At 34.6% G+C, this 60948-nt stretch overlaps 3 protein-coding genes, 1 long non-coding RNA gene and 1 pseudogene across 4 annotated transcripts; 4 read left to right on the top strand and 1 right to left on the bottom strand.

Annotated features, from left to right (window-relative positions):
• Nucleotides 1-15916: 15916 nt before the first annotated feature.
• Nucleotides 15917-17065, top strand: LOC130592144 (uncharacterized). Its single transcript, XR_008970355.1, has 2 exons — nt 15917-16280; nt 16719-17065. It is a non-coding gene; the product is annotated as an uncharacterized LOC130592144 (long non-coding RNA).
• Nucleotides 17066-20336: 3271 nt separating this feature from the next.
• LOC104898551 (auxin-binding protein ABP19a-like) lies at nt 20337-21160 on the top strand. Its single transcript, XM_048648193.1, has one exon. It carries the CDS (start codon nt 20445-20447, stop codon nt 21069-21071), a length of 627 nt encoding a protein of 208 aa, XP_048504150.1. The 5' UTR covers nt 20337-20444; the 3' UTR covers nt 21072-21160.
• Nucleotides 21161-25121: 3961 nt separating this feature from the next.
• Nucleotides 25122-26806, bottom strand: LOC104898549 (pentatricopeptide repeat-containing protein At5g03800-like; annotated as a pseudogene).
• An 11937-nt stretch (nt 26807-38743) lies between these two features.
• Nucleotides 38744-39634, top strand: LOC104898620 (auxin-binding protein ABP19a-like). The gene has a single exon (XM_010685715.4). It carries the CDS (start codon nt 38829-38831, stop codon nt 39339-39341), a length of 513 nt encoding a protein of 170 aa, XP_010684017.2. The 5' UTR covers nt 38744-38828; the 3' UTR covers nt 39342-39634.
• A 14332-nt stretch (nt 39635-53966) lies between these two features.
• LOC104898547 (auxin-binding protein ABP19a) lies at nt 53967-54781 on the top strand. The gene has a single exon (XM_010685642.4). It carries the CDS (start codon nt 54060-54062, stop codon nt 54684-54686), a length of 627 nt encoding a protein of 208 aa, XP_010683944.1. The 5' UTR covers nt 53967-54059; the 3' UTR covers nt 54687-54781.
• Nucleotides 54782-60948: the final 6167 nt, after the last annotated feature.

The following is a 60948-nucleotide window of genomic DNA, read 5'->3' as shown; positions in this document are numbered from 1 at the left end:
CTTGGGTGTGTATGCCAAAGAAAAATGGTGGGCTAGGCATCAGAGATTGTATTACTTGGAATATGGCTGCTGTGGGTAAGCTAGTTTGGCAAATAGCCCAAAAGGAGGATGTGTTGTGGATTAAATGGGTTCAGAGTGTATATATTAAGGAACAGGTGTGGTGGGAGTACAAAGCTCCTCCAGGTGCGAGTTGGATCTGGAAAGGTGTATGTAAAGCAAAAGAGATACTGAAGGATGGTTACCACAATAACAATTGGGGTACTGGTATCAAGAAGTATACTGCTAAGGAGGGGTATAACTGGCTGAAAGGCCAGTATGAGAATGTAGGGTGGCACCATTGGGTGTGGAGTGGTATCAATGTCCCTAAACATGCATTTATAAGCTGGCTTGTAGCACTAAGGAAAATCAAGACAAAGGAGAGATTGAAGGCAGCTGGAGTATGTCAAGATGAAGCATGTTTACTATGTACAAATGGCACTAACAGTTGTATGCATATATTTTTTAGATGTTACTTTAGAAGAACAGTATGTATTAATATAAGGAACTGGCTGCAGATACATGTGGGGCAGCATGAGTGTATTTATTCTGCTTGGAAGAAGTGGGGAAGAAGATACAGAAGCAAAAAACAACAGCAAATTTGTTACCGTGCATTGGCAGCTATAGTATATCATATATGGAGAGCAAGGAACCATTCATTGTGGGAGAATTGTGCTTAACCCTGACAGAGTAATTCAAAGCATAAAGCAGGAGGTTATTGGTAGAGTCAAATGGGTATTGCAAGACACTTGGCCTGAAGCTGTTAAAAATTGGTTCATCAATCTTTGTATTTAAAGGGGGTTTGGTGCTGTTGCTTTGGATGTAATGTTTATAGAGTTTGCTGATTAGTTCATGTTCTAATTGGCTTAGGATGTATGTTGCAAGGTGATTTTCACTGATTTTGGTAATATATTTTCTTACATTTTACCAAAAAAAAAAAAAAAGATTTGTTTTTAGTATGATTATGTTCAAAAGCTTTAGTTTGGTAATTTAATCATGAACCTAAGTTTATATAATTTATGTATCGAAGAAATAGAAATTGAGATTTATTTCTCATATTGGAATTGAATTTTAATTACCACAACATGAATTTCTAAGGGTTTTATAGGCTGGAAATCATAATAGTATAGTATAATTTATGAAATTGATTGTTCTTATAATTTTAAATATGTTTTTGGCCCTCGTTAATTATCTTGGAATAACACATATATAGAGGGTATTTAAGGAATTTTAGATGGATACCGAAATTCTCAAGAGTTCTCATATATTTCCAAATGTTACAATTGGATCATGTATGAACATTAGTTTTATTTTTCATTAAGCAAAAACAAAAATGTGCCTTGATCATGAACCTTTTTTTTTATGGTTAAGGATCTTCTTAGCATACAAGATGTTTTTAAATTGTTTTCGATGTAGATTTTAAAATATTAATTTTTTTATGAATTTTTAGTAATGAATAATATAATACTCAAAGTTAGCCATTGTCAAGTATACAAGAAGAAATGGAGCATTTATATAAAAAGGAAGGGAGTCGCAAGCTGGGGAGATAATAATATTTTTCAATAATGGATTTTTAATATTTTTCATTTAATCATGTCAAAGATATTTAAAGTGTAAAAAACAACACAAGACATGAAACTATTACTAAACTACAACTTGTGTACTGCATGAGATTCAAGATATATTATTTAAGCAGGTAGGGTAAATGACAAACTGCGCTTACATGACATAATTACCAGAGTGTTTAGATTAGGGGTGCTCACAAAAAACCGAAACTGAAATACTGTACTGAAAAACCAGAAAATCAGTCAAAATGGGCGATTACCAAACCGGAGAATTTGGGATTAAACGGTTCAGTTACCGAACCGGTAAAAATTACGGTTAACGGTACGGTCACGGTTATGAATTTTTATAAAAGGTTAATCGAAAAATCGAATAAATTTATTTTATATTATTATTATATATTTTTTTATAATAATTTTATTAATTATTTTTTTACTTAAATACAATAAATTAGTAAGTAAATTAGTGTAGAGTGTAGAGTCTGTAGACTCATTTATGTAAGAAAACATAAGTCAGTAAGTAAGCCTTAAACCAAAAGTCCAAAATATGATAAAGCCCAAAAGTCCTAGATAGAGTAATTGACTCTCATCACTTCATCAGTCATCATATTCAGCTCTAACTCTCTAAGCCCTAACTTTCCTCTCCGGGTTTCCCTGAGAAAAGATGAAGCAGAAGTAGGGTTTTCATTTTCTACTCTCATCACTTCATTACTCTCACACACTCTCTCGTGGTCTTCGACTTCAAGTCTCCTATCTTTGAGCAATATCACTTCGCTTCGATTCTCCCGACCATCTTCGACTTCGGGCAATAGCACTTCGAGTCTCTTGGCCATCTTCGACTTCGAGCAGCAGCGGCACTTCAATATATGTATTGTGACTATGAAGGGTTTAGATTGTATTGTAGTTTGATATTTGAATTAATGTATTGAACTTTGATTGAATGAACGTATTTTTTTTAGCAGCTCCGAACCCATAGGGTTGGAATCCTGGATACACCACTACATCCACCATCTGCACGCCTTCTACTTGTTATCATGTGCCACAAGGCCCACAACACAACTAAATTACATAAACAATTTTTCTACATTAGAGGGAGGAGGTGGGGAGGGGACAAGGAAGGGATTTTGATGCAAATTGGCAACTTTTTTGGTTTATGTTGAATTTTAACAAGTATACGAGGATAAGACTGTGATGAAACCAGGTATTAGTTGACTAAACATTATTGAAAATTAAAAAAAAAAAAAAAAATAGATAAAATGTTAGCTTATAGAAGAATTATTGGAGAAACTTTTAAAGCCTACATGGTATACTTATTATTTAAGCAAAAGAGCATAAAGCCATAAACAACTAGCTTAATTAGTTTAATTTGGGCGGACTAATATCAACTTAAACAGCAGGGGAAAACTAGGCTTGGTTGTGAAGGAAAACTAATTTAATAAAGAATTCCAAACATGATTGTAGATGGTGGCCAACTTATTAATAAAACAAATTTTATTTTCATATTCTTAATCTTCTTAGCCAATTATATAGAAGTAATACAACCTGGGCCTTTAGCAGGGACCATGACCCTCTTAGATCTCTACTATGCCTCGTCCTTGTTAAACAGTTAGAGTAATATCATAATCAACCTTATTGGGCCAATTTCCAAGTGTAAATCCAATGTTTTCGTTAGTCTTCATATATATATTTAACGGTTTTTTAACTAGGTACTCCTATGGTTTTTCAGAATTCATAGGGTACTCCTACTGTTTCAAAAATGCACCAAGTACCCTTACTATTTCAATTAAATTCACGAAATACCCTTAATAACTAATGATATCAAGTTTCCATTAGTCATTAATCCTAATTAAGCCCTCTAACCCTAATTCCAAAATCCTAACACTAATCCTTAACCCTCTACTACCTCACACCATCCTAAATCCTAACCCTAACCCAACCACACATCCCCCTCTACCCTCTCATTCCCCGCAATCCTGCAACCCCCTCCCCCTCACTCTCAACCCCGCAAAACCAGCCATCCACCGCTCAAAATTGCGATCCCCTCCCTCTCTTGAAACTCACTCATTGCGAATCCACCCCGTATCGTCTTTCCATCTCTCCCCTTCTCTCTCTTCGCACAAGCAACAAGTGACCCCTCCAGCCACTATCAGTTGCACCACCAGCCATAAGCTTTTCTTGAAAAATTTCAAGGGTTGCAATTAATTTTCGTGAAAACAAAGGCCAGACGTACAACAAATTGCAATCAATTTTTAGGGGAGGTGTTGCGGGGTGGGGGAAGGACGGCTATGGGGATGAGGTTGGGTTGCATGGGAGGGGATGTAGGGTAGGGGGAGGGTGACTACAGGGGTGGGGGAAGGGTGGGGGTAGAGGGGCGGCTGTGGTAGTTGGGTAGTTAGTGTTAGGGTTTAGAGTGGGGGTGAGGTGTTAGAGGGTTAGGGGTTAGGGTTTTGCAAAGCGTGGGTTATATATACTAGGGTGCACAATGCTCAATGTGCATCCAAAAAGAACATACTAATTATATAAAAGAAAACACACTTTTTTCAACAACTTTTCTACTTTAAAAAAGAATATACGACTTAAAATTAAGAACATGTAAATCTATATTTATAAAAGAACATAGGTTATAATGGAAAGAACATATAGTAAATGAACATCTACACTTAAGGTAAAAGAACATATACCTTTTAAATTTAAATTTGAAAAAAGAATCTTTAGTTCTAGAATTTAAGGAAACAAATAACAAATTTTTAAAAAAATTATAGACTTTAAAAATGATAAAACGACGTAGTTTAGAAGAGGGCGCACCATGCTCTACATGTAATTGGGTGCATGTTGTGCATGTACATGTTATGTTTTATGCACATGTTATGTTTTGATAATGAAAATTAATATAATATGTTGTAGCATGAAAGTATGTAACAGTTGCAACAAATGCATGAAGAAAGAAATTGATAAACGAAGACTTTGAAGAAAAGAAGAATCAAGAATGAAGTTTTAGTTTATAATTTCTTAGAATAGTAACTTTAGTTTAAAATGTAATATGCTCAAACTTGGTGATATGCTATGTGTCGAAATATAGATTATATGATATTAGTATAATTATTATTTCTTAGAGTTAAGGAAATAAATAATTATGTTAATGTTATATGTCTATATAAAAAGGAAATTAGTTTTCAAAATAAGGGAAATAGATTTTCGAAATCAGAAATAAAAAGGGATTAAGGAAAACGAGTTTTTAGAAAAAGATTTTAATAAAAATTAGTTTTTGAAAAGATTTTAATAAAAATAATATTTTGATAAAAACGAGTTTTTGAAAATATTTTAACAAAAATCAGATTTTGATAAAAACGAGTTTTAAAGAATTTTAGAAAAAGAAATTTTCGAAAAAAACGTGTTTTAGTAAAACGTGTTTTGAAAAAAGGTTTTAAAACTGAATTTGAATAAAACGTGTTTTGAGAAAATATAAAATCAGATTTTATTTTGGAAAATATCTTTTTGATAAAAGAAAACAGAATTTGAGTTGAAAAGAAAATCTAATGTGGAAAACTTATCTTTTTAAGTTTAAAAGATAAAGATAGAAAAAGATAAAGTTTTATCCCTTAAATCAAGGATTAAAAGATAAAGATATTTTTAAGTGATTTTCGTCCTAACCAAGCTTATAAAAGGGAATCAGAATTTACTTTTAAATCTCAAGTTTTCAGAGACAAAAACCGAAAATATTAAGAGCTGAAAACTGTTTCCTCCGGCACTGAGCATAGCACTGAGCGGGTCAGGTTTAAGTTATCATTTCGTAATTGTAATTGTCCTCTATTTGCTTGACTAAGAAGCACATCATTGAGGATCGTTCTTTCTTGTAACTTTTACATTAAAGAGAGTGTCAACACTTAGAGTTAAGTGTTGGGAGTCATTACTAGGGTTAGTAGTGAGGGGAATCTTATTGTATCAAGAGTTTGATATTTTAGGATTCAAAGAAATAAAAGAGTTTTTGTTTCTTGTGGACGTAGATATCAGAGGTGAGATTGAACCACGTTATATCTTGTGTCAAATCTAATATCTTTCAAGTTTATTATTCGCAAAAACGTAAATGAGCGATTTTCGAGTGTTTGGCTCAGAGCCTGGCACTGAGCCGCGAAAGGATTTTTGCGAAAAACGATTAGATTTCACCACTCAATTCAGCCCGGCCCCCTTCTTGAGTGTTCCCTTGGGTTCCAACAGTGCATGTACTTATTTGCAGGGTTAGGGTTAGAGGGTTTAATTAGAGTTAGAGGGGTTAATTGACCCTAACGACTCACGAAAATTTGGCACCATTAGTCATTAAAGGTATTTTATACATTTTACCCCCAAAGTAAGGGTACCTGGTGCATTTTTGAAAAAGTCGGGGTACCCCATGAATTCTTGAAAAACCACAGGAGTACGTGGAGAAAAAACCGTGTATATAAAATAGACTTTAATTTGCTAGTTTTTTTTTTTTTTCAATTCTTTACATATCACTTCTAATAAATTTCACTAAATCATAATTGATGATGATAGTGGATTAATGGTATACAATTAAGCTCATCATAATTATGTATCAGGATTCTATTATTTTCATCCATTTTCCATTTTTCATATAACACACCTAAAATAATAAAAGAATAGATTCCTACAAAAACCTTTAAATTTTTCCTTTCATACATTCCCAATCATTAATATAAAAAATGGATCCTTCGTTTTTTTAGGGAGCGTTTGGTTTATATAATTCTGGTATGAGATATGGGTTTAGAATGAGCAAAACTCATACCTAATGTTTGTTTAATAATTTGATAGATATAAAACTCATAACTCAAAGGCTCAAACCCATAAGGTATGGGGTTTAGAATCCACGAGGAAGGGGGGAGGGGGTGAGTTTGGCTCATAGCAATGCGGCAATACCTCTAGGTATTAAATAGAAGAAAAAAAAACATTTCCAAATAGAACCAAACACATGGTATTAGATAACAAGTTTTAAACCTATACCACTTTGGTTTCATTCCTGGTTCCTACTCTATGATCCCGACTTCACATTTAAGTTAAAATTGCATTATTTGATAGACTAGCAGATAATTAACAAATACCCCAATTTTTTCATCTAAAAGGATTGTAATTTGTAGATCGCCTTTGACAATACTATATACGATTTTCTAATATACTCCCTCCGTTTCCTAAAGATCTTCATTCTTTCCGTTCAAGTGCGTTTCCAAAAGATCTTCCATCTTTTACTTTATTTCTTATTTGGAATTTTTTTTTCCTTTTTACCCTCTCATGTCCCTATCATATGGTCCACCATTACATTATTAATTCAATTTTACTCCATTTCTCTCTCCTACTTTAACCCTTTTATTTGTTTATTTTTTCTACCTTTTTCTATCTCTTAATTTACCTACCCTACACAATGGATCCTCCTTAGTATCTGTAGGAACAGTAACAAGGAAGATCTTTAGGAAACGGAGATAGTAAACAATATTTAGTTGGATTAGTTATAATGGGGAGATCGACCCATCGGTCTTCCATTTCCAGTTGATTAAAGGTAAACAAGAAGAAGAAAAGAGCAAGCAATACTAATATACTATGGATGTGAATATGGAGTTTGCCAGCTAGATTTTTGTTAGTTAGTGGTTCCATTGATGAGATCAGATAATGAGAAAGACAGATAGATGAATGACTACCAAGAAATACAATTGCTTTTACGTTTTACAATACCCTTCTTCGGGGAGATAAAAGCGGAGACAAAAATATATCGCAATTGCCAACTAAGGTTGTTAAGATTGAGATTCTACCTTTGTGGAGCGTATTAAGGATCCAACCATAGTATATTAGTATCAAATCTAATATTATAAGATCCTATGATTATTTCATGGGAAAATTGTCAATAATAAGCCAATTTTTAAGCAGTCTATCGAATATAAGTCAGATTTTTGATTAACTCTGAATAATCAAAGCTTATGAGGTATAATCTTTTAACAAGTTCAGGTGACAAGTAACTTGAAATATGAGTTTTTTTTAGGAAAAATTATCAGGAATAAGTTAACCTTTGCGTTGACCGCTTTTAACAAGTCAACCTGCATTTATTCCAGTAGCAAGTAAAACAAGTAACTTGAAATATGAGTTTTTTTTAGGAAAAATTGTCAGGAATAAGTTAACCTTTGCGTTGACCGCTTTTAACAAGTCAACCTGCATTTATTCCAGTAGCAAGTAAAACTTGTACATGAATTAACTTTTAACAAGTTTTTTTAAATGGTAACCTGCAATAGTAGGTTAAACAGGTAAGTAAAGATCCGTTAGGTTTATTGTAATTAATCTTTAAATTTTTCCCACCTGTTATAAAACCCACCCAACTGCTTCTTCCTCCCTCTTTCATACTATGCCTCTTCTTCCCTTCTTCCTACTTTTCGTTTTTTCCCTCCCTCTTAAACATGTCATCGCGAAGACAAAGCTCGTGTGGGTCTGGGAATTCTTCGAATTCAGCTAGGGTTCTGTACCAAAAAGTGAAGTGCAAGTGTAAATGATGCCGTGGTAAGAACCGTGAAAAATGGATCCAACCCCGATGCTAAATTTTATGGATGGCCCGTAAGTTAATTAGATTCTTTAAAAATTTTTACTTTGCTAAACAAGAAATCTAATTTTTAACAATTTCATTTGTAGAACACTAAGTGTGACATGTTTAAGTTGGTGGATGATGTTGAAGATTTACAATTTCGGTTGCTCGAGAAGGATAGTACAATAGCAGAATTGGAGATGTTGCAAAAGTTCAGTGAAGATAAGATAAAAGAATTGAAGAAGAAGATTGGGAAACTAGAAGCAGAGGTGAAGCAATTGAAGAAAGAGGATTTAGAGTTAAAAATGTGTGCTATGAAGTATAGTTTGACAGTATTGATGGTTGCCCTATTTTTTGCACTTTTCATTTTTTTGGTGTTTTTGATTCTTAAGTAAAAGTAGTATTTAGTTGAATGTATTTAGGTTATTAAGTTATGTATTAATTGGCTAGGTTATGAACATGTATGGTTTGAACTTTGATGAATGAAATCTGATATCATTTTGATCAGTTTGAACTTTGGTATATACTATGTTCCACATAAATTGTACATAGCTAATAGTAGCTTCATTTTCCAAAAGTGACTTCAAATGTACACCTAAAATGATAAGTACATCACAAAGTGCAAGAACACTCTTGTCATCTTCTACCTTTACCAACCTATCTTTCAAACCCATCCCAAGAAGTAAATAGAAAACTGCCTCAACTGTGCTATAATCCCCACACTTCTTAGCCATATCCATAGTCTCCCAAAAACATAACTCATCAGGAATAACACCAATTGTCTTCCCTTGCCCCCCTGCATATATTAACTCCCCTGTACTAGCTTCTTTAAATCTCCCACCATGCCAATACCTTAAGGTAACAGTATCCCAAACACTACTAGTCATTGCCACCTAAAAAATTCAATATATTTCTCAATATAAGTTCCAACCCAGTTTAAATACATTTAACACAAACATACCAAACACATAACAAAAAAAAGGATGGAAACCTTAAACTAAGTAACTGATTCATCATCAACAACCATAATTCAACCCAAAATTGCAACCTTAATTGTTTACAGTCAACATCAAACCATTTCAAAGCAACTAATTAACTATTACGAAAAAACAATCAAACACCACACACATGTATTCAGCCAAGAGTTTCGAGTAAAAAAAATGGAAAAATTCCAGAAAAGTCTGGTGCGAAAAACGAAATAAAAGGAATATCGAACTTACCTCTGCTGCAAAGATTCGAACTTTGATTTGCTTGAGCTTCAATGCCTAACTTGGAGAAGAAGAACATGAGAGAGAGAGAGAGAGAGTGTGTGTGGTATACGAACAGTTAGGGGAAACGAAATGTGGAGGGAAATTTTTTTGACGGAGTTAATAAGTCAAAGGGAATTAATGAAAGTTTACAGGTTGTTCAAGTCATAAGTTAAAAAACTTGTTAAAAGTTAATTCATTAGCAAGTTTTACTTGCTACTGAATAAATGAAGGTTGACTTGTTAAAAGCGGTCAACGCAAAGGTTAACTTATTCCTGACAATTTTTCCTTTTTTTTTTTATTAATTTTCTCTTTCTTTGACTAATTTCTCTTCTCCGACCCTTTTGTCCCTCTCACTCCACCATGTTTTCCATCCCCTCATCGTCCTTCATCCACACAACATTTAACCCCCATGCCCCACCCTAACTCCACCGCTCCCACTAAAACCAATCCGGATACTCCCACCTAGTAATAACACGAAAATTTCATCGGAAATATTCAGCATTACCACCACCACCACCACCACCACCACCACCTAACCTTTCCACCTCTTTCTTCATCCTTCATGAACTACCAGTGACGAATCTTGACCAACTATTTAACAGGAGCCAAGTAGATAAATTTTTTATGAATAAAAATGCTTATAAGAGTACACCAATTTTTTTGATGAATAACAGGAGTATTATTAATGACCGCAAAGAAGTTGTGGCTCCTGTAATTATTATAAATCTCAATTGTACCCATTTAAATTTTAAGCAACTTTTTTCATTTATATGTTTGACCATTATCAAATCTTCAAGGAATTCAAAAAATAGCTCGTAAGTGGATGGATTTTTAAGAAATTGATGGATTAGTTCATCATTGATGACTAAATAAACTGCCAAATTGCTTTTTTAAGTCACAACAAAAAAAGTAGCTTATATTTTATGATTGTTAGGAATGATTGAGGAAAAAAGTATGAATTACAGTAGGAGAAACATAAACTTTATTTTTTTTTTTTGAAAAAAAGAAAAGAAAATAGTAACAATATATGAAAAACATTTTCCAAAATTAGGCAAATAAATAGAAGCCAGAGATATCGGATAAAAGAAAAGAAAAACACTTAAAATAAAGAAAGAAGAAACTTTGAAACACAAAAATAGAGGTAAACTTAAAAGAAAACACTAAACATGATGATAGAAGAAACTTTGATAAACAAAAATACCCACAAATATAGGGTGCAAGGTTCGAACCTCCAACCTAAGCTTTTCCTTAGTACCTAAGCGCTTTCATCTCAACCATTGTGCCAGCGTTTAATTCATGTGATATGCAGTTGCTTCATTTTATTTACATAGTTATGGGAGGTCAGGCCCCCATCCGCCCCACTTATGATCCGCCTGTGTGAACTACCACCACCAAATTTTTTCTCCCTCCTTCGCAAAACACCACCAAACTTTTTCTCCCTCCTTTGCAAGCCACCACGACCCAACACTAACCTTGACGAATGAGGCGAATTCTAAGAGAGAGATAGCAAGGAATCAGATAAATGTGAAATCGTCTCGGGTAATTTACACATTACCTGAACCAAGGACGATGGAACTCTGCTAATGAAGATAGATTCCCAATAGTCGGGTCGATGCAGCCGTCAGACCCTAGTGAACCAGCTCACGGGTCGCCCAACTTAAGAGCGATTACTTGGTGGAAATTACAATAAACTCCGAGGAAGTTACACGTGGTCGGATGTAAAGTCCCATGACTAATCTTTTAGAGAGATGCACGCAAGGTAAGGAGGGTGGGGGAGGGAATGGTCGTGGGTAAAGGGGGTAGTGGAAGTGCTCAGATCACAGGGGGTGGTCGCAAGAAGAGAGGGCGGGGGAGGGGTAGCTAGGGGGATGTTCGCAGGGATGGGGGAGCGGGTGGGGAGGGGTTTTTGGTGGGAAAGGTTAAAGGTAGATGTGTGTTAATTTTATTTTTTTATTTAATTAAAGTAGGAATTTAAATAAAATCAAATTTAAAAAATATAAACTAGTAAAAATAAGACACATGGACAGGTGAATACGATTATAGGTTGTTTACCTCTTGAAACCCATAATAGATAATACTCTCGTAAGCTTTGTTTATTCAAAGTTAATTCAAATTCTAGATCACCGAATTAAAGGTTGGATTACCCTTAACAATTTTTCATTATATCAAAAGGATGTTTTAATTTAACATATTATATAGAGTTTTTTTTTTTGTCATAAATAATCTTTTAAAAGTGACATTTTGTTTGAAACAACCTTATAATTTTTTTTTGTCAGATCAAACTTGTCAATTATTTTTCGACATTGACAGGATTTTTCTGGCATTGACTTTTTTTTACCTCTTAATCTCCTCATTTTCCTTTCAATTTTGTCTTATATACCACCGTCTATCAAAAAATTTATTTCACAGTTAAGTGGATCTAGCTAGTATTCTAACGGTGGACTTATTAAATTAAACATTGAAGAATGAGATAATCACATAATAACATATTCCATGATCATATGACATAACATAATACACCATTGACCATTTATATATTTTCTCCATTAAAAAAGGACTATTGAGTCCCCCTCTTCGAGCAACAACCTTGAAGTAGGAATTTCATATTATTTGTTTTTAAATCTGAATACTAGCAGTTTTGGTCGACTGTGTAATTAAGTTTGTGTATTTGTTGTTGCTTTTCTGTTTCGAAGATGACTGTAAGGATGAACTACTCTTTGCCATAGTTTAGAGATGGTTGTGAACTACTCTCATTGTGAACTACTCACTGGGAACTACCAACTTGTAGTAGTTTAGAATTTTGTGCTTGTTTTTTCTCAGAACTTTGAGATATGTATTCATCATTGTATTATATGGTGTGGAATGTTTTTAGAGATGATTTTCTTTTATAGAGAATCTTGGTATTAATCACTAGTACATAATTGTCATTTTGCATCGGTGTATTTGCGTCGCAATACCGAAGATCCGACGCAAAAGCTCAGGAAGAGCCTATTTGCATCGGACATCAAAAAACATGCGACGCTAAACACACATCAAATGAGTGGAAAGGTCATTTGCGTCGCATCATAATGAGGATGCAACACACATGAGGAACACGATTTGCATTGCACGTAGCTCATGTGTGTCGCACATGATGTGCAATGTATGTTTTTTTTTTTACAGAATTAGAGATTTGGGCTTATCTACGTCGCATGGGCTATATGTGCGACGCAGATAAGCAGGCCCGCTTTCCCCTTATTTTCAAACCCTAAACACACATCAATCCGTCACTCTCCCTCTCCCCCCCCCCCTCTCCCTTTCTGTTTTTCTCATACCACCGGTTCTTTTCCTTTGTCATCCTTCACAATTCACGAATGCTCTGACAACACCGACGACACCGACAACCACTGAATCCTCCGATGCAACAACACCAACAATGAAGGGAGATTTTTCATCGATTTTTCTATAACACCCCAATAATTCTCTCTTTTCAGAAATACTTTTTAAATATAAAACATAGAGAATTACCCAACCATTATCGCCCGTGTGATAACGCGTCGGCTTATTCAGAATTTTGTAGCGGAAAACATATAAGTAAACTTCATACTTTAATGTAATAAATAAATAAGTACATTAAACCAAACACATTATAAATGTCTACTTCAAAACCAAACTTAATATAATATGTTCCAACTCAAGTAATAGATATAACAAATTGTTACACAATCTCTTTATTCCCAGATCCCCATGATTATGCAACATCTCTGCAAACCTGTAGATGTCAATGCTCTAAAGTACTCCCTCCGTCTTTTATTAGTTTACCCCTTTTGACTTTTGACACTATTCACATACATGACTTTGACTATCTCTTGTAATTTGTATTTAAGGAAAAATAAAGTCATGTGAGATCTTATTGGATTCGTCTCAATGTGTATTATCCAAATATCAACTTTTTGTAATTTTTGCTTATCGAAAATTAGAGATATTAAGGTTCAAATTAGTATCTCAGCAAATGTGCCCCAAAGAAAGGGGTAAACTAATAAGAGACGGAGGGAGTATCTTCTTACCAAAATGGGTCATTACAGGATTAATAAGGCAAAACCATGATCACATACACAAACAAATCACGTAATCAGCAAAGCTGAGTACTACATAGTATTACAGAAACATTCCTAACATGATACTAATACATGATACTTGCCTTCACCTAGGAAGACGAAATACGGGCGCGAATCTGTATTCCCGAATGATCTGCGATATCGAAAAACCTTTTTAAAAATAGAAATTGTGATCTATCCATTTCCCCAAAAAAAGTCATAGGCTACCACGATATACCCCAATTCTTAATTGTCCAACTTTAGACGTGCACCAGTCTAAAGTTTATTATCCAATTTACACTTTACGTGATTTACAATTTATTACTTGTTATGACACACATACAAGTAACACAGAAATATCAAATCAAACATTTACAACTGAACTTCTCTTTTATCTTAGGATTTAGTAAGTGATCACACAACTTACAATCCAAGATTACTTTCTTTAATCTCAATCTTTCTTATTTGTTGAACCTAGCCAACAATCAATCTTACCTTTCTAAGGCATAACTTGTCAACTTACCAAATAACACCCACAATCCTTATAAAGTAGTGAAAATAATATTGTAAGGGAATACATGAATAAACATGATTCAATCTCAATATTATTATTAATTCCCCCATGTGAATTAATAGCTAAAGTTCCCATCCACAGGCTTGCATCAACAATTCCATACAAAAATGATAATCTTTAACTCATAGTCAGATCTCAATATCAATATGCTTGCACACAGACATAAAACATGTAAAAACGAATCATACTAGAAATCACATATGAACTTATAAAGTTCCTATACATGATACTACAACCTTTTGTTCTTAAATCATGATATTATATCACATAGCACATAGGTATGTACATATCTTGTGTAAACCAGTTAATAGGCCACCTTAAATTCCTTAAAAGTCACCTACTGAATATTCTCTGCCTAAAGTAATCAATATAAACCAAAATCAATTCTCTAACTAAAATACAGCAACTTTTTAAAATATTTTAAATCCCCTTTAAAAATCTTTAAAAGTTATTTTTACTATTAAAACTTCAATTACTTTTGATATCTAGCATAATACTACCATACTAGTAATTAAAATCCTTAAAATTCCATTATTAAAGTCCTTTCTAAAATTCCAGTAACTTATAAAATTATAAATCTCTCTTTAAACATACATAAACATGCTTAAATTCATAATTTAAAATAATCTCATAGTTTATAACACGTTACTATGATTTTTCAATAATTAACACCCCAAAATACATGCTTTGATAATTAAAAACTCAATCTAAAAATAATGATCAAATGTGAAATTTTATTCTTTTAATACATAATATATATAGATCAAGATTAATCTTAAAATAGTAAATTAAAGTTAATAATCATGATTAATATTAGAATAAAGCATAAAAACATGATCTTTAATGGAAACTTGAGGAAGAAGAAAAGAAAGTAACCAACAAATCAAAGAACCAAGAAGAAGGAAGGACGTCGGAAACAAGGAAGACACGCTACAGCAGTTGCGCACCAAGGGATTTATGATTTTGGAGGTGTGGTGACGTTTCTTGTCAAAGAAGAAGAAGAAACTTGAGAGAGAGAGGAAGAAAATCACGTGGAAGAGGAGAGAGAGAAGTGGTCATCGACTGGTACGAGGGAGGAGAGAGAAAATAATTCTTGTGTGGTAAAATAATTGCGCAAATTAGATCCTACACCGAGGTGCAGGATGAGCATCCTGAACCTTGTCCACTTGGCTGGCTTTTGGCAGTTTTTTTAGAGTGGATCAGTTTTTTCTCTCTCATCACTCATTCACTCTCTTTCTCTCTCATTTATTTGCTGAAACAATTTTTTTAATATACAAATGCATATGGTTTGGTGTACAATAGTAATGACCAACGGTGTACATTGTGATTTATTGAATTTCGGTATGGGACTGTAATTGTACATATTGAATTTCATTAGTGAACAAACATCAACACACTAGTGTACAAAGATTGGAAATTACTCACTTGACATCAACTTCAGGAATTGGGTTACTTTCAGCTGCGGGTTGTCATTGTACATTTTGATTTTGTTAATGAACAACCATGAAGCCAAGAATGTACAAGGAGGTTGAGTGTGGAAAAGAGAAAAGTGGTGAACAGTATATGGGGGGAAATGATGGCGGTTGACATCAAATCAGTTATTAAATGGTGAACAGTATCTGTCAAATCAGTTACCACTAGGGGAAAAAAAAGGAAGGGCTGCGCTGGAAGGGCTGCGCTTTCTTCATTACGCAGCCCTTCTATACAATAGGGCTGCGCTTTTAAATAAAACGCAGCCCTTCGTTATAGTAGGGTTGCGTTTTAATAGAAAAGCGCAGTCCTTTTTGTGAAGGGCTGCGCTTTTAAAATAAGCGCAGCCCTACTGTTACAGAAGGGCTGCGCTCTTATAAAAAGCGCAGCCCTACTGTTACAGAAGGGCTGCGCTTTTTTAAAAAGCGCAACCCTTCTATAACAGTAGGGCTGCGCTTTTTATAAACGCGCAGCCCTTCTATGGGCTTTTTTTTTTAAGAATTAAGCGCCTCTCTCTCCTCTCTATCTCTCACGCCTCTCTCTCCTCTCTATCTCTCACGCCTCTCTCTCTCTCTGCCTCTTCTATCTCTCTGCCTCTTCTCTCTCACCCTCCCTCTTCTCTTGAAGGCAAGCAAAACCAGAGAGTTTTTCGTCCATGGTCATCTAAGATTTTCGTCCATGGTCGTTTCGAGCATTTATGCGGTTATCCAGTCAATTTGCAAACCGGCAAAGCCTGCAAAAGAATAAACCGGATCTAGGGTTGGGTTTATTTTTATTTTTTTTAATTTTTGTTCTCGTTTCATTTTCTTATTTTTGTTTGTAATTTTAGAGTTTAAATTTTGATTGCTTTCATTTTCGTTATTTAGGGTTTTGAATTTTTAATTAGGGTTTCATTTGTTTTATTTGCAGTTGTTTCCCTGATTTTTTTCATTTTTTATTTGCGCTGTTCTTGTGTATTGATTTGTAGGTTTTGGAAAACATTAATTGAGCTGTTTTTTGTTCGAATTACAGAATTATGCGGTTATCCAGTCTCTTCGATGTCAATTACCAGGCGAAGATCTTGACGTTCTTGTAACGATGAAATCCGACGAGTATGAAAAAGCGTCGTTAATTTCCGGAAAAGACAATAAAATCAGAGCAAGTATGGTATTCCCAAGGTTTGGACGTGAAAGAGAAGCAGGTAAATCAGCGTCTCAGAGCGTTAGATTTGAGGGAGCAGAAAATAAATGAGCATTGCCAAGTTCAAGAATCAAAAGAGAAGGACATTAATGAGCAGTTTCAGGCTTTGGAATTGAAGGCGAAGCAGATTGAATCAGGGTCTTCAAACTCTTGAATCGAAAGAGAAGCAAATCGATGAAATCTTCGATGTCAGAAAATTGTCAACCGGAAACCTTTGTTTTGATTTTCGTTCGGGATTGTTCTAGTTTCATTTTTGTTCATTTTCGTTATTTTTTTTCATTTTTGTTCATTTTAGTTGAACTTTGTTTTGATGAATTTATGTAATTTCAGGAAGACAAGTATGGTGTTTTTGGTTTATTGTGGAATATGTTAGTCTTGTTATGCTGTTTGATAAAAAAAAAATGTCAAAAAAAATTTTTTTTTTTTATTTTTTTTTTGGTAGGAAGGGCTGCGCTTTTTAGGAAAAAGCGCAGCCCTTCTAGCTCAGAAGGGCTGCGCTTTTTCCTAACTAGCGCAGCCCTTCTAGCTTAAGGGCTGCGCTTTTCTAGCGCAGCCCTACTTAAAAAGTGAAGGGCTGCTATTGAAAGGGCTGCTGTCAAAAAGCGCATCCCTACAGGCCTTTTTCAGCGCAGCCCTTCTTCATTTTTCCACTAGTGTACATTTTGAATATTCAACATGTACACTGGATGTAAGGGGAATGTACACTGGCTGACAAATCAATTACTTTTTGCATGTTGAACTGTGCGTTTCATTCTTCTTGCCTTGCATTTTGGAGCTGGTGTAGGATGCTCATCCTACACCTCTGTCCAACATCTACTAATTGAAATAATTGGGTCCAAAGTATTTATAAAGAGGTTTTTCCTTTTGGGTTAGAAAAAGGAGATTGGGTTCAAATAGAGTTTGATGATGAATAGGATTAATGAATTAAAACTCCTAACATCAATATAAATCCTTTTCCTAATCTACTTAGAATTTTGGGTTCCTCAAGCCCATTTAAACTTCTTTTCCAAATCAAATTAGTATTTCAAACATTTTTCAAAGCATGCCTAAATAAAATATTTTTAACTTTCTTAAATCCTTAAAATAATTTCTTTTGACTTTCAAAATAGTCAACCTTCTTTAAATAATTAAATCATTTAAAACTAAATTATGTTTAAATATAAATACTAAAATATATTCATTAAATCCATATAAAATTACGGGGGATTACATTTTCCTCCGACGAGTCCTTCGCATTCCTCGCTGCTAACATGGTATTTTTCATCGATTTTTTCCCCAAATTGAAGGGCGATTTTCTCGCTACTATTTTCTAAAATTCAAGAATGAAAATTGAAGAAGAACGAGAACGAAGTTCGATCTGATTTTGGCGATTTAGGTTTTTTTAAATATATTTAGTGAAATTTCATTCTTGTATGTTAGATCTGATTTTTTTTAGTTTCATTTTTTTAATTTCGTTTTTTTCTGAAAATTTAAGTTTTTAATTTCGTTTTTAAAATTTTTAATTTTGTATAGATTATGGTTGGTTGGTTTTGTTGATTTTGTAGAGGTTGATTAGGAGAGATTGTTGTGTGTTTATGTAGTTTGAATTTCATTTTTAGTGAATTTGATTCAATTTCGTTTTTAATTTCGCTGCAATGTGTTATTCTTCTGCTTTCGATTAGTGAGTTCAGGATTTAATTTTGTTTTTGTCATTCTTGTATTTAAGATTAAGGTGTAGATTGAGACTTTGTATTCATTCTCGCATACGTGAATTTATTTATTTTTAACAAAAATTACCCATTTTCGTCGCATGGAAGACCATGTCCGACGCAAGTGGACTTTTTAAAAATAAAACATCGTTAATATGCTTCAAAAGTTGACTAACGTGCGATGCAAATCAGTGTGGCCTGGCTTGTTGGGATGTTGTCTCCATCTGCATCGCATGTTGGTCAATGTGCAACACAAATGAAAGACAATTGGTGTCGCTTGTTGGGAAGGGTCTGATGCAGATAGCTGATCAACTACGTCACGTCGTTGTCCGACGCAAGTCTTGTATCCTGATCTGCGTCGAGATCTTTGCCGTCGGACCCATATCCGATGCAAATGGGCGCCTCGCATCCGACGCAAATGGGCGTCTCGCATCTGACGCAAATCGTCGATTCTGTACTAGTGAATGGTATATTATTTATGTTGAGAAAATTTGAAATCTAATATATAAAATTAGTAAAATAATTTGATATAACCTGAGTAACAGTTAATGGTTAACCGAAAAACCGTATCGAAAAACCAGTTAATTTTTTATGTGGTTACCACTTACCGGTTTGAACGGTCACGGTTTGCAAATATGACGAACCGATACTTTCGATTACCGTCCCGAAATTTTATTTGGGTACGGTTAACCACCCATGAACACCCCTGATTTAGATAGTTTTAAATATATATTAATAGTTTGTTTTAAGATTAACATTAAAAGAACCCCCAAAAATAAGATGTTAGTTATGTATCTTGCACATGGGCTTTATAAATCGTTAAACTCAATTCATCACCATTACTACCATGAACTATTTGAGAAGCTTAGAAAAATTTATTCACTAAAACAAGGAATATTAAATTTTTTGAGCAAAATTTTATGGTACTGATTGAATAACTCACCAAGGGCACTCCATTTTTAATCTTACCTATTGGTTTAATTCTCCTAATGTTTTATTTTCTTGATCATCCAAAAAGATGTTGTAGAGCAATCCTTCTCTTAGGATCCTACCTAATTTTTTCTTTCCTCTATTAAAAAAACTACTATAAGAGTGTTACTTGAACCAGGGCAAGGCCTCCAATGATTTGAGGCCATGTATATACTATCTTTTGCAGAAATATAAACTACATATACCATAGCAAGTTGATATTAGTTTTTATGACTTCATGTATAGGGTTTATAGTTCAAACTACTCTCTTCATTTCATTTTAATTGTTACACTTTGATATTTTACACTATTCACAAATTCACTCTGACCATCATTTTTGATCTATACGCGTATGGAAATATAATCATGTGGGATCTTGTTAGATTCATCATAACATGTATTTTATTAATATGTATTTTTTATCATTTTTTCAAATACGAAATTAAAAATATATGTCTTCAAAATTTTGCATTGACATGTGTTAAAAGTGTAAGTGTGTAGATTAAAATCAAACGCATGGAGTATAATTATGTATCCGCCACTGTGCCTTGCACCCAAAAGAAAATTAGAGAACTGTATTAGATGACTTTGTTGAGGAATCAAATACAAGAGTCTATGTATACTATCAAGAGAAAAGTACAAGAAACTAATTACGTGATAATAGCAGTAACAAACTCTAGATAGATACAAGAAATACATAAGAAGATATGGTATGCCCAAGTCCATTGATAATAACACTATGCAGATCATGTGCTATATTCGAACCATGTCCACCATCTATCAATTTTCCATATAGCTGAAATGCAATATGTTCTTTTCAATTAATTAAGCTCGGTATTTTGCACTAATTGAAGAGTTGTGTGATAATTGACTTCTAGCTACTTGAGCAACTAATTTGCACCGGAAAAAAAAATGTCTAGTAGTCGCCTTTGGTTGACAAAGGATGAGTATCTCTATATATAGGGTGCCAATCTTGGCTACCATATCTCATATCCAAGAAAAATACGAAGCAAGTAACAAAACCCCCCTTAGCAAATCTACCTCTTGCCTCTTGGGCACTTATAATTCTAGCACAATTAATTGCAAAATGAATAACCTTTTAGTTTTCTTCACTTTTTCTCTCTTAGTGTGTCTCTCTCATGCAATAGAAGTTGATTTTTGTGTTGCAGATCGTAGTCTCCAAAGGGGGCCAGAAGGATATGCTTGTAGAGATCCTGCTACTCTAACAACAGATGACTTTGTTTACACCGGCTTCCGAGGTGACAGAACGATCACAAATGTACCTGGAAACAACGTAACTGTAGCATTTGTTGATCAATTCCCAGCTTTGAATGGTCTAGGTATTTCTATGGCAAGGTTAGACTTTGGTGTCGGTGGAGTTATACCTGTACACTCACACCGAACATCAGAAGTTATAATCGTGTCAAGAGGGTCAATCATTGCGGGATTCATTGACACAAACAACACTGCATACTACAGAAGACTTGAGGTTGGAGATGTTATGATTTTCCCACAAGCGATGCTTCATTTCCAAGTTAATGTTGGTACAACCCCAGCTACCGCATTTGTTAGTTTGAATGGTGCAAACCCAGCAATTCAATTCACTATGGACTCCTTATTTGGCGGTAACTTACCTGCTGACATAGCTCAACAAATCACTCTTCTAAGTAATGCGGAGGTAATGAGGATGAAGAGGGCATTTGGCACTGCTTAAAATTTTATTTAAGTTATCCTTGATTGATTAGCAAATCAATCAATTTATTCATTTACTCAATAAATACATGATGACACATGTGTTTCTTATTTCAGTTCTTTCATATTTATCGCTTTGAGTGTATAAAGTATGTCTTGTAGTACAATCACCAATAAATAAAATCATTCGCTCTAAAACAATCTAAACTTCTATTATATAGTCATTCTATCACCATCGAGGATAATATTTTTGTCATCCCATCGCACATTAAACACAACAAGGGTGACATAATATTTGTAGTTTGTTCAAATACAAACTTGTTTCTTGTTAGTCGTAGGGATATAAGCGGATTGAAAAAAGTTCAGAATTTAGTCCAATTCAATCAAAACCTTTTGGACTAGAGTGTACTAAAAAGTTTGAACTAGATTTGCACTCAGATTATTGAGTCTAAATTTTATTTAAGTTATTCTTTATTGATTACGAAATCAATCAATTTATTCGTTTGCTCAATAAATATATGATGACAACATGTGTTTCTTGTTTTAGTTCTTTCATATTTATCGCTTTGAGTGTATAAAGTATGTCTTGTAGTACATTCACCAATAAATAAATCATTTGTTCTAAAACAATCTATACTTCTATTATATAGTCATTCTATCACCATCGAGGATAAAATCTTTGACACCTCATCGCATATTAAACACAACAAGGGTGACATAATATGTGTAGTTTGTTCAAATACGGAGTTGTTTCTTGTTAGTAGTAGGGATATAAGCGGATTGAAAAAAGTTTAGAATTTAGTCCAATTCAATCAAAACCTTTTGGAGTAAAGTGTACTAAAAAGTTTCAAACTAGATTTGCACTCAGATTTTTGAGTCTAAAGAATGTCAAATAGGATTTGGGTTCATCCACTTTGAGTACAAAGTCCAAACATAAGTTCAAACTTTTTGAGCACTACATCTGTTTTGGAATACATTAATGTTGAAAATTTTGCATTATTTAAGAAATACAACTGCATTTTAAAGCTAATATATGAATGCAAATGGTATCATATATGTATTTTTGGATTAGTCTAAAATATAACATTTATTAATTGATTATTAGTTATATTGCTTCGTTACACGAATAGGGTCTGTTCTATTCAACTTATTTTTTTTTTTTTCTGAATTTATCTTTTTTTTTCTAGAATGTATATGTAGAAAAGAATACGTCTATTAGTTAACTTGCAACACTGTAATTAAGAAAAGAGATTAAGGATAATGACAACAATGACCAAACTTCCATAAGCAGCCGCCATAACCTATCTCCAACATCCTAGAATGCGGCCACCGCCGTAAGTTCCAGCTCCAAATTGGTAGCAATGCGCTGATTTGTAATGCACATCGCGCTATTTGTGCACATTTTCAGTACAAACTGAAGTGCAAAGGGGAATAAGAGGTCAGATTAGGGGTGACAATGATGCAAGTCAAGTTCAAGTTTGAGCTAGCTCGACTCGTCTAGTTAGCATTTCGAGTTGAGTTTGAGTTGAGTCGAATTTTGACTGAGCTTTGACAGAGTCGAGCATTGACCGAGTCGAGCTTTGACCGAATAGATTTTGAGTAGCATGCAAGTGTCTCATATTACAAGCAACAATAAGGTAGAAAATTGTTGAATTTAGGTATTTTCCTATTAATAATTCGGTATTCGAGCTTCTCACGAGTTATCGAGTTGCTCAACTCGACTCACCAACATATTGAGTCGAGCTCGAGTCTGATTCGAGCTCACTCGAGTCAAGTTTTGACCAAGTCGATCTCAAGTAACTCGCGAGTTATCTCATCTCATTGCCACCCCTACTGCCAGATGGGTATGATGTGGTCGGGAGCAATAATAACACTACAACACTATGCAACAGGTCTTAGAAGCCGGTACAAATAAGCATAAACCAAGCTCGCGGCAAGAACACACGTATCAAAACACTCGACAGGGTCGATGCAATCATGTTGATGTTAGACTTTATGTCTTAGCATGTTGTGACATATGAAATTAACGAAACAAATAACAATGAACAATTGACACAAAAATTAACGTGGTTCACTAACAATGTGTTAGCTACGTCCACGGGTAGAAGAGAAACGGTTTTATTAGGTTTATAAGAGAGTACAAATTACAGAATAATTAGGAAGCAGATGTTAATAATAGGATTTATATAGTACCATACTAATTAATCTAAATAGATGGGTCTAAACCCAATCCTAACACCAGATAAATAATTCAAGGCAAAGTTCATAGCAACTACTACATCTCACTGTCTGCTTCTTATGTTCAACAAATGAAACAAAACTTATATGTCGACATGCTTTAGAAGCAGGAGCTTTTGGAATATGGACAATTTTTAAGTTGCAATAATTGCAAGGTATATATGTTCTGCTAAGTAGACCCATTAGGTAGTGCTATATCCGCATGTTTTTCAGATTTTACCCAATTAATGATGTTTAAGTACATGTGTCCAAGTGGCCGACTCGACTACTTTGTGGAACATTTTCAATTTTTTGGCCGAAAGATATGTCCCACCCATGTCTGAGTGTCAAGGATCCAACAAGGATACTTGAGGTGAAATATAGAGTCCATGTAAGTTCAACAATGGAGGGAAAAAATGGGCCGGTGCTGAGAGATTAACAAATTAAGCAGAAAATCAATCTCCAAACAGTTTCTAAAATAGAACAAATCATCAAAGATAGAAAAGAGCTCCATCACCATGCTTTTGCATCTTCAGCAGAGTTCAACAATGGAGACGATAGAATTTGAGGGGTCGAGTTGCACACAGAGAAATGAGGGAAGCAGAAGAATTGTTAGAATGATTTGTAAATGATTGCCAAAGTGAATTTTTTAAATCTTTTTGTTGCCCTTTCTAATATCTGCACAGGAAATGGCCCAATTCCGATATAAAAAATTATGGGTTCTCAGACATAGTAATTGGAGAAAATCTAAATTTACAAATGAGATGCTCATTCACAAACAAGCCACAAGGAAGTTCCTCACATTCTCACATTCTGCACAATAAACTAGTGTTGAAGTATGAAAATGGGTATGAAAATAAAGTATGAAAATGGGTACAGGAATACAAGTCGACAGTCGCAACCTAAATTTGTTAAATAAGTCCATAAGTATACCACTTGCATGTACCAATTTACGATCGCAGTTTATGGAGGTTTACAAAATTAGGTAACAATTAAAATGAACCTTAACATGGATTTCCCTTCATTTCTTTGGAATGATTGAGAAAAATTTTAGTTGTACATCCTGATATCCCCTTATTATACTGTAGCTCCGTCTTTATCATATACAACACCAAGCAAGGACTACCCAGCAGTCGGAACTTGCAGATTCACAATTACGTTACAGCATCCTGAACATAAGTTGAATATGCAAGCAATGGATGATAATTCTCTCGGATACGTTCATGCTGGTTGATCAATAAGATTGAGTAAATACACTAAGAGGGTGTTTGGTATGGAAAATTTTGATGTAGGAAACGGATTCAAATACATGTTTCCATTTCTAATTGTTTGGTATGAGTGTTAAGTAACAAATACCGTTTCCAAGGGGAAACATAATCCCCCCATTTGTTACCCTTATCAAACTAGTAGAAACAAATCACGTTTCCTTCCGCAATCATAATCCTCTCAATTGTTTCCATTCCACTAGAATACCAAACAACAATTAAAGGTAACGGTTACTATTTCCATTTCCCCTCCTTATCCAAATCCTTTCCATTCCGTTTATGTTTTTCATACCAAACAGGCAAACACCCTCTAATTATACTTCCAATAAGTTACAGATGCAAATAATATAATAGTAGGACAAAAGGGTCCAAATCACAACCTAAACAGGAATCAATGTAGTCACTGTATATTGATTAGCAGTAACATAATCAGTCGTTACCAAGATTAAGAAACAGTAGAGCTTGAAATATTAAACATCATTCTCAATGGAAGTGTGAAGATATTGGATGCAGCTGACGGTAAGATGAATGCCAGAACAAATATACAGATAAGAAAGGAAGTGCAGGAAATGTTATGCAACTAGAAAATATTGCTGACCAAAATTATGTGATTTTCTATTATATACCTCAAAATTTTGTTCTCCTACTGTACTTAATTTGCTCCTTCAGCATGTATTTACATTTAGCCATCGCGTCCTTAAAATAAGTCACATACAAGAGCTTTGGACTTTCAATCTTCCACCGCGTTGATACAGCAGCAAGACCACATTCAATCAAATCCGATAAAGATTACCAGTGGTCTCTACATGAGCATTTTCCATCAGAGAAACAGTGAAAACCTGACGTGTCTCTAACACTTATCTCTCTTTTAGTGACTCTTGACATATACTTACAGAAGTTATGGCAATCGCCACATAAAAGAACATTCTTCGAAACTCTAATGGGTTTCCCTGGCATGGTCGTCAAAAGGCCATATGTCACTGCTAGTTTCGCACTATGATAGAAAAGGAAATCCTTTTTCTGGTGCTCCTCCACTTCATGGAGAACGAAGCTAGTATCAGGCACATATCTAGCTTTTAAGCATTCCAAGATCAGGATTTCCAATCCACTATAGATGTCTTTCGATTGAGAATGATTTTTATCTCTGGTATAAAATGAATGAACCTTGTCTTGACGAACTATCCAACTACGTGCTGGATGTTTTCTGATCCCTTTCTTCCTCATCTACTCCCTAACATTTTCAGAGCAATGCCATCTACCAGACGCAGAGAACAAGTTTGATACAAGTATAAACGTCGAAGGATCCTTAGGTTGTATAGCTAGAATTCGTTTCACTATCCTCTTTCTAATCACTGAGTCTGAATGAATATCACAACTACGAAGTAAAGCTTGCCAAACTGAGGTTTTTGGCTCAAAAGGCATCTTAAGTATTATATCCTCAGCCTCCTCAAGGAAACCCCAGTCACCTAGAACACTAACAAAGGCGGCATAATGATCTGAAGTAGGTTCGACATCATATTCCCTAGTCATTGAGGAAAATAATTTCCGGCAATCATGTAGCATGTTTGACCTGGTATGCCGGAAAGAAGAAATTATTAGAATAAGTGTGATTGAGTCTGGCCTTATGTGTGACCTCTTCATCCTCAACCAAACAGCCAGCACTTCATCACCCTGCCTCAGAAGAAGGTAACCTGCAATCAAACAATTCCATGATACTACATCACGTATGGGTAAGGAATTGAAAAACTCGTAGCACCTTCCATGTAACCACATTTTGAGTACATGCTGATGATGGCATTTCCCAGCACTACATCATAAAGATGCCCGCATTTTAGGGCATGACAATGCATTTGCTCTCCCATCTCCTGAAATCCTAGAGCTCCACAAATTCCAAGTATCGTAGTTGCTACAACCTCATCAACTACCAGGATTTCTTGAGATTGCCCCCACTTGAACAGATTCATTACTTCCTCTGGCTGTGCATTTCGAGCATATCCAGAAATTAGAGATGTCCATTTTACTGAAAGACTTTGGTCACGTTTGCTCTGATGAAACATCTTTTCAGCATCAGTCATTCTTCCACACCTTGTGCACATATCTAGTAGTGCTGCTTCAATACAGGCATTTGATCGAAAGCCAAACTTAACCACAAAACCGTGTATTTGCTCACTGAAATCCTTTTCTGCCAACAAGCTACATGCGCTAATAACACTTGTTAGTGTGTGTTCTGTTAATTCAACACCATGATTAACCATTCTACAAAAAAAATATAAAGCTGTTATAACGGACGTGAGAGAGAAATAAATTATGAATGCAAAAAGCGATAAAAACAGACAACAGATTTACGTGGTTCACCAATTTGGCTACATCCACGGCAGAGAGAGAGAATATTTTATTATGTGAGGAAAACCAGATTACAGAGAGAATTTAGGCTAATTCGACGTTTAAAACCTAGGTACAAATAACCTATTTATACTTAGCGCTCAAAAACGCGTTTCCGCGTTATCCGCCGACCCGCCCGGGCGCCCGGGGGAAATCCGCCCGACCGGGCGGTCCCCAGCTCTTCCAGAACAGCTTGCGTGCCTGACCGGGCGAGATCCGCCCGACCGGGCGAAGCGAAAACAGTTTCGTCAGTTCTTCGTAAAACTGACATAACTTTCTCGTTTCTCATCGGAATTGGGCATATGACCTATCGTTGGAAAGCTCTCGGAACAAGCTATCACCTCCACTTTGAATCACCTCAAAATCATTTATAGATTGAGAGATATGTCCATTCAAAATCAGCCTTATGTCATTCTTTTTTCACGCATTCTACCAAACACCTTCAAGGCACCATTCAAGTCACTATTCTTACAAATCTCCACCTTGACTTGAATCCTCTCACAATACCAGAAAACCAGATGCATTGATCACAACGCCTAGAATCTCCCAACACCAGATTTGTCCCAAAAGACAACCAGACCAGATTAGTCCCTAAGGACCCCAGAATTGCCCCCATATGAGTCTCACCCAATCTCGCCAAGATTCTGACCACTCATCATGAACGACTCGGTCTCACAGCCTATGAGACCCATGTTGCGCATTCACCCAAAGCCCTTATTACCCGTCGGAAATCAAATCGTCTTCACTGAACCGCAAACACACTAGCTCCACCTTAATCAAGACGAGCCAGTACCTGCCAGTTGCTCCAACTAGAGCCATTAGCACTTACGTCTAAGTACCCAAAACAAATCACCCTTGGCGCAGGGGAACTTCCGTCGAAGTTCTTCTATGCTCGCGCCGGAGCACTCCATCCCGTTCTCACTGGAACGCAGGCAACTCCTCCTGGAGTTCCAATCTAGCTACCTCTGGTGACTTCTTGCAGAATCACCTCTCAACCCAACACTCCCTGGCAAAGACATGTCGCTCGAGACCCCATAGCTATAAGTGGCACACAAGTATCGATAGAACCGAACCTTATCATACCAATCTGCTGCTGAGAGACCCTTGGTTGTTCTTCTTGATGACCCTTAGTTTCAACCAGTTGCGTAGAAGTTCCCACAAACTCTACCTCATTGTTGACACTCTCATCTTCAACCCAAGTAGTACTCTCAAACCCGGTTGTTGAACTCATTCCCGTTGACTCTGACCTCTCAACCTGTGAAGAAGCCCCCATAAGCTCCACCTCACACTCAAGACCATCACTTGTCAACTCAGAATGCAGCTTCAACTCAGATAACGTAGACCCTTGCAACACATACAATGTCTCCCGTTTAACCCCTTTAGAATCATCTTTGAACCCCTGTAGACATACAACCCTCCACCCTCACCTTTGAAACTGAACCCTTTCTTGTCTAACAGACTAAGTGAAATCAGATTCTTTGTGACCTGTGGAACATGCCTAACATCATTCAAAGTACAGACTTTGCCATCACATGTCCTAATTCTGATGGACCCTATACCAACTGTCTTACAGACCTCACTGTTGGCCATAGTAACACTTCCATCAACCTGTTTATAGTTCATAAACCACTCCCTGCGCAAACACATATGACAAGACGCTCCAGAATCTAAAACCCACACATCACTGCAATGTGTTTGTTCATTAGCAACTAAAGCAATATCATCATCAGAACTGAAATTTTCTGCTGCAACAGCAGCAGAACCAGACCCAGATTCATCTTTCCTTTTAGGACACTCCCTTTTCCAATGCCCTTTTTCCTTACAGTAATTCAGACATCATTAGGTTTAGGACCCCTAGAAGACGGTTTCCTGGATTTCTTCCCCGAATTCTCCTGTCCATTACTACTGGCTACTAATCCAGCAGCCTGATCGCCTGTACCTGTACCAGATGCCTTATGGCACAATTCCCTAGTATGCAAAGATGATCTAACTTCTTCTAGGGACACAGAATCTTTACCAACAATGAAAGATTGCACAAAATTTTCATACGATATAGGTAAAGAAACAAGTAGAATTAAAGCGGCATCCTCATCCTCCACCTTCACATCAATATTATGTAATTCTAGTAAAATTGTATTTAATTGATCTAGATGGTCTCTAAGAGGCATACCTTCCTGCATTCGCAGACTGAACAGACGTTGCTTCAAAAGCAACTTGTTGGTTAGAGATTTTGTCATATACAAACTCTCTAATTTCAACCACAGACCAGATCGGTTTCCTCTCCGCGACTTCAGTGATTATGTCATCTTCCAGACACAACATAATCGTTGAATGAGCCTTCTCCTCCAAAACGGCCATCTCAGCGGTGACTGAATCCGTTGCTTTCTTTGCCAACGGTGCCCACAACCCCTGTTGCTTCAGTAACGCCCGCATCTTGATCTGCCACAGACTAAAACTATTCCTCCCAGTAAATTTATCGATTTTCACACTCATCCCAGACATCTTTCTCACACAGATCGAACACCAAAGCTCTTGATACCAGTTTGTTATAACAGACGTGAGAGAGAAATAAATTATGAATGCAAGAAGCGATAAAAACAGACAACAGATTTACGTGGTTCACCAATTTGGCTACATCCACGGAGAGAGAGAGAGAATATTTTATTATGTGAGGAAAACAGATTACAGAGAGAATTTAGGCTAATTCGGCGTTTAAAACCTAGGTACAAATAACCTATTTATACTTAGCGCTCAAAAACGCGTTTCCGCGTTATCCGCCGACCCGCCCGGGCGCCCGGGCGAAATCCGCCCGACCGGGCGGTCCCCAGCTCGACCGGGCGAGATCCGCCCGACCGGGCGAAGCGAAAACAGTTTCGTTAGTTCTTCGTAAAACTGACATAACTTTCTCGTTTCTCATCGGAATTGGGCATATGACCTATCGTTGGAAAGCTCTCGGAACAAGCTATCACCTCCACTTTGAATCACCTCAAAATCATTTATAGATTGAGAGATATGTCCATTCAAAATCAGCCTTATGTCATTCTTTCTTCACGCATTCTACCAAACACCTTCAAGGCACCATTCAAGTCACTATTCTTACAAAAGCTTTTAAACCCTCCATATTCAAACAAAGCCCTGCCAGAACAGCATTGAAAGAGACAGCATGCAGGAGACCCTGCTACTCTAACTACAGATGATTTTGTTATAAAATAATGACTTGAGTTATAATTCTTCTGAGTAATGCCGAGGTGATGAGGATGCAGAGAGCATTCGGCACTGCTTAAAAGTCTATTTAAGTAATTCTTTATTGATTACCAAATCAATCAATTTATTCGTTTGCTCAATAAATGTATGATGACAACATGTGTTTCTTGTTTCAATTCTTTCATATTTATCGCTTTGACTGTATAAAGTTTACTTTGTAGTATATTCATTTACCAATAAATAAATTCCTTCGTTCTAAAGCAATGTATATTGCATAAAAAGACACGTGTTGTACCACACAATTAACTAATATTTACGCGAGGGATAGTAAGGTACGACAAGCACCAACCAAATTGCGGTATCAACCACTAAATTAAAGAACCCGAATATGCACTAAGTTTAGAATTAGTGTAATCCCCCATAATTTAAAAGGATTTTATAAATATATTTTGGTATTTATATATTTATATGTAAACATAATCTAGTTTTAAAATGATTTAACTATTTAAAAAGGTTGACTATTTTAAAAGTCATATGAAATTATTTTCATGACTTAATAAAATTGAAAATATTTTAATTAAGCATGTTTTGATAAAAGTTTTAAATACTAATTTATATTGAAAAAGAAGTCTAATGGAATTGAGGAACCTAAAAATCCTAAAAGGATAAAAGGAAAAAGAGTCATGTTGATGATTAAAGTCACAAGTTATTTATCTTGTTCATTATCAAATTTCATTAAACCTTATCTCTTTTTCCTAAGCCCAAAAAGGAAGCTCTCTATAAATATCTTAATACCCATATTTATTCCACACAAAGATTTATTTTTCTCTCTCCTCTCACTAAATCTCACGCCACTTTCTATTCTTTCTTTCCTCATGGTTTTCTTTCTCTCCCTTCACTCGTTTTTTCTCTCACCCGAATCTGATTGGCCAATTTTCTCATAGTTTCGTTTATTTTTAGCCAAAACTTCCTTCTTGAAAGTTGTAAATCTCGAAAAGTTATTGAATTTAGACTCAAGAATCACTCAATTATGATTCTCATTCTATTAGTAATGACCTCTGCAAGTTTCGCAATTCTACTGCCATATTTCACTCGCGATTTCGGTATTTTACTCTTTTTCTCCCTTTTTCTTTTCTTCTTCCTCAAGTTTCCATTTAAGACTATGTTTTTATGCTTTTATTTAATGTTAATTATGATTATTGGTTTTAATTTACTGTTTTAATAAGTAATCTTGATTCATATATATTTTATATTACAAGAATAAAAATTCAGATTCATTTATTTTTGATTAGATTGAAATTGTAATCATTAAAGCATGAATTTTTTAGGGTTTTAATTACTAGAAAACCATAGTAGCATATTAGATACTATGAGATTGATTTAGATTATGATTTTAAACATATTTATATATTTTTAAAGAAGGTTTATTGATTTTTAAAGTTGCTGGAATTTCAGAAAGAATTTTATTAATGGAGTTTTAAGAATTTTAATTACTAGTATGGTAGTACTATACTAGGAATTAAAAGTAATTGAAGTTTTGATATTAAAATCAGCTTTTGAACATATTTAAAGGGGATTTTAAATATTTTAGAGTTGCTGTATTTTTTATTTAAGAGTATTGATTTTAGTTAAATTGATTTCTAGGCGGAGAATATTTCGTAGGTAACTTTTAGAGAGTTAAAAGTGGCCTACAGGCTAGTTTACACGAGGTACGTACATAATTGCGTGCTATGTGATTAGTATCATGTTTAAGAGATTTTTAGTATCATGTATAGGAACTTATTATGTTCATATATATATGATTTCTAGTATTTGATTGTTACATGTTTTATGCCTGTGTGCAAGCATGTGATTTGAGAATTATTATGAATACTAGATTGTATGTTTGTGTGGAATAATTGATACAAGCACGAAAAGAAAGTTTATTTATTGATTCGCATGAGGAATTGATATATGTTATAGAGATTGAATCATGTTATTCATGTATTCCTGGCAAGTATTATTTTTATTATCTTATAAGGACTGTGCGCCTTATTTGGTAAGTTGGAGTTATGCCTATATAAAGGTAAGTTGGATTGTTGGCTAGGTTCAACAAATAAAATAATTTGGATAAAAGAAAGTAATTTTGGATTGTAAGTTGTGATCACTTATTAAATCCTAAGATAAAAGAAGTTCATTGTGATTATTTGATTATTTTCGTGTTGCTTGTATGTGTGTGTCATAACAAGTAATAATTGGTAATTAACGTAAAGTATGACGAGAATAGTTGTAGACTTTAGACTGGTGCACGTCTAGAGTTGGACATTGGGAGTTGGGGTTATGGTGAGCGTGCCATAGCTTTTTCTAGGATGGATTGATCCCCATTCCTCTTTTAGTTCAAAGGTTCCTCGATATCACAGGTCATTCGGGAATACGGAGTCATGACCGTATTTCGTCTTCGTAATGAAGGCTGGTTGGTAGGACAACTCAATGTCCAATAACTATTCCATTTAAAGTAATAAAAAGATGTTTAGAGTTTAGTTCAGTAAAAGTTGTCTGCAGAATGTTATATCATTATATGATTATTTATCCCTGCACGTTATTAGTAGTATCATGTTAGGAATGTTTATGTTTTAGTATGTAGTACCCAGCTTTGCTGATTACGTGCTTCGTTTGTGTGTGTGATCATGGCTTTGCCTTATTGATCTTGTGATGATCCTTTATGGTGAGCAGATTCAGTATAGCATTGACATTACAGGTTCGCAGATGTGCATCATTGGATATCTGGAATGGAGAGAATGTGTAACTAGTATACTTTATTTTCTGCATTGTTAAGAACATATTTTATTAAGTTTATTTGAGTTGGCTAAATTAAATTGTTTAAGTTTCAAACACTTGTTACTTATTTATTGAGTTATAATAAAGTTGAAGTTTAGTTAATTGTTTTCCGCTGCAAAATTCTGAATAAGCCGATACGTTATCACACGGGCGATAATACTTGGGTAATTCTCTAAGTTTTATATTATAATGGTATTTCTGAAAAGAGAGAATTATCGGGGTGTTACAATTAGTGTCAACTGGAGTTAGTGCAGGCTTACAAGTCTCTATGCCTACACGCTCCAATATTTCATGGGCATACTTCCTCTAAGAAAGAAGCATATAGAAAGAAATATGAGTGTATGAAGTACCTAAGAATATAACATAGAAGCCCCAAATCATTCATAGGAAATTCAGTTTTCATACTTCTAATCAGGCGGTCCCTCAAAGAATTAGAAGTTGTGCACAAAGTGATATCATTATAAACAAGAAAATTTGTTAGAAATCACCTTTTATAATCACTTTTTTTGTGAGAAACCACCTTTTAAAAAGAATCATTAATTAGCTAGCCATCATATTTTCCGACATTTTTTCGCCATTTTTCTAACGTTGACCATCATATTTTCGCCATTTTTTTTCCAGAACTTCGCCATTTCTTCCACCTTCACGCTTCTTTCTTCTTCTAATAGCAACTTCCTCCCTCGAATTTTTTTTTTTTGAAATTTTTGAGCAAGGGAAGAAAGAAGGGCTAGGAAGGCTGCGCGGGAAGGAAGGGGGTTGTCGGGCGATGCAAGGGGGGAGGGGGTGGTCGGGGATGCAAGGGGGGAGTGGGCTTAGGGTTGGGAGGGTGGGATAGTCGGGGGGGGGGGGGTTGCCGGCGGGTTGCGAGGGGGGAGGGGTTCTTGGGGGATGCGAGGGGGGTGGGTGGGTTGCCGGGGGATGCGAGGGGAGAGGGTGGGTTGCCGGGGGGGTGCAAGGGGAGAGGGGGGAGAAGAATAAAGGGGAAGAATGGCGAAAATCTGATGGTCAACGCCGAAAAATCGAGGTCAACCACCAGATTCCGACAAGTGGTGGCTTCCAACAAAAAATAGAACCAAAAAGTTGGCTAATTAACCAAATTTTTTTAAAAGGTGGTTTCTCACAAAAAAAATGGTTATAAAATGTGGTTTATGACAAATTTCGCTTATAAACATGAGTCTGATGGGGTGGGAAAATAATAATTTCTCACGATTGGATGGATTTTTTTATTTTTTTCGTTTAATCCAATCAAAGATATTTAGGCTCTGTTCTATCCAACTTATTTTAACTTATTTTAGAACAAATAAGATAAGATAAAATAAGATATTAGACAGCACAATAAACTATCTTATAAGATAAGATAATATAAAATAGGATAAGATAAAATAAAATAAGATAAGATAAGACAAAATGAGTTGAATCAAACGGAATCTTAATATGTAAAAAAATATTATACTAAACATGAAAAAATTATTATACCACAATTAATATATACTTCCTCAATCACCCGTTTCGAAATAAGTGAACCACTTTTCTCGAAAAGCTCTAAAATAAAGAAGAGAAGTGTTTCAATCATTTCAAAATGGAGGAAGTATATATATATTATTTGAGCAGGTAAGGTGAATGACAAATTACACATGACATTATTTGAGCCGCATGTTGAATATTATCAACAATTGTATTTTTGGCTTTAACAAATTTTGTTTGATCCCAATTTAATTTAACATGTATTTGTTGGTTTTGATTTATTTTATAGATGTCAGATGATTTCAATCAATTAATTAATTTTTAATTTTTAAAAATCAAAAATTACAAGAGTGTTTATATAAGCTGTAAAAATATATAATAATCAATATTAGTTTACCAATTAACGTAAAAATAATAAGTAAACCACAAAATATAAAATAATGTTAGTTGTATATCACATGAGCTTTATTATTAGCTAATCCAATTCATCACCATTACGACCATGGTTTTTGATAAGCTTAAAGAATTTCGTTAGCTATTACATGCGATATCAATAGCAAGAGCTACAAAAATTTGTTGACGAATAAAATACTGGCGTTAAATGCACCCAAATGAAAATTAAAAAATCACAAATACTACATGACTTTGTTGACCAATAAAAAACAAGAGTCTATATACTACCTCTGTTTTTATTTAGTTGCAATGTTTTGACTTTCACGCTTGCCAATGTACAATTTCAAATCGTTTTATCTCTAATTGTATGTAAGTAAAAATTATAAAAATTTGATATTATGAAAGCTTACATCGAAACGAATCAAACAAGATCCCACATGACTATATTTTGTTTAACATATAAATCAATAAATGTGGTCAAATAAGAGAACATGAATAGTGCAATTTGTCAAACGTTGCAACTAAAAGAGAACGGAGGTAGTATTATATCAAGGGAACAAGTAAGGCTTGATCAAGTGGTAAAAATATGGCATAATGATTTCAATATCATGGGATTGAATCCAACTATAGGCTCTTTAAGGGTTAGGTTCTCCTTACCATTCCCCCTTCATCCCAATGAGCCTGACCTGCAAATCTGACTAGTTAAGTCTGATCGAGATGTCAATTCAATATGCCTCTTCATCTTACCTACCCAAAAAAGAAATATATATTATATCAAGAGGAAAAGTACAATGCAAGAAAGTATATATATATATATATATATATATATATATATATATATAACAAGTAGTATTTGATTTAGTGGTTTGGTTTGTATCTCACAACCTTGAGGTTGTGGGATTAAACACATGTTAGAGGCACTTTGAGGATGGGGATTTTCCTTTACCATCCTCCTACTCCCAATGAACCTAGCTTGCCTGCAAACTCGGGTCGGATTGACCTGAGCGAGGTTTCGATCAATTAGGGCACCTTCTCTTTATCTTTAAAAAAAAATCCTATATATGTATATATATATATATAAGGGAAGGGGGGAGCAATGGTGTCCTCTTTTGAAACGCCTATTTTACCCCCCTTCTCTTTCTAAATTACAAAAGGAATGTCAAAATCAAAATACCGAAAATAAATTTACAACACTCACTCACAAATCAGTTAAAAGAAGAAACTTTACAAATCACCCATACGATTGAGAAAATCACGTTATAAAAATCACGCAAATCACTCAAATAATCAGGAAACTTCATTAAAACTTTAAATTAATATACAAACTGAAACTAATAACCTAAAACGTCAATACATACAAAAACATTTACAAAAATTTACTTACAAATTACTATTCTCAAGAACCATTCACAATTAATGGTGGGTCATGATAAAAAATAGAGGTGTATTTGTAGTGAAATTAGAATTTTTAGACAAGGCAAAAAAATTATTTACTTTTTTATAGTGTTTCCTATATATAATGAAACTTTTACATATATTTGGACGTATTTTTTTCTATTATATAATAGCGAGAAATTATCAAGGTAAAAATGTTTATATAAAATATCATTCAAGAATTAAAGTACATGTATCTCTATTATGCAAATCACTAAAATGGTATCCTCAAATGAAGAGACTATCTTACTCCCTTCCCATTCTAAATTACAAATTCACTTACAAATCAAAGGGTGCTTCAAACAAAAATATCCAAAAATATAATTATAATAATCACTACAAGTCAACTAAAATCATAAAATTGCATAATTTACGTTATGCAAATCACTAAAATGAGGAAACTTTAGAAAAACTTAAAAATTCACTTACAAACTACAACATATGAAAAAATTGACTTGAAATCAAAGTGTCTACTTTCTTTACAATTTATGAAGTACTGTACTTAATTCAAAAATCAACTAAAAAATTATAATATTAGAAATCAAAATAAATTCAAAAAAATTTCTATTTTATTCATAGAATTTAACTTTGAAAAGTAAAAAAAAAAAAAAAACAAAAAGAATGGTGAGAGACTTAAGTGACAGAAACTAAACTAATCAAATTTTGCAACTAAAAACAATTATACTTCGTATGTCTAATGTTCAAATTTTGACTCTTATGTCGAAGAAAATTAAGTTCCTATTCGAAAAAAATTCAAGCACGCATCGCGTGCAAAAAATTCTAGTATATTAAAAGACCAAGTCCGTTGATAAAAACACAAAGGAGCACATGTGATATCTTCAAGTCATGCAAAAGAATAATTAATAGGAAAAATGTACAGGAATAATCCCAACTATTGAGCACCTTCCAATATTAATCCCAACAATGACTTATTACTGAATAATCCAAACTATATGGATCATCTTCCCAAAATGATTTGTGTTAACTTGTTACCTGTTAAACAGGTGAACTTCTTATTTTATTTTATTTTCTTTTATTTTCTTTTCTTTTATATTTTCCATTATATATAAAAAAACCTTCGTTGTAATTAAGCATCCAATTCATCATCATCAATCATCAATCATCAATCATCATGATGATATCTGGTTCATTGTGACTTATCAGATTCATCAATCATCATCTTCTCCCATAATTAAACATCCAATTCATCACCAACTCGATCACCATCATCTCCAATTCGATCACCATCATCACAACCACACCACCATCACACATCTGCCAATCTCCCATCAATTCGGCCCACATCATCCCATGCCTCACCACACTAACACCACCTCTGCCAACCACACAACAATCCCAACAGCTCCAACTTAACCCACTCAGGACAACAACCTCACCTCAACCATCACCACAACCCAATCCGCACCATCACGACCTATCAACAACCACAACCACCACCACTACCCCATCCATGACCAACACAACCCCCTCAACCCAACCCTGTAAATTTCACATATATAAAAAAAAGAGAGATGGAAGATAGAAGTTCAGGGCAACGGCGGTGGTTTAGAAGGAGAGAGAATTAGAAGTTTTTCTTGTAGTTTGAAGATTTCGATGATAGAAGTTCAGCGCAAAGGTAATGGGCTCGATGGCAGATCTTTGCGGCGGTGGAGCTGAAGGGATGTTTGCGGCAGCGATGGTGGCGGTTAGGATGGTTGATTGTGAAGTTCATGATGGTAAATTGGTGATGGTTGATTACGATGATGTTGTGGGACTTGCGGCGGCGGTTCAGATGCTGGGTTTATGAAGATGATGGGATGATGGCGGTGATGTCTGATTATGATGAACTGCTATGATTATTATAGTTGATGAAATGGTGAATGCCATGATGATGATGAATTTATGAGGAGGAGATGGTGATGATGATAAACTTTCTTTTTAAGATAAAAGAAATAAGAAGAGGAATAATTAGATATAAAAAAATGAGAAAAGAAGGAAATAAGAAAAAGAAATTCGAAATATTATGTTTTTACCGGCTAAACAAGCCTCAATAGATAAACGGAGCAATGCGGGAAGGTACATGCAATAGTTAGGATTATTCATTAATAAGTCATAGTTGGGATTAATGGTGGACGATGCCCAATAGTTGGGATTATTCCTGTACATTTTTCCTAATTAATAATCTCCCACTATCTATGAATTTTCCATGTAGCTGAAACGCAATATAATATTTCAATTAATTAAGCTCCGTATTAAGCAGACCGCGCCTCATTGAATAATTTATTTTCGGTTCCTGAATATTATTATATTGTTGAAGACAAAAATAAAGCCACTTGAATACCCGAATCAAGGTGGCTTTTTTCTAAAATCTTGAAGAGTTGTGGATAATTGACTTATAGCTTGAGCAACTAATTTGGACAGGAATATTTCAAATATTCCCCTTTGGTTGACGAAGGATAAGTACTCTATATATATATAGGGTGCCAATCTTAGCTACCATATCTCATATCCAAGAGAAACACGAAGCAAGTAACAAAACCCCCCTTACCAAATCTACTTCTTGCCTCTTGGGAACTTATAATTCTAGCAAAATTTATTGCAAAATGAATAGCCTTATAGTTTTCTTCACTTTTTCTCTCTTGGTTTGTCTCTCTCATGCAATAGAAGTTGATTTTTGTGTAGCAGATCGTAGTCTCCCAAGAGGGCCAGAAGGATATGCTTGTAGAGATCCTGCTACTCTAACAACAGATGACTTTGTTTACACTGGTTTCCGTGGTGGCAGAACGATCACAAATGTACCCGGAAACAACGTAACTCTAGCATTTGTTGATCAATTCCCAGCTTTGAACGGTCTAGGTATTTCTATGGCAAGGTTAGACTTTGGTGTCGGGGGAGTCATACCTGTACACTCACACCGAACATCAGAAGTTCTAATTGTATCAAGGGGTTCAATAATTGCGGGATTTATTGACACAAACAACACTGCATACTACAGAAGACTTGAGGTTGGAGATGTTATGATTTTCCCACAAGCCATGCTTCATTTCCAAGTTAATGTTGGTACCACCCCAGCTACTGCATTTGTTAGTTTGAATGGTGCAAACCCAGCAATATAATTCACTATGAACTCCTTATTTGGCGGTAACTTACCTGCTGACATAGCTCAACAAATCACTCTTCTAAGTAACGCGGAGGTAATGAGGATGAAGAGGGCATTTGGCACTGCTTAAAAGCCTATTTAAGTTATTCTTTTATTGATTACCCAATCAGCCAATTTATTTGTCTGTTCAATAAATATATGACAACATGTGTTGCTTGTTTCAATTCTTTCATATTTATCGGTTTTAGTGTTTATAGTTCATTTTGTAGTACATTCACCAATAAATAAAATCATTCGTCGTTATTCTAATCAATGTTTATTGGCTCTGTTTGACAACACATTTAAGTCATCTTAAATGACGACTAGGTTTTAAAAGTTTAAGTAACCTAAAATAAATAGCAGTGTTTGGAGTAAGAACCTAAATAAAATTTAAGCTCAAACATTTACTAAAATTGAATTGCTATCAAATATAGCATCTCTAATTAAGGTACTGAAATTTTGAGCTAACTTTTCAATTTCAGCTCTAGTTCAGCTTATGTGCCCAAACATAGCCATCATACTGTCTTTCTATTGCCATCGAGGTTAAATTAGCTATCATAACCCATTAAACACAGGGTTGTTCTCGCCGTTTTATAGGTATTGGGTGGGAAAGAATAATAAGTTTGTTATTAGGGAAACAATATTTGTCAAATAATTAGAAAACTATCCATATCAAACAACTGAAATTTTGAAGAGTAGAGAAATGGGAAGAAGTTAAGAAAATGGTGCTTACTTTATCTCAATGGAAAAATTGTTTTAAATAAGTCAACCTTTACGCGGTCCCATATTATCACATTAATATAAAAAATTACCACTATTACTGCTATTGAATTAATGCGATTTTAGCTATAAACCTCAATAGACTGCGTGAGAAAAAAAATATTTAAAATAATCTATTAATACGGTTTCTCACAGAAAAAGTTGCAGCAATAAATGAAATATATTATTATATTTGATCAATTGCTACGATTTCTCTAAGAAGAAACGCCGCAATAGGTTGGTTTAACTTAGAAAACACGCTTTTTTTTTTTTTTGACAACAAGTACAAACATGAAACTAATTAACATTGCCTAACCTGGCTGCGACAGCTAACTCATGCGCTGGTGCGACTAAATTCCTGTCTACCTTATGAATCTTACAAAAAAGGAACTTACGGCTTAGAGCTTGTATATCAAGAGCTAAAGCTGCAACTTCGAATGGATATTTTCGGCTCCGAAGTGCCTGTACAATCTCGCTGCTATCTGAGAAGATGTGAACGCGACTAATACCTTTCGTGAATGCTTCCCTCATACCTCGAAGAATTGCGTAAGCTTCCGTTTGAATGGGTGATAAAGAGACAACCACGTCGTTTCCTTCGAAAATCTTGATATTATCAATAGTGGCTGACCATCCGATTCCTGCTCTTGGAAATTGCTGTAAATGGCGCTTCCAAGCTCCATCTACCCTGACTATGCATCCTTCTTGATCCCAATTATCTTGAGAATTCAAACACCTATTCGTCCTTTTACTGTCATCTGGGGATAGGTGTGAATGTCTATTCCTGAATTTGTTGTTGTCAATGAACTCCTTAAGGAAGGTTGATTTAGTTACAACGATACTAGCAGGGTTCACATCTTCCCTCCTGAAGATGATGCTATTTCGATGAATCCAAATAGACCATAGAGTTGCTACGAACTCCGTTGCACGTATTGACGTAACTCCATCTTCCTTCCAGAAAATCCTGAGGAAATTCTTGATCCACTCCTCAATAGGTATGTGAGGGTAGGTGCATGTCCGTATCCCCAACACCGAGGCTGCCCAAACACGAGATGATATATCACAATCTCTGAACAAGTGACTTTCATTTTCTATGAATTGCTTACAGAGCGGACAATTCTCCTGTACTGAAACATTTCTTTTTACCAGATTGAAGTTTGTAGGCAGAGCTTTATTCAAGAGTCTCCAGGTGAAAAACTTCCATTTAGGCTTGAGGTCGGATGCCCAGAGTTTGTTCCAGAAACGCCTATTTTCCTGGGATAAATTCAATGCCCCTTTTTTGGACAGATAGAAAGCGTAAACATCCTTAACTCTGGGAATATCAGAATTGGTCTCGCTCCAAACAAATCTGTCATGCACATCTTCTTCCGGAATGTGTGTGGCTAGAATCCGGATTGCGGACTCCGAGCTGAAGCATCTCCAGATGAGCGTAGGGTTCCATGCTTTCTGATTCGAGGCGAGCAGATCCTTGACCTTTAGTAAACCCATGTCTGATAGGTTTATCCCAGTTTATTTTTCTTATGTTGATGGTCTCTCTCACCACCAGCGTCACATAACCGCTGGAAGTCGGAGTGGCACAATTAACTGTCGGACATTGAAAGATTGTAGAAAAATCAAGCAAAAGCTCGATTTGAGTTTAATCTTTTATTTTTTGTAATAAGAGTTTGGTGTTTGTTCAATTCATTCTTGATTTAGTTAGATTTGAAACTATGGTGTTAGATCTTCTGTATTATTATGATTATTGGTTAAGCAAATGGATATAGGAGCAAATCTCGTCTTATCTTTTTCATCTAATGAATACCATCTTCAATTTAATTACTTCTCAATTTACTGTAATTCTTCTCGCTTGATTTTTCTAATCTTTTACTCTAATTTATTTGAAATTTCGTTCTCTCCATTTGAAAGCAAAAAAAAAAAAAAAAACTATTATTGCGATTTCTTGAAAAGACTCCAGCAATAGGTAAAGTTTTTTTTTGACGGGAAGCAATAGGTAAAGTTGTTTATTAGGGTTTGATCTCTTGTTTTTGCATAAGAGTGTAATCATTTTACGATCAAATCATATCTTTTTTAGAGGGCGTTTGGTATCATCAACGTAAACGGAATGGAAAGGATTTTGATAAGGAGGAAAAATGGAAATAATAACCGTTATCTTTAATAGTTGTTTGGTATCCTAGTGGAATGGAAACAATTGAAAGGTTTATGATTGAAGAAGGAAAAACTTGTTTTGTGTCCACTAGTTTGATAAGGGTAACAAATGGGGGGATTATGTTTCCCTCCGGAAACGGTATTTATTATTTAACACTCATACCAAACAATTAGAAATGAAAACGCTTATTTGAATCCGTTTCCTGCATCAAAAGTTTTCATACCAAACACCCTCTTAATTGTAAACCACATCACTTTAGAAAACTATAGTCATTGCATTATTTGCATATCATCTCTTTAGAAAAACTTCGGACATATGAAGGAAAATTTATTTAGGAATATGATGACAATATTTAATAATTTTAATCCCTACTAAACACAATATATTATAGTAAAGAATTGGGTCCGAATAGTCTAATAGATTCTAATTTAAGTCACCAACGTATTATTCAGCACAATTACTTGACAAGTAGCCCGTAATGATATATTCTAGCTTCCCCCTCTCTTTCTTTTTCTCTCTAAAACCCTAGCCTCCCCTACTCCTTCATGGTAAGCCCCTTTTTTCCTTTTTTCAGTTTTTATTTTATTTTCTTGTTTTGTTGAATAAATTAGTATCTCTTTATGGATTTTTCAAACCCTATTATGGGGTTTTTAGTCTCTGTTGTGGAGATCTCCTTCTCCCATATGGGAGTTGTGACTTGTGAGTGTGGTTTTTTTGTTTTTAGGTATGAGAAATTGTTCTTATTGGTTGAAGTTCAAGACTCAACATGGAGGTATTGGAATCTCGGATGCGGTTAACATGGCTCGATCAAGAATGATATTCCAAAACTATGTCAGAATGATAGACTTCCTCATCAATAGTTGTTTGATTCAGCAAATACAAGGGGGCTGCATTGTGTTGCTCGATCTGGTTCATTATAGTTTCCTCGAAGATGAATTTGATTTAGCCTTGTTTAATCGTATCTTATTTTTCTTTAATATCTATTGTAGATGCCATTTGGCCTTCAATTAATGAAACTTCTCTTTAAAAAAAAGCACAATTACTTGACGGTTGGTCTTGTCGTGAGAAAGTAGTCGAGTATGTCTTATTTACACCAACACTTGTTAAGATTATTTAGAGCCAATTTTTCTTATTATATAGATAGCTAAAAGAGTTTTAATAAAATCATTCGTTTGCTTTTTTCATTCTTCCTGCTACCAATAATCGTTGAACCGTTGCCCTCAATCCTCATGCAATCACATTAATGAATAATTACACCATCAAGGCACAAGTATGGCTAAAAGGGTTTTAATTAAGTCATTAGTGATGAACTCAAGAAACAATCCCTTCTTCATGGTTTAGTAACCTATGAATCTATGATTGACGTCGTTGATAGCTACATTGGAAGTATATTGTTAAATCACAATTTGTCAGATCGAACAAACTTACCTTTTATGAAAAATCATTCTATCACCTTTAGAGAAGTGCTCCTAAATTGAGGTAGAGTTGGTATCTCATTGCAGTACCACCTCGAATTTCAGGGACTTTCCTATGGTTCAAATCTCCATCCTAACAATATGTTGGGGCATTTATTTCGAGATGTTTAGCTTTGTACCTAGCCTCTAAGCTGGTGTGCCCTGTAGGCTAGCTAGTAGCCTAGCAAGGGTTGGTCTTTAGACCAACTACCTTTCCTAATAAAAAAAAAAAGATGGGTGGTTCTAAATCACGTGTATGGGAAATGATTGGCAATAAACTAGTTGGATTATGGATAGACGAATAGATCTCCTATTAGGCTATTTGCTAGTTTTAGGCCTGAGTTATTCCCCGAGTAATTATGATTTTCATTTATTAATATTTTACTTTTAAATATTAGTTGGTTTAATGGTTAAGACTTAAGTATATAAGTTTAAATTCATGGGATCAAATCTTATACCATACATTTTCTAAATTTTTTAATTGTATGTGGAGTACATGAAATAAACACTCCAAAAGATAATGCATTATTCTTCTTTAGGAACTCCTTGTAATATATTTGTATAGATATTGCCAAAGGAAAGAATTGGGAGCAATATTGTCCTATTAATATTACCCTTTTAAGTTTGTAAATTATTCAAGTAGATAATATCGTCTGATTAATGTTATGTACTGACAATAACATAATGCTTCTAATGCTCAACTAAATGTGGGCAATGCTGAACTTGCTATTGTCATGGCTCATCAGTTGCAAGAAATGCTGAAGTTAGGTGGCAGCTCTTGCAATTCTGCTATGAGAAAGGGAGATGAAACAGATGAAGAACTAGACACTCACTTTGCAGGTTTGACTTCCTATCATTTTGTGAATCATGCTGATGATGCTTGGATCATTGATTCTGGGGCATCAAATCATATGGTTGCCAATCTTGATAAACTGAAGAATGTGAAACAATTGTTTCACAAATTCAAAATAAATCTTCCAAATGGTGGTACAACCTATGCAACTCACATGGGAAATGTATTTCTCATAAATGGAATTGAGCTTAGGGTTTACTTTATGTTCTTGAGTTTAAACAAAACTTGTTATCAGTTCAGAAGTTGAAGGAACATAATAAGTATTCTGTGATGTTTTACAAAAACTATTGTGTTATGCGGGATTGCACAACACAAAGAATTAAAGGAATTGATACGACCACTGGTGGTCTCTACTACCTTTACAATCAACCCTTCATCAACCAAGACACAAGCAAGCATGCTTGCTCAAACACAACACAAGAAAACAAGCTACAAGCACATCCTGCTAGACCTAAGGCAAATACTAGTCATGTTTTGAATCAAATGTTGTTGTTGCTGATAAAAACTATAATGATGTTTTGATGCAGTGACTTAAATTATGGAAATTTAAGCAATGAAGTATTTTCTATGAATGCAAAAGTTTCAGATTATTCTCTTTGGCATGTTAGGCTAGGACATACATCCATAGAGAAAATGAAACACATACCTAGTATAAAAGGATGTGTAAAAGATGCTGACAAAGAAATCTGCCTTTCTTGTCTCGTGGCCAAGCTCACAAAAATACCTTTTCCATTAAGTACCACCACTGTGACAGGAACATTTGATTAAATTCATTTAGATATATGGGGTCCATAAAAAGTCCAATATCAAGGAAAATATAGGTTTTTTCTTATAATTGTATATGATTTCACTAAGGCTACATGGGTGTAGGCGTGTAGCTATCGAAATATAAATCTGACTCATTTATGACACTCAAAAGATTTTGTGCTTATGCTCAAACTCACTTTGACAGAAAAGTAAGAGTAGTACGATTAGATAATGCCTTGGAATTCAAGGATATGATCAAGAGTGCATTACTTTGTTTACTAAAAAGGGAATAGTTCATCAAATCAGTTGTGTGGATTGACCACAACAAAAATGGTGTGGTAGAAAGAAAACATAGCACCTACTTGATATAAGTAAGGCTATGAGGTTTGAGGCTGGTCTTCCTTTGTCTTACTGGGGAGATTGTGCTCTGAGGTTTGAGGCTAGTCTTCCTTTGTCTTACTAGGGAGATTGTGTTATGACTGCAACCTATATCATCAATAGGCTCCCTTCTAGTGTTGTTAAACACAAAACACCTTATGAGCTGATGTTTGCTAAACAACCTAATTATACTCACATGAAGGCCTTTGGTTGTTTGGCTATGGCCTATAATATAGATAAACACAAGGACGAGTTTACAACTAAAGTTGTTCCTTGTATTTTCTTGGATATCCTACAACCCAAAAGGGTTACAAACTTAACAACATGTTGACCAAACAACAGGTTGTTTCTAGAGATGTGAAGTTTTATGAGTATGTAATCCCCAATCCCATGCAATCAAATCAATCCATTTCCTTCATGAATCCTCTCCCCCTTTGACCAATCTCACCTCAAGCACACCACTGAACTTCAAAATGAACATAACTTCCATCCTAATGATGAACCTACTATTCATGATACATCTCAAACTGATCATACTTTACCTTCTTCACAACCTACTATCAAAATATCTACTAGAACAACTCACGCTCCTGCATGGCTAAATGATTTTGTTACTACCTCTCAAAATAATATGATCATGCTAGAATTGCCACTTCAGTTGTTAACACCAATATGGTTGCTCATATTGTAGAAAAGTGACAATCCAAGATCTTATTTTGAAGCTGTAGCTCAACCTGGTTAGGTAGCAGCTATGGACAAGGAGTTGCAGGCTCTTCAAGACAATGACACATGGGTATATAAAACCAAATACAAAGTTGATGGGAATGTAGAAACAAAGAAAGCAAGATTAGTCATTCAAGGATGTAATCAAAAGAAAGGCGGTGAATATACTCAAACCTATGCTCCAGTAGCAAAAATGAGTACCATTATGGCCCTACTAATAGTTGTTGCTATCAATCATTGGCATATATATACATGCCAAATGGATGTGCAAAATGCATTTCTGCATGGTGGTTTGAAGGAAGACATATATATGCACATTCCTCAAGGATATAATCATCCTAGTACAGCATACTTTTTTTTTTTTTTTGCTAAGTTGTAAGATATTATAACCAAAAAACACCATTTTACAACCTACCAAGCCTTAACAAAGGCCAAAACAGCTATACAATTTAAGCTAGTTCAGTGAACCATCTTCTATCATTTTGAGAGATCTTCTTAGGGAGTATAGCTAATACTCTACTCTAGTACTCTTAATTACAAATTTTATATTGCTAATTACAACTCTAATCACAGGGACTTTATGACACCAAAAGCTTTCATTTCTGCTTTGCCAGATGTTATAGGTTGTCGAAGCTACAGGAGCATAAGCAACATTTTTCATGAATTTTGTCATCTGACTATGATGAATCCATCTGTTGATTCTACTAATCTCCTTGGATGTACATTTTATATTCAACCAATTCCAATTGCCATCCATCAATTCATACTGATTGACACTCAAAGAATAAATGAGTGTGACTTTTCACTTTGCTCCCACACAACAAACATAGATCACTTTGACTTATAATTTACTCCAATCCTGAAAAGCTTCTCTTTTGGTTACTGCATACTCACCAAGCTAGAGGGAGTGTAAACCTGATTTGGTATGCAAATTAATGAAAGCATTGTATGGTCTTAAATAAGGACCTAGACAATGGTTTGCAAGATTGTCTAGTGCACTAATCTCTTTTGGTTATACTCAATCTCATGCATATTATTCTTTATTTATTAAGGAGATAGATACCACATTCACTGCAATTCTTATCTATGTGGATGATTTAATCATCACAGGAAACAACAACAAGCAAATAGAAAGAGTTAAAGGTCTATTCAGTTCTCAATTTCACATGAAAGACTTGGGAGATCTTAACTATTTTCTAAGCATGGAGTTCTGTAAAACTTCACAAGGCATCTTTATTTCTCAAAGAAAGTATGCACTTGATTTTTTTAAAGGAGTATGAAGTAGACAAGTACAAATCTCTAAAACATCCCCTAGACACACAAATGAAACTGGAACCTGATTAAAGGCACACCCCTCTCAAATCCTGAACCCTACAGAAGATTGGTTGGTCAACTAATCTACTTGACATTATTGTCTAGACTCGATATTAAGTCTTTAGTTTAACTTCTGAGTCATTTCATGCAACAACCAACATCAACTCATATACAAGCTGCGAGAAGAGTACTTAGGTACATCAAATAGGAACCTGAACAAGGGATTCTTTTAGAAAGAAAAAGCTCAGCTAAACTCACTGCATATTGTGACTCAGATTGGGCATCATGTCCCTTTTCTAGAAGATCTACCACTAGTTATTGCATTCTCCTAGGATCTTCTCCTATTTCCTGGAAAAGTAAGAAGCAAATTAAAGTGTTGTAGGTAGGTCTTCAACAGAAGCTGAGTATAGGGTCATGGCCCTCACTGCTTGTGAAATTACTTAGCTAATGAATCTTCTAAAGGACCTTAGTCTAAAGAAACTATCTATTGCTGCTCTGAAACGTTATAATCTAGATGCTCTCTCCATAGCTGCAAATCTTATTTATCATGAGAGAACTAAACATATAGAAGTGGACTGCCACTTTATAAGAGAGAAGGTCAAGCAAGTAACTATTCAAACATCTTATGTGCCATCCGAATTACAAATAGCGTTGATGGACTCACCAAGGCTCTTCCTGTCCATCAGTACAAAAGACTATCTTGAGAGGGAGTGTAAAAGGAAGTAGGAATATATAATATGTAATGAACATGTATAATTATATAACTTTTTTTTAGTTGAATATAAGTATATAACTATATCTCTATATATAGATAATGATTGTTGTTTCTTTTGTTTTTATAGATATGAAAGTTAACTTCACGTAAAAAAAATGGCAGATACATTAAAACTTTTTGTTTTAATTTCCATGAATTTTTGGCCCTCATTAATTATCAGGGAATAACAAAAACATAAAGGATATTTAAGAAAATTTAAATGGATACCAAAAATTCTCAAGAGTTTCCATATATTTTCAACTATTACACTTGGGTCATATATGAACATTACTTTTATTTCTTATTAAGCAAAAACAAAAATGTGCCCGGATCATGAACCATTTTTTCATGGTTAAGGATCTTCTTACCATACAAGATGTTTTTGAATTGTTTTCGACATATATTTTTAAAATATTAATTTTTTTTATGAGTTGTTAGTAATGAATAATATAATAGTCAAAGTTAGCCATTGTCAATTATACAAGGAGAAATGGAGCATTTATATAAAAAGGAAGGGAGTCGCAAGCTGGGGAGATAATAATATTTTTCAACAATGGATTTTTAATATTTTTCATTTAATCATGTCAAAGATATTTAAAATGTAAAAAAACAACACAAGACATGAAATTATTACTAAACCACAACTTGTGAACACTAAACCACAATAACTTGTGAACAACACGAGATTCAAAATATATTATTTAAGCAGGTAAGGTAAATGAAAAACTGCACTTACATGACATAATTACCAGAGTGTTTAGATTAGGTGTGTTCAAAAAAATCGAAACCGATTTACCGTATCAAAAAACTAGAAAATCGGTCAAAATGAGCGGTTACCGAACCGAAAAATTTGGGATTAAACAATTTAGTTATCGAACCGGTAAAAATTAGGGTTAGACGGTACAGTTAGGATTATGATTTTTTATAAAATGGTTAACTGAAAAGGGGAATAAATTTAATTTATATTATTATTATATTTATTTTATATATTAATTATTATTTTTTATTAAATGCAGTAATTGAGTAAGTAAAGTAGTGTAGAGTCTGTAGACTCATTTATTTGAGAAAACATAAGTCCATAAGTATGCCCAAAACCAAAAGTCAAAATTATGAGAAAGCCCAAAAGTCGAAGATAGAGTAATTGACTTTCATCACTTCATCAGCCGTTAGATTCAGCTCTAACTCTCTAAGCCCTAACTTTCCTAGTTGATTTTCCCTGAGAAAAAATGAAGCAGTTGGGGTTTCCATTTTCGACTCTTATCACTTCATTACTCTCACTCTCTCTCTCTCTCGTAGTCTTCGATTTCGAGTCTCCTATCTTCGAGCAACATCACTTCGGTTCTCGCGGCCATCTTCGACTTCGAGCAACAACACTTCGAGTCTCTTGGCCATCTTTGACTTCGAGCAGCAATGACACTTCGAGCAATAGTCTTGAAGTAGGAATTTGATATTATTTGCTTGCAAATATGAATACTTATAGTTTTGGTCGGCTATGTAAGTTTGTGCATTTGATGTTGCTTTTCTATTTCGAAGATGACTGTAAGGATTAACTACTCTCTACCGTAGTTTAGAGATGATTGTGAACTACTCACTTTGAACTACCAACTTGTAATAGTTTAGATTTTTGTGCTTGTTTTTTCTCAATATGTATTCACTATATTGTATGGTGTGAAATGTTTCTAGAGATGGTTGTCTTTTATAGAGAATCTTGGTATTAATGGTATATTATTTATGTTGAGAAAATTTTGAAATCTAATATATAAAATTAGCAAAATAATTTGATAAAACCTGAGTAGCAGTTAATGGTTAACCGGAAAACAGTATCGAAAAACCAGTTAACCTTTTATGCGGTTACCAGTAGGGATGCTCATAGGTGGTTAACTGTCCCGAAATAACATTTCGGTTCGGTAACTGGAGATTTCGGTTCGCTCTTTTTGTGAACCGTAACCGCAACCGTTTAAACTGGTTACCGACTAAGCGGTTAACCGGTTTTTCGGTACGGTCTTCCGGTTAACCATTAACCGTTATTTAAGTTATACAATTATGTTTTACTTAAACATATATATTTTCAAATTTTTTTCTGCATATATTATAATATTATATATATTCTAATATAAATTTTATTATAAAGTGGATAATAAATCCATTGAAAAACATAACTAACACTAAGAATTCACTCCATTTTCCAATTAATTATAGTGCTTATATTAGTACTAGAGTTTCCAAATAATTACATACTTCTTCTAATTGTTGCAACTTAGCAAAAAAATATTAGAATTAATTTAATTGTTTGAAAATGTTTCACAATGATTACATAGAGAGAAAAAATTCAGTATTTCGGTTAACCGTTCACTTAAAAATCATAACCGTATTCGTACCGTTTAACCGTTAATTTTATCGGTTCGGTAACTGTACCGTTAAAACTTTTTGTCAGTACGGTAACCACCCATTTAGATCGATTTTTCGGCTTTTCGATACGGTTTTTCGATTTCGGTTTTCTATGAACACCCCTAGTTACCGATTTGAACAGTTATGGTTCGCAAATATGGCGAATCGATACTTCCAGTTGCCGTGCCGAAATATTTATTTCGGCACGGTTAACCACCCATCAATACCCCTAGTTTAGATACTTTTAAATATATATTGGAAAAAGTGATGGGAATAATCCCACCTTTGGGTTGTCTTCTTAAAACAATCCCAGCTTTGGACTAACTTAATAAAATCCTACCTTTACCCATATCTTCTTAAAATGGTCCTGTTTTACTTGTTACCTGTTGGAAATCGATTAACCTTTTTTTTTTAAAAAAAAAAAGAAACTTCTTCACAGCAATCAGCACATATGGAGGAGAGACATAAGTGGGAGATCAGTCGACAAAAACTCTAAGGTTGTGTTTGGGAACATGGATTTCATTTCAATTCTAGAATTGTAAATCCCCACATTCAAATCCAAATAATTTGTTTGGGAAAAATTAGGAATTATAAATGCATAATTTGAACATGTTTGTAATGGTATTGTTAATGGTGGGAGAGAGAAGAAGGGGGAGAGTGATGAGAGAGGAGATAGAAATAAAACTGAAACTTATTTTGGATTTGAAATGACATATGTTTTGGTTGGATTTCAAATTCTCCAATTATGCCTTACTTTTTATGAGTCTTGGATTTGGTTCAAATACAATTGCAAATTCTTAGATGATCCAAACAAGTGATTTGGCCCAATTCCAGAATTTCAAATCAAATTCCATAATCCAAACAGGCCATAAGGTTAATGCAATGTCCTCGCTGGCACTGGGGATCAATTCTGCTCCAGCATCTACATGGACGTCCTCTCCTCCGTCAAACAGTCGTCGAAACGCAGACGCTCCAGCGAGTAGCTAGAGATTAAGCCAAAATTGCTAAATTCTCAAATATGTCTCCTTTTCAATGAAAAATTATCTTCCCAAAAAATTGAACCCACACACATCAATGTAAAATCACACCTTGCCACTCAAACACACAACTATATATTTAGATTTTGAAACTTAGTACTCAACATATCCACAAAGAACAAACAAGTTCTTGATTTTATACATTATAATGTCAAAACCGCATTACCCATCATTTGATTTCCCCAAAAATCATCAATTTCAGGTGTAAATACTACAAATTTGAAAAAGAACAATGACCCAAGTTTTCAACTTGAAAAAGTCCGTCCAATTCAACCCATATTATCCAATAATCATCTAATCTAATGGTTATAAATACAAAAAAATAAAAAAAAAATAATAAAAATTGAAGATATAATTATGCGAAAAATCAAGTAGAACACCCGGATGATAAAGGGAAGCTTCTTATTGAAGGATCCATTGTTGCATCAGAGCTTGTTGTTATTGTTGCTTCATTCTTTGATGCATCTTTTATTTTCTAATTTTTGAGCCCTTCCAAAATTGGGTTTTAGGCTCAGTAAAAGAGTGAAGAAAGTGGGAATTTTTTTTCCAAAATAACGGAGAGATATTCAAGAGTGAAATCGAAGAAGCTAAGTGGCTAAAAATGGAATAAAAAGGGGAAAAGGAAAAAAGCCCTCTTAAACAAGGGATAAGGCAGAAAAAACGGAGGTAGGAGAGGAAAAAATGAGAGAAAGACATGGAATTGGGTTTGGTTGTTACCCAGTTATTTCGATTGTCGTGGCAGAAGGTAGAGTAAGTTTTAGTAATAAGGAGCGAGAGAGAAGGGGGAGGTGGGGCTAAGTTTCAAAGATGAGGAGAGAGAGGCGTGGGGATTCATTTTGCAGAAAATAGAGCACGTGGGTCTTTTACCTGTAATCGTAAGTCATTAATAGGTAACGGACCATTTTAAGAAGAGAAGATAAAAGGTGGGATTTTATTGAGTTACTGAGACTGTTTTAAGAAGACAGCCGAAAGGTGGGATTATTCCTATCAATTTTTCTATATATATTAATAGTTAGTTGTAAGATTAACATAAAATAAAAACCCCAAAAATAAGATGTTAGTTATGTATATGCACATGGACTTTATAAATCCCTAAACTCAGTTCATCACCATTACTAACATGAATTATTTGAGAAGCTTAGAAAATTTTGTTCACTAATACAAGGGATATTAATTTTGTTGAGCAAAATTTTGTGTTGCTGATTGGATCGCTCATCGAGGGCACTCCATTTTTAATCTTACCTATTGGTTTGATTCTCCTGATGTTCCGTTTTCTTAATCATCCGAAAAGATGTTTTAGGATGATCTTTCTATTGAGATCCTACCTAGTTTTTTCTTTCCTCTATAAAAAAATACTATAAGAGTTACTTGAACTGGGGAATGGCCCCAATGATTTGAGGCATGTACTATATTTTGCAAAAATATATACAGTATACCGTAGCAAGTTGATATTAGATGCTATATTAGTTTTTGTGAGCTTAATACTTGCACTTTTTTGGTTTGTTGAGGAAAATAATATTATTATGGCTCCGCAATTGCACCCAAAAGAAAATTAGAAAACTGTATTAGATGACTTTGTTGAGGAATCAAATACAAGAGTCTATGTATACTATCAAGAGAAAAGTACAAGAAACTAATTACGTAATAATAGCAGTAACAAACTCTAGATAGATACAAGAAATACATAAGAAGATATGGTAAGACCAAGTCCGTTGATAAAAACACTATGCATTCAAACCATGCAGGAGTATAATTAATAATCAGATTAATCACCCACCATCTATGAATTTTCCATATAGCTGAAATGCAATATGTTATTTTCAATTAATTGAGCTCGGTATTTTTGCACAACGCGTCTAATTGAATTTATTATTTTCAACTGAATACTATCGATGACCAGTTGAAGACAAAATTAAAGCGTTGTGTGATAATTGACTTTCTAGTTTTAGCAACTAATTTGCACCGGAAAATAAAAATGTCTAGTAGTCGCCTTTGGTTGACAAAGGATGAGTATCTCTATATATATAGGGTGCAAATCTTGGCTACCATATCTCATATCCAACAAAAACACGAAGCAAATAACAAAACCCCCCTTAACCAATCTACCTCTTGCGCTCTTATAATTCTAGCACAATTAATTGCAAAATGAATAACCTTTCAGTTTTCTTCACTTTTTCTCTCTTGGTGTGTCTCTCTCATGCAATAGAAGTTGATTTTTGTGTAGCAGATCGTAGTCTCCCAAGGGGACCAGAAGGATATGCTTGTAGAGATCCTGCTACTCTAACAACAGATGACTTTGTTTACACTGGTTTCCGTGGTGGCAGAACGATCACAAATGTACCCGGAAACAATGTAACTCTAGCATTTGTTGATCAATTTCCAGCTTTAAATGGTCTAGGTATTTCTATGGCAAGGTTAGACTTTGGTGTCGGTGGAGTTATACCTGTACACTCACACCGAACATCAGAAGTTCTAATCGTGTCAAGAGGGTCAATAATTGCGGGATTCATTGACACAAACAACACTGCATACTACAGAAGACTTGAGGTTGGAGATGTTATGATTTTCCCACAAGCCATGCTTCATTTTCAAGTTAATGTTGGTACAACCCCAGCTACCGCATTTGTTAGTTTGAATGGTGCAAACCCAGCAATTCAATTTACTATGAACTCCTTATTTGGCGGCAATTTACCCGCTGACATAGCTCAACAAATCACTCTTCTAAGTAATGCGGAGGTAATGAGGATGAAGAGGGCATTTGGCACTGCTTAAAATTTTATTTAAGTTAACCTTTATTGGTCACCAAATCAATGAATTTATTCGTTTGCTCAATAAATATATGATGATAACATGTGTTTCTTGTTTCAGTTCTTTCATATTTATCGCTTTGAGTGTATAAAGTATGTCTTGTAGTACATTCACAAGTAAATAAAATCATTCGTTCCAAAACAATCTATACTTCTATTATATAGTCATTCTATCAATATCGAAGATAAAATCTTTGTCATCTCATCGCACATTAAACACATCGAGGGTGACAGAATATTCATAGTTTGTTCAAATACGGAGTTCGGATTGAAAAAAGTTCAGAATTTAGTCCAATTCAATCAAAACCTTTTGGACTAGACTGTACTAAAAAGTTTGAACTAGATTTGCACTCAGATTTTTGAGTCTAAAGAATGTCAGACGGGATTCCGGTTCATCCACTTTGAGTACAAAGTCTAAACTTAAGTTCAAACTTTTTGAGCACTATATCTGTATTGAAATACATTAATGTCGAAATATTTGTATTATTTAAGAAATACAACTGCATTTCAAAGCTAATATATAAATACAAATGATATATATATAATATATATATATATATAATATATAATTATTATATATATATATATATTATATATATATATATATATATATATATATATATATATATAGGGGAAGGATCCGCTGAAAACCACTCTTAGGCTGAAAACTGAAAACAAAGTAACTTTTAACCCCTTTAGGGTAACTTTTAACACTTTTAGGGTAACTTTTGTCAGTTTAGGGGTAACTTTATTATATTAAGGATAGTTCTATATATTTCAAGGGTAACTTTATTTATTATAAGAGTAACTAATATCACTTTTAAGGTAACTTTTTACCTTGAAATATATGTTAGTGAGAGGGGGTAACAAATAGCTTTAAAACAGCAACTAATCACAATACTTTGGCAACTAATAACAATACTTTGTATGAATTTCGCCAAATATATGTTAGTGAGAGGGGGTAACAAATAGCTTTAAAACAGCAAGTAATAACAATACTTTGGAAACTAATAAAAAAACTTGATATAGGGTAACTTTTAAGTTTTCAATAAATCTACACCAAAATCCACCAAAAATTCACAAGTCAAATTATCATAAAATTAACCATTACTCATCAAATCACATAACTCTCAAACCAGAAAACAGAGAAATTTAAAATTATTCAACCTCATCAATCAATAATCAAAACAGAAATATTTCTTCATTTGAGGGTACTTGTGGGAAGTACATGTTGCTGTGACCAGTTTCCTTGAACTTCACATTCAAATAATCCTACAATTACCCAATAAAACCAAACACAAAAAAGTTTAAAGCAAAGGTGGTCACTTGAAAAAACTAAAAAAAAAGTAAGTAAAAATAGTTAGACCTGAATGGATTCCCAGATAGCATAACCATAAGGGCGAATAACCATGGTACCACGAACAGGACCATAATCTGCAAGCTCAGCATGGGCGATAATATCGAGGTACCAAGCATTGAAGTCCTGAGAACGCGGAGTAATTGCTGTCTTCTGATTTCGACTTGGTAGGAGGAGCTGCTGCTTCTATTGAAGAAGCGCATAAACTCCATCAACGGCGATGAATCGGCGACCAGAAGAAGTGACGAAGACGACATGGCTTGGCGCAAGAGTCTCAAGGTAAGGATTTGAGGAGAGAGAAACATTGTGAAGCTCTGCAAACGTGAGTTGAAGAAAGGTGAATCCATGGCGGCCGACGCCATTGTTGATGAGGTTAGAGAAAATTACCGGTGAGGAGAGGAAGAGAGAGAAAGCAAACGAAGGAGAGAGAGAGGAGAAGAGGAGAGAGAAAGTTTGAGTTTCAGAATAAACGAAGGAGAGAGAGAGAGGGGGGAGAAGAAAGAGTAAGAGAGAGAAAGCAGCTTGATTTTTTGGCTCAAAACTCAACCGTCAGATTATATTATGTATAATCTAACGGTTGAGATTGCTTGTTTTCAGTTTTCAGATTAACTAGTGGTTTTCACAAGATCCCATTCCTATATATATATATATATATATATATATATATATATATATATATATATATATATGGATTAATCTAAAATATCAATTTTCAATAACTTTTATTAATTGATTATTAGTTATTTTGCTCCTTTGCATGAATAGGGTCTAATTCTATTCAACTTATATTTTTTTTCTAAATTTATCTTTTTTTTCTTTCTAGAATGTATATGTAGAAGAGAATACGTCTATTAGTTAACTTGTAAGTTGTAATACTGTGATTAAGAAGAGAGATTAAGGGTAATGACAACAATGACCAAACTCCTATAAGTAGCAGCTATAATCTATCTCCAATATCCTAGAATGCGGCCACTGCCGCAAGTTCCAGCTCCAAATTTTAAAATATTAATTTTTTTATGGATTTTTAGTAATGAATAATATAATAATATAATAGTCAAAGTTAGCCATTATCAATTATACAAGGAGAAATGGAGCATTTATATAAAAAGGGAGGGAGTCGCAAGCTCGGGAGATAATAATATTTCTCAATCATGGATTTTTAATATTTTTCATTTAATCATGTCAAAGATATTTGAAGTGTAAAAACCAATACAAGACATGAAATTATTACTATACTACAACTTGTGTACTGCACGAGATTCAAAATATATTATTTAAGCAGGTAGGGTAAATGACAAACTGCACTTACATGACATAACTACCAAAGTGTTTAGATTAGGGGTGTTCACAAAAAACCGAAACTGAAATATTGTAGCTAGGGATGGGCAAGGGTCGGGTCTGGGTCGGGTCTAGGCCGTCCAGCTGGACCCTAGACCCGGACCCTATTTTTTTGCAAACCCATACCTGAACCCGGACCCTAAGGGTCTGGAGGGTCCAGGTCTAAATTCTTTATTTTGCCAAAATTTCAGCATTATTAATATCAACAATCATCTGAAATTCGTATATATGAAACAAACAAAAAAAATCGCATGAAACAAACACAAGAATTCGCATGAAACAAACACAAACATATAAATTGCAAAAAAGAAACAAACACATATTTATAAATTGAAAAAAAAAACGAAACAAACATATTTCACAAACATATAAACTGAAAAAAAACGAAACAAACACAAACATATAAACTGAAAAAAAATGAAACAAACACAACTTACATAAGAGTTCATAATGGGTGTTTTGATGTTTTAGTTTAAGTTTTAGTCTTTTAGAAAATCAGTTTGCTTTTTTTATAAAAAAAAGTGAAAATGAGTTTAGGGTAGGGTCTGGGTCCAAATTTTTAAGACCCATACCCGGACCCTAAAAAATTCACTTGGCCCCAGACCCTTAAATTAGGGTCGGGTCCAACAGGGTCTGGGTAGGGTCCTGGACCCATGCCCATCCCTATATTGTACTGAAAAACTAAAAAATCGATCAAAATGGGCGATTATCGAGCCGTAAAAATTTGGGATTAAACGGTTCAGTTACCTATCCGGTAAATATTACGGTTGACAGTACGGTTACGATTATGATTTTTTATAAAATGGTTAACAAAAAAATATAAAAAAATTTATATTATATTATTATTATATATTTTTTTATAATAATTATATTAATTAATGTTTTTTTAATTAAATATAAAAAATTAGTAAGTAAAGTAGTGCAGAGTCTGTAGACCCATTTATGTGAGAAAACATAAGTCAGTAAGTAAGCCTTAAACCAAAAGTCAAATATATAATAAAGCCCGAAAGTCCAAGATAGAGTAATTGACTCTCATCACTTCATCAGTCATCAGATTCAGCTCTAACTCTCTAACCCCAAACTTTCCTCTTCGGGTTTCCTTGAGAAAAGATGAAGCAGAACTAGGGTTTTCATTTTCGACTCTCATCACTTCATTACTCTCACACACTCTCTCGTGGTCTTCGACTTCGAGTCTCCTATCTTCGAGCAACATCACTTCGATTCTCCCGACCATCTTCGACTTCGAGCAACATCACTTCGAGTCTCTTGGATGTATTCAACTTCGAGCAGCAGCGGCGCTTCGAGTCCCCTTCTTCGAGCAACAGCCTTGAAGTAGGAATTTGATATTATTTGTTTTCAAATCTGAATACTAGCAGTTTTGGTCGACTGTGTAAGTTTGTGCATTTGTTGTATGTTGTTGTTCTATTTCGAAGATGACTGTAAGGATAAACTACTCTCTGCCATAGTTTAGAGATGATTGTGAACTACTCTCATTGTGAACTACTCACTGTGAACTACCAACTTGTAATAGTTTAGATTTTTGTGCTTGTTTTTTCTCAAAACTATGAGATATGTATTTATTGTATTGTATGATGTGGAATGTTTTAGAGATGATTGTCTTTTATTGAGAATCTTGGTATTAATCAGTAGTACAAAATTGTCAATTTGCATCGGTTTATATGCATCGCACTACTGAAGAACTGACGCAAAAGCTCAGGAAGAGCCTATTTGCATCATACATCAGAAAACTTGCGACGCAAACACTCACATCAAATGAGTGGAAGGGTCATTTGCATCGCATCATAATGAGGCAGGATGCATATGACGAACAGGATTTACGTCGCACGTAGCTCATGTGTGTCGCACATGATGTGCAACGTATGTTTTTTTTATAGAATTAGAGATTTGGGTTTATCTATGTCGCATTGGATATATGTGCGACGCAGATAAGCATGCCTGCTTTCCCTTATTTTCAAACCCTAAACACACATCAATCCGTCACTCTCCCTCTCCCTCCCTCCCTCCCCCCCCCCCCCCCCCCTTTCTCTCCCTCTCTCTTTTTCTCATACCACCAGTTCTTTTCCTTGGTCTTCCTTCACAATTCACGAATGCTCCGACAACACCGACAACCACTGAATCCTCCGATGCGACAACACCAAAAACGAAGGGCGGCTTTTCATCCATTTTATCCCCCGATGAGCCCTTCGAATTCCTCGCTGCTAACACGATATTTTTCATTGATTTTTTCCTCAAATTGAAGGGTGATTTTCTCGCTACTATTTTCTCAAATTCAAGAATGAAAATTGAAGAAGAACGAGAATGAAGTTCGATCTCGTTTTGGCGATTTAGCTTTTTTTTAATATATTTAGTGCAATTTCATTCTTGTATGTTAGATCTGATTTTTTTTGGGTTCATTTTTTAAATTTCCTTTTTTGTGTCAGATCTGAAAATTTATGTTTTTAATTTCGTTTTTTAAATTTTTTATTTTGTATAGATTATGGTTGATTGCTTCTGTTGATTTTGTAGTGGTTGATTAGGAGAGATTGTTGTGCTTTTATGTTTTTATGTCAGTTGAATTTCATTTTTAGTGATGTTGATTCAATTTCGTTTTTAATTTTGTTGCTCTGCGTTATTCTTCTACCTTCGATTAGTGAATTTAGAATTTAATTTCTTTTTTTTCTTTCTTGTATTTTAGGATTAATGTGTAGATTCAGACTTTGTATTCATTCTCGCATACGTGAATTTATTTTGTTTTTAACAAAAATTACCCATTTATGTCGCATGCAAGACCATGTCCGACGCAAATGGAATTTTTTAAAATAAAAAAAATGGTTATTATGCGTCAAACTTTGACTAACGTGCGACGCAAATCAGTGTGGCTTGCTGGGCTGCTGTCTCCATCTGCGTCGCATGTTGGTCAATGTGCGACGCAGATGAAACACAATTTGTGTCGCATAGGAAGGGTCCGCCGCAGATAGCTGATCAACTACGTCGCGTCGTTGTCCGACGCAGATCTTGTATCCTGTTCTGCGTCAAGACCTTTGTCGTCGGAACCATGTACGACGCAAATGGGCCCCTCGCATCCGACACAAATCGTCATTCTATACTAGTGAGTGGTATATTATTTATGTTGAGAAAAAATTGAAATCTAATATATAAAATTAATGGTTAACCGGAAAACCGTATCGAAAAATTAGTTAACCGTCTATGCATTTACCGCTTACCGGTTTGAACGGTTACAGTTTTCAAATATGACAAACCAATACTTTCGGCTACCGTTCCGGAATTTTATTTCGGTACGGTTAACCACCCATGCATGAACACCCCTAGTTTAGATAGTTTTAAATACATATTAATAGTTAGGTTTTAAGATTAACATTAAAAGAGCCCCCCAAAATAAGATGTTAGTTATGTATCATGCACATGGGCTTTATAAATCGTTAAACTCAATTCATCACCATTACTACCATGAATTATTTGAGAAGCTTAGAAAATTCTATTCACTAATACAAGGGATAGTAAATTTGTTGAG

Source organism: Beta vulgaris, chromosome 7, assembly GCF_026745355.1.
Source record: "Beta vulgaris subsp. vulgaris cultivar EL10 chromosome 7, EL10.2, whole genome shotgun sequence".
NCBI lineage: Eukaryota > Viridiplantae > Streptophyta > Magnoliopsida > Caryophyllales > Amaranthaceae > Beta > Beta vulgaris.
Note: the sequence above shows the minus strand (reverse complement) of the source record. Positions and strands in the feature narration are given on the sequence as shown.

Coding starts and splice junctions, on each gene's coding strand:
- LOC104898551 (XM_048648193.1), top strand. CDS start 20,445: ATGAATAACCTTTTAGTTTTCTTCACTTTTTCTCTCTTAGTGTGTCTC.
- LOC104898620 (XM_010685715.4), top strand. CDS start 38,829: ATGAATAGCCTTATAGTTTTCTTCACTTTTTCTCTCTTGGTTTGTCTC.
- LOC104898547 (XM_010685642.4), top strand. CDS start 54,060: ATGAATAACCTTTCAGTTTTCTTCACTTTTTCTCTCTTGGTGTGTCTC.